General features: G+C 36.4%; 5 protein-coding genes across 5 annotated transcripts in view; 2 read left to right on the top strand and 3 right to left on the bottom strand.

The window, feature by feature from the left end:
* Positions 1–3,411, top strand: part of LOC130976960 (uncharacterized) — a 4,338-nt gene extending 927 nt beyond the window's left edge. The window contains exons 3-11 of the mRNA XM_057901929.1: positions 813–908; positions 1,016–1,091; positions 1,338–1,433; positions 1,568–1,641; positions 1,737–1,841; positions 1,941–2,078; positions 2,219–2,324; positions 2,552–2,748; positions 2,916–3,411. Coding sequence (XP_057757912.1) covers positions 813–908; positions 1,016–1,091; positions 1,338–1,433; positions 1,568–1,641; positions 1,737–1,841; positions 1,941–2,078; positions 2,219–2,324; positions 2,552–2,748; positions 2,916–2,984 — 957 coding nt within the window. The 3' untranslated portion in view covers positions 2,985–3,411. The remainder of the gene's footprint in view (positions 1–812; positions 909–1,015; positions 1,092–1,337; positions 1,434–1,567; positions 1,642–1,736; positions 1,842–1,940; positions 2,079–2,218; positions 2,325–2,551; positions 2,749–2,915) is intronic.
* A 32,960-nt stretch (positions 3,412–36,371) lies between these two features.
* Positions 36,372–39,319, top strand: LOC130974296 (pentatricopeptide repeat-containing protein At1g51965, mitochondrial). The gene is made up of 2 exons (XM_057899105.1): positions 36,372–37,219; positions 37,539–39,319. The coding sequence occupies exons 1-2, from the start codon at positions 36,422–36,424 to the stop codon at positions 38,742–38,744; spliced, it is 2,004 nt and encodes a 667-aa protein (XP_057755088.1). The 5' UTR covers positions 36,372–36,421; the 3' UTR covers positions 38,745–39,319.
* A 235-nt stretch (positions 39,320–39,554) lies between these two features.
* On the bottom strand, positions 39,555–42,750 carry LOC130974297 (accelerated cell death 11-like). Its single transcript, XM_057899106.1, has 5 exons — positions 42,576–42,750; positions 41,598–42,009; positions 41,185–41,357; positions 39,888–40,033; positions 39,555–39,782 (listed from the first exon to the last, which is right to left on the bottom strand). The coding sequence occupies exons 2-5, from the start codon at positions 41,943–41,945 to the stop codon at positions 39,676–39,678; spliced, it is 774 nt and encodes a 257-aa protein (XP_057755089.1). The 5' UTR covers positions 41,946–42,009; positions 42,576–42,750; the 3' UTR covers positions 39,555–39,675.
* Positions 42,751–44,724: 1,974 nt separating this feature from the next.
* LOC130973038 (histidinol dehydrogenase, chloroplastic-like) lies at positions 44,725–48,653 on the bottom strand. Its single transcript, XM_057897410.1, has 13 exons — positions 48,267–48,653; positions 48,118–48,170; positions 47,898–47,970; positions 47,682–47,783; positions 47,240–47,341; positions 47,051–47,122; positions 46,917–46,979; positions 46,760–46,801; positions 46,310–46,369; positions 46,086–46,196; positions 45,820–45,990; positions 45,442–45,532; positions 44,725–45,194 (listed from the first exon to the last, which is right to left on the bottom strand). Exons 1-13 carry the CDS (start codon positions 48,543–48,545, stop codon positions 44,917–44,919), a joined length of 1,497 nt encoding a protein of 498 aa, XP_057753393.1. The 5' UTR covers positions 48,546–48,653; the 3' UTR covers positions 44,725–44,916.
* A 465-nt stretch (positions 48,654–49,118) lies between these two features.
* Positions 49,119–52,129, bottom strand: LOC130976587 (protein POLLENLESS 3-like). The gene is made up of 5 exons (XM_057901494.1): positions 51,830–52,129; positions 51,176–51,388; positions 50,673–50,821; positions 50,513–50,581; positions 49,119–50,412 (listed from the first exon to the last, which is right to left on the bottom strand). The coding sequence occupies exons 1-5, from the start codon at positions 52,079–52,081 to the stop codon at positions 49,317–49,319; spliced, it is 1,779 nt and encodes a 592-aa protein (XP_057757477.1). The 5' UTR covers positions 52,082–52,129; the 3' UTR covers positions 49,119–49,316.
* Positions 52,130–71,127: the final 18,998 nt, after the last annotated feature.

Raw genomic sequence — 71,127 nt, 5'->3', positions numbered from 1 at the left:
AGCTGATAATTTGATACAAATATGAAAAACAAGAATGGCAAAGTGAAAGAACAGCTCTAAGAGGAATAGAGAAAGAAATTTGCTGTCAAAAGCCTTTCATTTTATCAAATTTCTTAAATTATTTCAAATTCAGATGTGCTATAGTGATTCTACCAATGAGAAATATTTACTATCTTGAAAGCGTTTCCTCTCACTTGATTTCCATATTACTTTTCATAGAAGCCGAATTTTCTTATATAAACTTAAAGAACACCACCTACTACCTAGTAGCTTGGGTCATAGATTAGAAGTCTAAATTAATTATCTTAAACCCATATCTATAGATAAATCATTTGAAACTTTGTATAAAAATGAGCCTGGACGAGAAATTTATGCTAATTTTTTTTATTACAATACAACAAAGGCAACATTGTATAAACTTACATATCCAGAGAAAATTTTTTTAATTGGTAATTTTGGAGGGGTGATGGATATTTTTCTAATTTATCTTAGTGTAGGTTATATTATAATCTTCTCGTGTAAACTCATAGTATGCTTCTCGCACCCCCACAACCCATCCCCTGCGCGACCTCCTTTTTCATGTTCAAGTGATTGATCTTATTGAATATTTGAATCAGGGTTAAACCCTTTTTTTTTTTTTGAATTAGATTCAAAGCTTCTCAACATCTCTGTCCTTTTCATGTTCCCTCATTCTCCATTATGAGATAACTGCAATATTTTGCAGCAGCAGCAGTAGTAGTAGTAGTAGTAGTTGTTGTTGTTGTTGAATTAAAGAATAGTGATCTCACTGTGTTACTATTTTCAATTTGCAGCACCCCACTATGTTGCTTCAGGAAGTTGGTGCTGCTGTGTCAATCTTGCTTGGTTTTGCACCACCTTCTAGCCTGTCAACTTCTAGCTCATCCAAGGTCTTTGAAATCATCAATGATATTCAGTTTTCACGACCTAGTTTATGTTATATCATGTGTTTTTTATAGCCTTTATAGAACTAACGGCTGATAATTCTTTTTTGCAGTTGAATGAGGTCCTCATTCCCAATCCATTCAATAGGCCTGGTGCTGTGTTCTTGTTGGAAGTGGATGGAGTTAATGGTCTCTTGCCTTGACTTTAAATTGGTTGATTCTATAGTAGAGATAACTTCCTTGAATTGAGTTTGTCTTATTAAGTGAAAAAGTATGGGGTTTATCCACATTTTCATCTTAAAATAATCTAAGGGTAGATAGCCCCTTACTTGCTCAATTTGGAGATAAACTCGGTTTGAAAGAGCTGTTTCCTTGTACAATGTGCTCTTGTTCATGAATACTAATAATAATAGTATGAACTTATCTTGAATTTAGGTCTTGAAAAAGTTGTCCAAGATAATGCAAAGTTGAGCGATTCAGTTTTGAGGACAAACTTCCTTGGTTCTGACAAAGTTGACATTCACCTTCTAGGTGAGTGATTTTGTAATGTTCATGAATGTGGGAAACAGAATACGAATGACAATGCTAACAGGCACAACTAGTAGAATTTATTATAAATTTTAGTTAGTGGTTTTTCTTATTCTTTTTTGGATTTATTTCTGCAGATGAGAATGATGTTTCTGTGTTTTCTTTGGATGAGCAATATGGAGACTTAACTGATGCAGCAATTAGTGATTTTGTCAGTTTTTTCTTCATGTTATGCATATCTATGTGCTACTTCAATAATATTTTAGTTTTCATATTATATGTGACTTTGTTGTTTGTGTTTCTTAGTCATCTTTGATGGGTGGATCATATGCTTCAGATGCACTAGAGCCATTAAATGGAGTTCTTACCATCCCATTGGCAAATGGTGCCTTTAGTCTTCATATGTCAAAGGTATCATGAAGACATTTGGCATTTTAGGATTTATATTTTGCAACTTGTATATATCTTTATTGAGACTGATTGTGAGTTTTTACTTATCTGTGTTTTCAGAAACCAGAAAGGGAGTATGTAATAGCTTTGCTGTCTCTTATTCGTAATGTACAAAGGGCTATTCAAATGCATGAATATTTAACTCAGAGTACTCAGAGTCCCGCTGAGTTGGTAATGGGGTACTTTAATGGGATCAAGGTGCTCGATGCAACGTCTTTCCTCCCTTCTTTTCCTATTCTTCTTTGCCTTTAGAAGGAAAATTTAAGACTGTTTTGACCCATTCAACTCATAAAAGGTGTCTACTCCCTTAAAGATAACCATCGATTGACTTGGTGCAGGTTTTGCAAGAGCAACAGGATACTGAAAGTCTTGCTGAACATGGAGCTGAATTATTTCTTGCAACTGTGACAAAGATATTTGGTTCCCTGCAAGAAGCATATAAAGGTTTATTTTTGTCAGGCTTAAATAGTTGGTGTTTGATTCAAAAGGATTGCATTGCAATTTTATTGCTTTTCTTTGGGACTTGTCCCCGGGTACCAAAATGAAATAATAGTCAAATTGACTGCATCAAATTATTAGCTGATTATTTGTTCATCAGTTGTCAATATTATTTTGGTCTTGAAGGATTCATTTTCCTTCATTTAACCTCTCAAGGATCAACGATTGAGCAGGTCAAATTGTTGGTGTGATAACAACCACTTCTGAAGAGATGGGCAAAAGGTTTGATGCGATCTATACTCCTCACCACAATGTGCGATGGTTGGAAGAAACACAACCACTGAATGCAATGCTACCAGAAGTGTTGCTAGTTAGGAGAACCCTTGCTTGGGTAACAGGAATAATTTTGCTCATTTCAACTCTTATTGGGGTAAGTTTCCTGCAAAATAATTACACTAAATCATAAATCTTATCTGCGGTCGTGGATCTCTTTAAAACAGAATGCCAAGTAGTAGGAGTGGACCAGTTGGATAATTAACGATCCCTGATCAATGCTGCACGGCGCTGTGTTTTACCAATTTGTTTGTTTACTGACAGATACATTACTTGTTGAACATGCCGCTCACACGGGACACACTTCTTTATTCTAACGTTAAGCTGGATTAATCATGGAAGGAAAAGCAAGACAAATCCTTTCAACCAACCAAGGAAGACCGGGCTGCCATTGGGGGGGTTCTTTTTTCTAGATGCCTCCATTCTGTGTGCATGATTATATTGTTATTGTTGTTGTTAAGGCATTAGTTACTGGTGTTTTATGGATCATCAATGTAGCCAGTTATATTCGTAGTATCAGGTATTGGTAACTAGTTCAGTCAGGTTTTGGGTCTTCTGAATGGTGGGTTCTCGCAGCTATGGTGTTTAAATGTCGAAGCATGGAATATGCAACTTGGATAGTTTATGTGATTATTCCACCCTTTTACAATAATGTCTACCCCCATGGTTGACAATGACATTTTGATTGAATTAATTTTCATTTACATTGTTGTAAAATAATATGTTGCTGCTTCATGTGCCTTCTTGATTCGAAACCCTGCCGTTGGTCATCTATGATAAAGTAACTTGCCGCTCCAATTTTGAGATGGTTTGGAAGAATACACCAAAATTGACATATTTATCTCCCTAGTAAATTTCCTGCATCGTTATTTAAAAAAAAAAAAGTTATCTAAACAGATTAATAATCAAATTCATCTATGAAAAATAACTCATTTTTCAAATTATTTTTTAAAAGATTAAATAAATCATATTAGTCTACGTAAGTTAAATTGGTTAATTCGTTAGTTAGATGATGATATATCAAGTATCATGTGGCATAATGATAGAGTAGATTAATATCACGTGTCACAAAATAATTGGCCAATGTATCAGGTCAATGACATGTGGCATGCCGTGTGTTATTTAATACGTCATAAATTTATTTAAAGTCAAATTAATTTCTCAAATTATGCACGTAAGTCATTTTCATCCTTCAAATTTTAAAAATAAATTAAATTAATCTTTATATAAATCTCTCCTATTTTTTCTTCCTAATATTAAATTTTTAATATTATAAATTGTAATATTATTTTTTAGATCTTAATAAATAAAATATTTTTACATAAAATAATAAAAATAATTAACTTATTACAAAGTTATTTTATCATTTGTATTTTTAAATTTTTATTTTCTAATAAAATTTTTTATTTTGATTATTTTATCAAACTATTATTAATTATATACTTAATATTTTAATTTTTTGAACATTACTAAATAAATATAATAGTTATTTTAATTTAAATTTTTTAGATTTTTTAATTTATAATTTTTTTTATTGTTTAACTTATCTGACAGAATTCAATAATTAAAAATCAATTTGTAGAATCTCTAGTTTAATCTTAATATCTTAATGTAATCTTTTTAATATTATTATTACTTAGTTATTTCTATTTCTTTATCTTTTTAATTGTTTTTTTTAATTTAATTTGTTAAAAATAATTTTAAACTAAAACAAATATAAAAAGATGAAAATAGACAACTAGTTATAAATTGGACTAAATTTTGAGTGAGATCCAAAATGATTAAAAATTTTAGTATATAATTAAAAATATTTTGATAAAATTATTTATATAAAAGAATTTCACTGCACAAGAACTAGAATTTGAAAATGTAAAATCTAAAAAAAAACTTTGTAATAATTTGATTATTTTTATTATTTTATTTGAAAAGAAATTGTGTATTAAGGCGTAAAAAATGAGATTAAAATTAGTTAGATTGAGAAATATTAAAAATTTAATATTATAAAGAAAAATAAAAAAAATTATATAAAGACTAATTTGATTAATTTTTATAATTTTATAGATAAAAATAATTTACGTGTGTACTTCCATCAACTAATTTGACTATAAATAAATTTATGATATGTCAGATAACACGTGTCATTCAACATGTTACTAACCTGACATATCAACCAATCATCTTGTAACGTGTGACATTAACTTATAACGTCATCATGCCACATAGCATTTAGCGTGACATGTCATCATCTAATCAACGGAAGGACTTTACGTTTTATCTTTCAAAAATTACAACAACAATAACAACAACAACAACAACAACAACAACAACAACAACAAAGTCTTATTCCATTAGGAGGGGTCAACTACATGGATCAAACAATGTCATTGAGCTCTATCATGTACCATGTCTACAGAGAGACCGTTTATATGTAGATCTCGTTTGACCACCTCATGGATGATCTTCCTCTGTCTTTCACCCTTTGTCTATCTTCCATCTCATCCACCCTCCTGACTGGGTGCTCTATCGATCTTCTTCTCACATGTCCAAATCACCTGAGACGTGATTCTACCATCTTTTTCACAATAGATGCTACTCCAACTCTCTCTCATATATCTTCGTTTCTTATTCTATCCAATCACGTATGACTGATCATCCATCTCAACATGTTCATCTCTGCCACACTTAACTTATGTTCGTGTTCTCCTTTGACTACCCAACACTTTGTACTATAAAACATAGCCGGTCTAATAGTAGTGTGATAGAATTTACTTTTAAATTTTAAAGACACTTTTTTTTGTCACATATAAAACCAGACGCACTCCGTCATTTTGACCAACCTGCTTAGATTTTATGATTTACATCCTGTTCAATCTCTCTATTATCATGTATGATGCACCCAAGATACTTAAAACGTTTAACTTTTCATAGGATGTTTTCTCCAATCTTCACCTCTGTATTAGGATTTTTCCTTCGCCGGCCAAACTTACATTTCATATATTCCATCTTGTTACGGATTATGCGCAAACCATACACTTTTAGAGCTTCTCTCCATAAATCCAACTTCTTATTTAGGTCTTTTCTTTACTCTCCCATGAGAACGATATCATCGGCAAAAAGCATGCACCATGACACATGTTCTTGGATATGTTCTGTGAGTACTTCCAAGACTAATGTGAAAAGATATGGACTTAAGAATGATCCCTAGTATAATCCTTTACCAATAGAAAATTCTTTTGTTACACCACCTTAAGTCTTCGCACTAGTTGTAGCCCCATTATACATGTCTTTAATTGTACGAATATATGTGATCCTTACTCTTTTCTTTTCCAAAACCTTCCATAAGACTTCCATTGGCACCCTATCGTACGCTTTTTTCAAATCAATAAACACCATATGTAGATCCCTTTTATTACTACGATACCTTTCTATCATCCTTCTTAACAGGTATGTAGCTTCAATAGTGGATCTGCCTGACATAAAATTAAATTAGTTCTCTGTTATTTGTGTCTCTTATTTTAACCTCCGTTTTATCACCCTTTCTCATAACTTCATGATATGGCTTATGAGCTTGATCCCTCTATAGTTTTCGCAACTCTGTATATCTCCCTTAGATAGGTACTGTTCCGAGGGTTACCAGAAACTGTAGGTCGATCTCGGACGAGATCTTTTGTGCTGGTCGGTGCTATTGTGTCCGACTTGATGGTGGTGGCCAGAGCTGTCGTGTCCGACTTGTTGGACTTAGTAGTGCTGCTGATCCTTCGTCATCGGAGGGTGGTGGTACCTGCAAGGGACTCCGATGCTTAAGTTAGCACGGGTCTTGAACAGGTTTTTTTGTAGAATCAGAGTATGAATTATACCTAGGTGCTCCAGTGTATTTATAATAGCGTGGAGTGACCTTTCTGGGAATAAGATAGTTATCTTATCTTATCTTTGACTGGGGTCATCTTATCTTTAAGGGGAATCACCTTATCTTTCTTTAGGCTTTGCCGCCTTTAAATTTGGGCTGTGTTCCTTATCTTGGGCCTCTTATGGCGATTTGGTCGAGCTCTTTTATGAAGATGTCGGTCGACATGTTGTCAATCAGCCCAGGTCATACAACTTGACCTAGGGCTTGAACAGTGCCCCTGCTTGAGCTCGGTCTTCCTTTTGAGGTCAAGTTTTTTGAAACTTCGATCTCTTTTGGGGAAGCCGAACTCGGGCATTCCTTTGTTGATCTCGCTGTAGAACTCCTATCGTTTTGAAATGTTTCCCTTAAATTTCATTTGTGCGTTGCGCTTTCCTAGGGAACGTGTGAAGGCTTTTAAGAACTCATTAATTTCCTTTTGCCATTTCCTTCTTCCCTCTTTCTCATTTCATTTTTTGAATTTTTCAAAGTGCCATCCCTTTAGTTCTTTCTTTCGTATTCTGGCTCGTCTGTGATTCTTCATTCTCTTGCTCCCAAGTTTTCACGCCTTCGTGCTCTCCTTGCTTTCGAAAGTGATCGTTGGTGTGGGCTCGCCATTTGCTTCCGTCTTCATCGTCTTCTTACTTTACAGGTTGGTTCTTTTTTTCTTCTTCTTTCTTTCCGCGCTATTTCATGCTTGAAAAGTTTTGATTTTGCTTGGTTTCGTGTTTAGAAAGCTCGAATCTTTTCTGCGTTTGTTGCGCATCTGATTGTCGCTGTAATGTATGCTCTGAGGGTTTCTTTGATTTGTATGAATCGTCATTTTGTTTTGAGAATGATATTGATCTTTTTCTGTTTGTAGCTTGAAGTAGTGAACTGTTACTTTCAAAAAGGATGGATCTTTGATGATTTCTTGTGTGGTCTGTTTGATGTTGATAGCATGCTGTTTTTGTGTGGACAATTTTCTTTAGATGTGACAAAAATTCCTTTGCTGTAAAAAGATCGTAATTTTGGTGACTTTTTGTGATTTATGACTTTCTTGCGAAGTGTTGCTGTCAAAGGAGGGTTGTTTTCTTGTTGAGAGATGTCGGGGTGTAGACTGTAGATTTTTCCTAAATCCTTACTCTGTTACTGCCCCCAAAGGATGCCCCTGGACCTTGGTGTGAGTCCTGGGGTTTCCTTTCGCTGCTATATCTGACTTCTAACATGCTTTTGTTTGAGTTATATCCATACTTGTCCGAGCTGTTTGCTTGATTTGCCCGAGCTTGTTTGGTTAGTAACCCATTTTTCCTTTTTCTCATTGTAGGACTAGTTTGACCCATGTCTTCTCGCAAAAATATTGTTGAGACGCCCACCAAAGTCCCCGAGGGCATGTCTGACTGGCTGGACTCCCTCGTCTTGATGTGTGTTTTTGTGGTTGATTCTGAGTATTGCGTGCAGCTTAGGAAACATCACCGAATTTGTAGTAATAGAGCTCAAGAAAAGAATTATGAGTTGGTAGCGCCTGACCCTGACGAGAGGGTTTGTTTTCCTTCTCTGACTCAAGGGGAACGTCCCTTCTTTTACGCTTATGACTACTTTTTTAGCCAAATGAACATTACCATTCCTTTTACTTCCTTCGAGACCGACTTGTTGTGGTCCTGTAACGTAGCTCCATCCAACTCCATCCGAACTCATGGGGCTTCATAAAGATCTTTCAACTGTTGTGTCATGAATTGGATGTCCGACCTTCTCAAACTCTCTTTCTTTACCTCTTTGTTTTGATCAAACCTGGGATTTCTGCTAAAAAGAAGGCTTCCTGGGTTTCTTTTCGAGCTGCCCAAGGAAAGAAAGTATTTTCTATGTATGATGAGCCCTTTAGGGACTTTAAGATCTATTATTTCAAGGTCCGAGCTGTTGAAGGAGCTCGGCCTTTTTTCTTAGAACCAAATAATGAACCTGCCTTCCCCTTATGTTGGCAAAAGAATGTGGTGGTGTCTAGGTATTCTTGGAAAATGTTAGATGAGGTTGAGCAGGCTCTGGTGCATGTGTTGGAGGAACATTGGGGGGACCCTCCCCATCGCGACATTAAAAAGTTCTTGGGGGATCCCTCCCTTCTACGAGCTGAATTGGGTAGACGCCGATTTCTTTTTGTTGTTTTTGTTTAGTTGTTTGTTTTGTCAATCCATCTCTTTTTTATTTGTAACTCTGGCTTTCCTGCTTCTTTTTTCAGAGATGGTGAAGACTTCTGATTCCATGAAAGCTTTTAAAAAGGCTAGGAAAGCTACGGCCGCTCAGAACATCTTAGCCAAGGCTGTGGGGGAAGGATCTTCTCAAGTCCCTCCTAAGAAGCCGATCTTGGGCACTTCTGGGCCGAAGAAGGTTATCCCTACTCCTCCGGTCCATTTGGTTGATCCTCCCCAATCGACTTCTGGTGCTACCTCCTCTCCTACTACTGGCCCTCCTCCAAAGAGGCAGGGGACCGTCGAGCCCTTTAATTTGGATGCCCCCGATTTTGATGCTATGGGGTTTGTGGACAACCAGATCGCTCCTTATGGCCGACTTCCTATGGATGATGTGTCCATTCCGCACCACCTAGATTTCATCACCAGTAGTAGTGTGCGGATGGCACATATGGGTGTGGCTTTATTTTGCTCAATTCAAGACTCTCCTATCCACCCGACGAAGGCCTTTATGCAGGAAGCCAAGTCCGATTTTGATAGGATCAAGGGATTGAAGGATGAGCTTGGTGCCAAGGTCATCAAATTGGAGCTGGATGTAGAGAAGGAAAAGGCCCAAGCTACTGTGGCTGAAGCCACTGCAAGTCTACCTGAGGAAATGGCGGTAAAGCACAAAGAGAGTTATGTGCAAACTTATGGTGAGTTGATGGAGACTAGGGAGAGGCTGGAGTCTGCTCGCGTTAATTATGCTGAGCTCCAGGGTCATCTGGTGGGTAGTGTTAATGATGCCTACGAAAACTTGAAGGCTCAGGTCTGAGTTCTTGCTCCCGAGCTCGACCTGAGTCTTTTTAGTTTGGACAACATTGTTAAAGATGGCAAGATTGTCCCTGTCCCAGATGAGAATGAAGAGGAAGGTCCTCCCCCTGAGCCGCCAGTCAAAGCTTCTGCTGCCCCTGACTTCTTCAACTTCCTCTGCTGAGGTCAGTCACCCTGAGTCCGAGCCTGATGTCCAGATTTTAAATCGGGATGATGGAACTGTGGATGTGACTCCTTTGAAGACCATTCCTCCTTCCAGAACTCAGGGTGCTGCCGCTGGGAAGAGCTTGGGTCCTTGATAACTTTATCTTTTATGTATTTTATATAGCCCGGTCTGTGGGCTTTTAAACTCTGATTTTTTGTACTTGTGCCCGGTGTGGCTTTGTCGTTGTTGGTTGCTTTTCTTAGCAACTTTTATTTAGGAAAAACAAATGCTTTTGAACTCTTGAGGTCGACCTTCAGGTGGCCTTCTTAGTCCTTATTATAGTAGCCTTGGTTTCCTTTGATATGTTTGTTTGCAGCTCTTTGGCACTTCCCGGAATCTTTAGAGTATTGGAGCTTTGTTGTCCGACCTCTTTTTGATTGCCTTTTTTGTTTGCTTATCTCCTGCTTTAGTCGAAATGACCTTTTGAGGCTAGCTTTTGTTTGTGTATTCTCATAGAATACTATTTTTAAACTGATTTTGGTGAGGTCGTGGCTTTTTGGGTCGAGCTGTGTCCCTTCTAGTGCACGCCTCATGTTGGTCGACTTCTTTCGTCGCTCCTTCTCGAGTTATTTTTAGTGATCCATTTTTAGTCAAGGCTGGCCAGGCCTCAGCTATGGATTACTTTTTATAACTTTGTAGCTTTTGGTCAGTCTGGTCCGACTTCTTCATGTTGGTCCGTTGATGAGCGGATAATTTGTACACTTTTTGGCATTGTTTTTAGTATGTTTTTGATATGATATAGTTAGTTTTTAGTATATTTTTATTAGTTTTTAGCTAAAATTCACTTTTCTGGACTTTACTATGAGTTTGTGTGTTTTTCTGTGATTTCAGGTATTTTCTGGCTGAAATTGAGGGACCTGAGCAAAAATCTGATTCAGAGACTAAAAAGGACTGCAGATGCTGTTGGATTCTGACCTCCCTGCACTCGAAGTGGATTTTCTGGAGCTACAGAAGCCCAATTGGCGCGCTCTCAACGGCGTTGGAAAGTAGACATCCTGGGCTTTCCAGCAATATATGATAGTTCATACTTTGCCCAAGATTTGATGGCCCAAACCGGCGTGGCAAATCAGCCTCAGAAATTCCAGCGTTTAACGCCGGAACTGGCATAAAACTTGGAGTTAAACGCCCAAACTGGCATAAAAGCTGGCGTTTAACTCCAGAAAAGGTCTCTACACGAAAATGCTTCAGTGCTCAGCCCAAGCACACACCAAGTGGACCCAGAAGTGGATTTTTACGTCATTTACTCATTTCTGTATACCCTAGGTTACTAGTTTACTATTAATAGGATCTTTTGACATTGTATCAGTACCTCATGACACTTTACACGTTTCTTTGTATACTTTCCACAGTATGAGCCTCTAAACCCCATGGTTGGGGGTGAGGAGCTCTGCTGTGTCTTGATGGATTAATGCAATTACTACTGTTTCTTATTCAATCATGCTTGCTTCCATTCTAAGATATCACTTGTTCTTAACCCGGATGAATGTGATGATCCGTGACAATCATCATCATTCTCAACTATGAACATGTGCCTGACAACCACCTCTGTTCTATCTTAGATTGAGTAGATATCTCTTGGATTCCTTAACCAGAATCTTCATGGTATAAGCTAGAACTGATGGCGGCATTCAAGAGAATCCGGAAGGTCTAAACCTTGTCTGTGGTATTCTGAGTAGGATTCAATGACTGAATGACTGTGACGTGCTTCAAACTCCTGAAGGCGGGGCGTTAGTGACAGACGCAAAAGAATCACTGGATTCTATTCCGGCCTGATTGAGAACCGACAGATGGATAGCCGTGCCGTGACAGGGTGCGTTGAACATTTCCAATGAGAGGATGGGAGGTAGCCACTGACAACGGTGAAACCCTACATACAGCTTGCCATGGAAGGAGCCTTGCGTGTTTGATGAAGAAGACAGTAGGAAAGCAGAGATTCAGAAGATGGAGCATCTCCAAACCTCAACCTATTCTCCATTACTGCAATACAAGTAACCATTTCATGTTCTTTTGCTTTTTACAATCAATCCTGATAATTTCTGATATCCTGACTAAGATTTACAAGATAACCATAGCTTGCTTCAAGCCGACAATCTCCGTGGGATCGACCCTTGCTCACGCAAGGTATTACTTGGACGACCCAGTGCACTTGCTGGTTAGTTGTGCGAGGTTGCAAAGTGTGATTGCAATTTCGTGCACCAAGTTTTTGGCGCCGTTGCCGGGGATTGTTCGAGTTTGGACAACTGACGGCTTATCTTGTTGCTTAGATTAGGACTGTTTTATTTTTGTTGGTTTAGAGTCTTTTAGTTGAGTCTAGTTTCATATTTTAAGTTTGGTGTCAATTGCATGCTTTTTGTTTTTCCTTCTTTTAATTTTCGAATTTGCATGTTCTTAGTCCCTTTTTGATTCATAAAAATTCTAAGTTTGGTGTCCTCTTTGTGTTTTGCCCTTAAAAATTTTCAAAAAATTAGTGTTTGATTTCTAAAAATTTTAAGTTTGGTGTCTCTTTGTGTTTTTCTCTTTCCTCTTTTCAAAAATCAAATCTTTTTCATAAACAGTTTTCAATCATATCTTTTTAATTGCTATTTTCAAAATCTTTTTAATTGACTAATTGATTCAGTTCTCAATTTACTTTGATCTTATTTTCTTTTTGATTTTCGAATTTTTATTTTAATATTCCTTTGTTTTATTTTATTTTTTTTTCGTTAATTCAAAAAAAAAAAACAAAAACAAAAACAAAATTTATCTCTTTGCAATCATTATCATTTCCCTTTTGTCCATTATGGACTTAAGTGGGATTAATCAGTCCAAAAGGACTCTGGGGTCATATGCTAACCCCATTACAGCTGCATATGGGAGTAGCATCTGCACACCTCCCATCAAAGCAAGCAGCTTTGAGCTAAATCCTCAACTCATTATCATAGTGCAGCAAAATTGCCAGTATTCCGGTCTTCCACAGGAAGAACCTACTGAGTTTCTGGCACAGTTCTTACAAATTGCTGACACAGTACATGATAAAGAGGTGGATCAGGATGTCTACAGACTATTACTATTTCCATTTGCTGTAAAAGATCAAGCTAAAAGGTGGTTGAATAACCAACCTACAGCAAGCATAAAGACATGGAAACAGTTGTCAGACAAATTCCTGAATCATTTTTACCCTCCAAAGAGGATAACACAGCTAAGGCTGGACATCCAAGGCTTTAAACAAGAGGATAATGAATCCCTTTATAATGCCTGGGAGAGGTATAGAGGTATGCTAAGGAAATGTCCCTCTGAAATGTTTTCAGAGTGGGTACAATTAGACATTTTCTACTATGGGCTTACAGAAAAAGCTCAGATATCTTTAGACCACTCAGCTGGTGGATCTATACACATGAGGAAGACAATTGAAGAAGCTCAAGAGCTTATAGACACTGTTGCTAGAAACCAATATTTGTACTCTAGCAATGAGTTCTCTCCAAAAGAGGAAGTCATGACAGTAGTCAATGACCCTCATCCTCAAGAACAGATAATTGAGCTTAATCAACAATTGCTCCGGATGACTGAACAGTTAGCAGAATTTAAAGAGATGCTCTATGAAACTAAAGTTGCTAACAAGAACATAGAACTGCAGTTGAATCAAGCAAAATAGCAAATATCTAAACAGATAACAGAGGAATGTCAAGCAGTTCAACTGAGGAGTGGGAAGACACTGAATAACACTGCTCAAAGTAGTAAAAAGTCAGTAAAGGAACAATTGACAGAGGATAGCCAAACCACTATCCAAAATCCCTCTGAGGACAGTAAGAGCCCAGAGAGGAATACTAATGGCGTTCAAACGCCAGAAAGGGAGGGAAAGCTGGCGTTAAACGCCCATTCCCTGCCCAGTTCTGGCATTCAAACGCCAGAAAAGGGAGAAAATTTGGCGTTAAACGCCCAATGGGTAGCCAAGTCTGGCGTTCAAACGCCACAAAGGGGTCAGACACTTGCAAGTGCTGATAACAACCCCCTTAAGCATGCTTCTTCAACCACTTCTGTAAGGAATAAACCTGCAGCAACTAAGGTTGAAGAATATCAAGCCAAGATGCCTTATCCTCAGAAACTCCGCAAAGCAGAACAGGATAAGTAATTTGCCCGCTTTGCAGACTATCTAAGGACTCTTGAAATAAAGATTCCGTTTGCAGAGGCACTTGAGCAAATACCTTCTTATGCTAAGTTCATGAAAGAGATCTTAAGTCATAAGAAGGATTTGAGAGAAACTGAAAAAGTTTTTCTCACTGAAGAATGCAGTGCAGTCATATTAAAGAGCTTACCAGAGAAGCTTCAAGATCCAGGAAGCTTTATGATACCATGCACATTAGAGGGTGCTTGTACCAAGAAAGCTCTATGTGATCTTGGGGCAAGTATCAACCTAATACCTGCATCCACTATCAGAAAGCTTGGATTGACTGGAGAAATCAAACCAACCCGGATATGCCTCCAACTTGCTGATGGCTCCATTAAATACCCATCAGCCATAATTGAGGACATGATTGTCAAGGTTGGGCCATTTGCCTTTCCCACTGACTTTGTAGTGCTGGAAATGGAGGAGCACAAGAGTGCAACTCTCATTCTAGGAAGACCTTTCCTAGCAACTGGACAGACCCTCATTGATGTCCAAAAAGGGGAATTAACCCTGAGAGTCAATGAGGATGAGTTCAAGTTGAATGTTGTCAAAGCTATGCAGCATCCAGACACATCAAATGACTGCATGAGCACTGATATTATTGACTCTTTGGTGGAAGAGGTCAATATGACTGAAAGTATTGAATCAGAGCTAGATGACATCTTTAAAGATGTTCAGCCTGATCTGGAGGAACTAAAGGAAATAAAAGAAATTCTGAAAATTCCTCAGGAAGAAGATAAGCCTCCTAAACCAGAGCTCAAACCACTACCACCATCCCTGAAATATGCATTTCTGGGAGAAGGTGACACTTTTCCAGTGATCATAAGCTCTGCTTTAAATCCACAGGAAGAGGAAGCACTAATTCAAGTGCTAAGGACACACAAGACAGCTCTTGGGTGGTCCATAAGTGATCTTAAGGGCATTAGCCCAGCAAGATGCATGCACAAGATCCTATTGGAGGATGATGCTAAGCCAGTGGTTCAACCACAAAGGCGGCTAAATCCAGCCATGAGGGAGGTGGTGCAGAAAGAGGTCACTAAGTTACTAGAGGCTGGGATTATTTATCCTATTTCTGACAGCCCCTGGGTGAGCCCTGTCCATGTTGTCCCCAAGAAGGGAGGCATAACAGTGGTTCATAATGAAAAGAATGAACTGGTTCCTACAAGGACAGTTACAGGGTGGCGTATGTGTATTGACTACAGAAGGCTCAATACAGTCACCAGAAAGGATCATTTTCCTTTACCATTCATAGACCAGATGCTAGAAAGACTAGCAGGTCATGAATACTACTGCTTTTTGGATGGCTATTCAGGTTACAACCAAATTGCAGTAGATCCTCAGGACCAAGAGAAAACAGCATTTACATGTCCTTCTGGAGTATTTGCCTACAGGAGGATGCCTTTTGGTCTGTGCAATGCACCTGCAACCTTTCAGAGGTGCATGCTCTCTATCTTCTCAGATATGGTAGAGAAATTTCTGGAAGTCTTCATGGATGACTTTTCAGTATTTGGAGACTCATTCAGCTCCTGCCTTAACCATCTAGCACTTGTTCTGAAAAGATGCCAAGAGACCAACCTAGTTTTAAACTGGGAAAAATGTCACTTTATGGTGACTGAAGGAGTTGTCCTTGGGCATAAAATTTCAAACAAGGGAATAGAGGTAGATCAAGCTAAAGTTGAAGTAATTGAAAAATTACCACCACCTACCAATGTTAAGGCAATCAGAAGCTTTCTGGGGCATGCAGGATTCTACAGAAGGTTTATAAAGGATTTTTCAAAAATTGCCAAACCTCTGAGTAATCTGCTAGCTGCTGACACACCATTTATCTTTGATAAGGAGTGTCTGCAGGCGTTTGAGACCCTGAAAGCTAAGCTGGTCACAGCACCAGTCATCTCTGCACCAGACTGGACATTACCATTTGAACTAATGTGTGATGCCAGTGACCATGCCATTGGTGCAGTATTGGGACAAAGGCATGGTAAGCTTCTGCACGTCATTCATTATGGCAGCCGTATTCTAAATGAGGCACAGAAGAACTACACAACCACAGAAAAAGAGTTGCTTGCAGTGGTTTATGCCATTGACAAGTTCAGATCTTATTTAGTAGGATCAAAGGTGATTGTGTACACTGACCATGCTGCTCTTAAATATCTACTCACAAAGCAGGATTCAAAACCCAGGCTCATAAGATGGGTGTTGCTTCTGCAAGAGTTTGATATAGAAATAAGAGACAGAAAAGGGACAGAGAATCAAGTAGCTGATCACCTGTCAAGGATAGAACCAGTAGCAGGAGCATCCCTCTTTCCTACTGAGATCTCTGAAACCTTTCCGGATGAGCAATTGTTTGCTATTCAGGAAGTTCCGTGGCTTGCAGACAGTGCAGACTATAAAGGTTCTCTTTCTGTAACCATAGAGAGGAAGCATGAAGAGCTTCTCTCAAAACAGAGTCAAACAGAGCCCCCACAGTCAAACTCTAAGTTTGGTGTTGGGAGGCCACCACCAACTTCTAAGTTTGGTGTTGAACCCCCACATTCAAACTCTAAGTTTGGTGTTGGGAGGTTCCAACATTGCTCTAAGTCTCCGTGAGGCTCCATGAGGCCCACTGTCAAGCTACTGACATTAAAGAAGCGCTTGTTGGGAGGCAACCCAATGTTTTACAATTAACTATTTTCTTTTGTTATTTTATGTTTTTTGTAGGTTGATGATCATGAGAAGTCACAAAATCAATTGAAAAAGCAAAAACAGAATGAAAAACAGGAAGAAAAACAGCACACCCTGGAGGAAGAACTCACTGGCGTTTAAGGCTAGCAGTTGGGCGTTTAACGCCCAGTCTGGCACCATTCTGGGCGTTTAACGCCAGAAAGGGGCACCAGACTGGCGTTAAACGCCAGGAAAGGGCAAGAACCTGGCGTTAAACGCCAGAAATGGGCACCAGCCCGGCGTTTAACGCCAGAATTGGCTCAAAACGTGTTTTTGAATGCCATTTGGTGCAGAGATGACTTTTCCTTGACACCTAAGGATCTGTGGACCCCATAGGATCCCCACCAACCCCACCACCCTCTCTCTTCTTCACCCATTCACCAATCACCTCAACACCTCTCTCCCAAAAACCCCCCCACCTATCAAATCCCACTATCATCTTCACTCCTTCATTTTCACACACCCTAAACACTACTTCTTCCCCTTTTGGCCGAACCACAAAGCCATCTCCCTCTCCTCCATTTCTTCTTCTTCTACTCTCTTCTTTCTCTTTTGCTCGAGGACGAGCAAACCTTTTAAGTTTGGTGTGGTAAAAGCGTTGCTTTTCGTTTTTCCATGACCATTTATGGCATCCAAGGCCGGAGAAACCTCTAGAAAGAGGAAAGGGAAGGCAAAAGCCTCCTCCTCCGAGTCATGGGAGATGGAGAGATTCACCTCAAGGGATGCACCTTCCTCCACAAAACTACCAGGAGCAACTGAACACCTCCCTAGGAGAATTGAGTTCCAACATGGGACAACTAAGGGTGGAGCACCAAGAACACTCCATTCTCCTCCATGAAATTAGAGAAGATCAAAGAATCATGAGAGAGGAGCAACAAAGACAAGGAAGAGACATTGAGGAGCTCAAGCACCCCATAAGACCTTCAAGAGGAAGAACAAGCCGGCATCACTAAGGTGGACCCGTTCTTTAATCTCCTTGTTCTTTATTTTCTGTTTTTCGAATTTTTATGCTTATGTTTGTCCATGTTTGTGTCTTATGATCATTAGTGTCTTAGCGTCTATGCCTTAAAGTTATGATTGTCCTATGAATCCATCACCTCTCTTAAATGAAAAATGTTTTAATCACAAAAGAACAAGAAGTACAGGATTTCGAATTCATCTTTAAAACTAGCTTAATTAGTTTGATGTGGTGGCAATACTTTTTGTTTTCTGAATGTATGCTTGAACAGTGCATATGTCTTTTGAATTTGTTGTTCATGAATGTTAAAATTGTTGGCTCTTGAAAGAATGATGAAAAAGGAGACATGTTACTGAGGATCTGAAAAATCATAAAAATGATTCTTGAAGCAAGAAAAAGCAGTGAATATAAAAAAAAAATCGAAAAAAAAAAGAAGAAAACGAAAAAGAAAAGAAAAAGAAAGAAATAAAGTTGTGATCCAAGGCAAAAAGAGTGTGCTTAAGAACCCTGGACACCTCTAATTGGGGACTTTAGCAAAGCTGAGTCACAATCTGAAAAGGTTCACCCAATTATGTGTCTGTGGCATGTATGTATCCGGTGGTAATACTGGAAGACAGAGTGCTTTATTTGGGCCACGGCCAAGACTCAATAAGTAGCTGTGTTCAAGAATCATCATACTTAACTAGGAGAATCAATAACACTATCTGGATTCTGAGTTCCTAAAGAAGCCAATCATTCTGAATTTCAAAGGATAAAGTGAGATGCCAAAACTGTTCGGAGGCAAAAAGCTACTAGTCCCGCTCATCTAATTTGGAGCTAAGTTTCATTGATAGTTTGGAGTCTATAGTATATTCTCTTCTTTTTATCTTATTTGATTTTCAGTTGCTTGGGGACAAGCAACAATTTAAGTTTGGTGTTGTGATGAGCGGATAATTTGTACACTTTTTGGCATTGTTTTTAGTATGTTTTTGATATGATATAGTTAGTTTTTAGTATATTTTTATTAGTTTTTAGCTAAAATTCACTTTTCTGGACTTTACTATGAGTTTGTGTGTTTTTCTGTGATTTCAGGTATTTTCTGGCTGAAATTGAGGGACCTGAGCAAAAATCTGATTCAGAGACTAAAAAGGACTGCAGATGCTGTTGGATTCTGACCTCCCTGCACTCGAAGTGGATTTTCTGGAGCTACAGAAGCCCAATTGGCGCGCTCTCAACGGCGTTGGAAAGTAGACATCTTGGGCTTTCCAGCAATATATGATAGTCCATACTTTGCCCAAGATTTGATGGCCCAAACTGGCGTGGCAAATCAGCCTCAGAAATTCCAGCGTTTAACGCCGGAACTGGCATAAAACTTGGAGTTAAACGCCCAAACTGGCATAAAAGCTGGCGTTTAACTCCAGAAAAGGTCTCTACACGAAAATGCTTCAGTGCTCAGCCCAAGCACACACCAAGTGGACCCAGAAGTGGATTTTTACGTCATTTACTCATTTCTGTATACCCTAGGTTACTAGTTTACTATTAATAGGATCTTTTGACATTGTATCAGTACCTCATGACACTTTACACGTTTCTTTGTATACTTTCCACAGTATGAGCCTCTAAACCCCATGGTTGGGGGTGAGGAGCTCTGCTGTGTCTTGATGGATTAATGCAATTACTACTGTTTCTTATTCAATCATGCTTGCTTCCATTCTAAGATATCACTTGTTCTTAACCCGGATGAATGTGATGATCCGTGACAATTATCATCATTCTCAACTATGAACATGTGCCTGACAACCACCTCTGTTCTATCTTAGATTGAGTAGATATCTCTTGGATTCCTTAACCAGAATCTTCGTGGTATAAGCTAGAACTGATGGCGGCATTCAAGAGAATCCGGAAGGTCTAAACCTTGTCTGTGGTATTCTGAGTAGGATTCAATGACTGAATGACTGTGACGTGCTTCAAACTCCTGAAGGCGGGGCGTTAGTGACAGACGCAAAAGAATCACTGGATTCTATTCCGGCCTGATTGAGAACCGACAGATGGATAGCCGTGCCGTGACAGGGTGCGTTGAATATTTCCAATGAGAGGATGGGAGGTAGCCACTGACAACGGTGAAACCCTACATACAGCTTGCCATGGAAGGAGCCTTGCGTGTTTGATGAAGAAGACAGTAGGAAAGCAGAGATTCAGAAGATGGAGCATCTCCAAACCTCAACCTATTCTCCATTACTGCAATACAAGTAACCATTTCATGTTCTTTTGCTTTTTACAATCAATCCTGATAATTTCTGATATCCTGACTAAGATTTACAAGATAACCATAGCTTGCTTCAAGCCGACAATCTCCGTGGGATCGACCCTTGCTCACGCAAAGTATTACTTGGACGACCCAGTGCACTTGCTGGTTAGTTGTGCGAGGTTGCAAAGTGTGATTGCAATTTCGTGCACCATCCGTTCTAAGTTATTTTTAGCAATCAATTTTTTCTCAGACCTCGTCAGGCCTCTTTCTATGGATTACTTTTTATAACTTTTGTCGCTTTGGTCAGTTGGTCCGATTTCTTCATGTCGGTCCATCCTAAGTTATTTCTAGTAATCCATTTTTTCTTAGACCTCGTCGGACCTCTTTCTATGGATTACTTTTTTTATAACTTTTGTCGCTTTGGTCGATTGGTCCGACTTCTTCATGTCGGTCCATCCTAAGTTATTTCTGGTAATCCATTTTTAATCAGGGCTGGCCAGGCCTCTTTTTATGGATTACTTTTTATAACTTTGTCGACCTTGTCGTGATCGGACGGTGAATTTGATTTTCACCTTGCCGACTTGTAGCTTTGTCTTGATTGGGCAGTGAATTTGGTTTTCACTTTGCCGATCTTTGTCGAAATCGGTCGATGAATTCGGTTTTCATCGTGATCGGGTGGTGAATTTGGTGTTCACTTTACCGACCTGTAGCTTTTGTAGAAAATTTGAAAAGTTTTATTCAAATAAAAAATAGGAAAATATATACATGTGGGTGCTTACCCTCAGGCAATTTTACAGATCTTGGCTTGATGCCTCGTTAAAAAACCTTTTCAGGAAAAAGAGTGCATCTTGGCCTAAGACCTTTTATTACCTCCTAACTATAATACCTTCTTAGGTTGCAAGCATGCCATGACCTTGGTAGCTCTCGCCTCTCGAGGTCGGACACTTTGTAGTAGCCTTTTCCAGATACTTCTATGACTTGGTAGGGTCCCTTCCAGTTAGCTGCTAGCTTTCCTTCTCCTGGTCGACCTGTTCCGATGTCATTTCGGATTAGGATGAGATCGTTGTTGGCGAAACTTTGCTGAACTACCTTCTGATTGTATCTTGAGGGCATTCGACGTATTAACGCTTCCTCCCTGATCCGAGTTCTCTCTCGGATTTTTGGAAGTAGGTCGAGCTCTTCCCTTTAGTTTTGGGAGTTGACCTCTTCGTTGTAGTGGATTATTCTGGGGGATCCTTCTTCGATTTCTACCGGGATCATTGCCTCCATTCCATAAGCCAATCGGAAAGGTGATTCCCTTGTTATGGAGTGTGGAGTTTTCTGATATGCCCATAGGACTTGTGGGAGCTCTTTAGCCCAAGCTCCCTTTGCGTCCTGTAATCTCCGTTTTAACCCGGCTAGTATAACTTTGTTGGCAGCTTCTACTTATCCATTGGCCTGGGGGTGTTCTACGGATGTGAATTAGTGCTTTATTTTCAGGTTAGCTACCAACTTCCTGAAACCTGTGTCTATAAATTGAGTGCCATTATCTATGGTGATGAAGTAAGGAACCCCAAACCTTGTAACAATGTTCCTGTATAAAAATTTCCAACTTCTCTGAGAAGTGGCATTAGCTAAGGGCTCTGCCTCAATCTATTTTGTGAAATAATCTACCCCTACAATGAGGAACTTGACCTGTCCCGATCCTTGGGGGAAGGGCCCGAGGAGGTCGAGTCCCCACTTTGCAAATGGCCAAGGTGATGTTACGCTGATGAGTTCCTCTGGTGGGGTGATGTGGAAGTTAGCATGTTTCTGACATGGTGGACATGTCTTAACGAAATTGGTGGCTTCTTTTTGCAAAGTTGGCCAAAAGAATCCGGCTTGGAGTACTTTTTTGGCGAGAGCTCGTGCTTCAAGATGGTTGCCACATATGCCACTGTGTATCTCTTCCAAGACCTCTTTCGTGTTAGAGGTCAGCACATATTTTAATAGGGGTGTCAAAATCCCTCTTTTGTATAGGATGTTATTTATGATGGTGTAGTACTGTGCTTCTCGCTTTAACCTCTTCGCCTCCTTCTTATCTGTAGGGAGTATCTCTGATTTGATGTAGCTGATTATTGGAATCATCCATCCTTGATCCTGACCTGCTATGGCTAGGACCTTTTCTTCCTCCAAAATCGATGGGCTCTGCAATATTTCCTGGATGAGGCTTCTATTATTGCCCCCTGGTTTGGTGCTGGATAATTTTGAGAGTGCATCAGTGATAAACCCCATTTGTAGGGTTTATCTTGTATTGATTTCTGGGGATTTTATCACCTTTTACCCACATTTATTCAATGAAATAGCATGGCTTTGTATATTCTCCTTTAATTGTGCTTAAGAGTGAAAATATGTTTTTTAGGACTTAAAATAAATAAATTTAATTCACCTTGATTCCATTAGATGCCTTGATATGTTTGTTAAGTGATTTAAGGTTTAGGAGGCAAAGATTGGATCAAGGGAATGAAGAAAGAAAGCATGAAAAGTTGGAGAACTCATGAAGAAATGAAAGAACCGGAAAGCTGTCAAGCCAACCTCTTCGCACTTAAATGACCATAACTTGAGCTACAGAGGTCCAAATGATGCGGTTTTAGTTGGGTTGGAAAGCTAACATCCGGGGCTTCGAAACGATATAAGATTTGCTATGGTTAAACCGCGCATGGTATAGTACGCGCACGCGTTGTTGCTGCCACCTGGTTCACTTAAAGCAAAACGTGGCCAGCAATTTTAAAAGCCTTGTGGGCCCAATCCAACTCATTTCTAATGCTATTTAACCCAAGGACTGAAGGGGAAACACAAGTATTGAATTAGTTACCATTAGTTTAGTTTAGCTTAGTTTTAGTAGTTAGAGTTAGTTTCTAGAGAGAGAAGCTCTCACTTCTCTCTAGAATAAGGATTAGGATTATGTTTAGTTCTTAGATCTAGATTTTAATTCATCTTCTTCTACTTCTATCTTCTCAATTCCTTGTAGTTACATTCATTCTTCTTCCATTCCTTTGTTGTAATTTCCCTTATGTTGTTCTTATACTTTGTTGTAGATCTACTATTGTTCCTTCCATTTTCTTTCAATTCAATAAGAGGTAATTCATAATAATTGTTCTTCTTTGCTTTTCTATTGTTGATCTCTTGCCTTTGTAGTTAGATCTCTCTTTAATTCTTGCAATTTATGTTGTTTACTTTTATTGCCTTTTATGTGTTTGTTGAAATGCCTCTTCTAGATATAGTATAGATTTTGTTCCTCTTGGCCTAGGTAGAGTAATTAGTGACACTTGAGTTATCTAATTCCTTTGTTGATTAGTAATTGGAGAGATTGCTAATTGGTTTGGAGTGCACTAAAGCTAGTCTTTCCTTGGGAGTTGGCTAGGACTTGTGGCTCAAGTCAATTCATCCACTTGACTTTCCTTTATTTAGTAAGGGTTAACTAAGTGGTAGCAATGAACAATTCTCATCACAATTGAGAAGGATAACTAGGATAGGACTTCTAATTTTCATACCTTGCCAAGAGCCTTTTATAGTTGTTAGTTTATTTTCATTGTCATTTACTTTCATGCTTCTTATCCAAAACCCCAAAACACATTTCTAACCAATAATAAGACACTTTATTGTAATTCCTAGGGAGAACGACCCGAGGTTTCAATACTTCGGTTTATAAATTTAGGGGTTTGTTTTAGTGACAAACAACTTTTTGTATGAAAAGATTATTGTTTGGTTTAGGAACTATACTTGCAACGAGAATTCATTTGTGAAATTCTAAACTATCAAAAATCCAAATCATCAAAATGGCGCCGTTGCCAGGGAGTTGCAATGGTGTTGTGTTATTGGTTATTGTGCATATGTGAATAGTGTGAATATCTTGATTTTTGCTTTATTTGCTAGTTTTAGAATTTTGTTTCTTTTGTTTTCTATTAGCTTTTGTTTTTATTTTATCTTTTCACCATGAATTCTCATTTTGGCTATGAGTGTAGTTACAATTATGTTGTAGGTGATGAGAACTATAATGAGAATGTGTATCAAGGATGGGATAACCAAAGGTGGGAGGAGCCATATGATCAATCCTCATGGCAACAACCCCCACCAATGCACTATGAAGAAGAGCCATTCTATGATGCATATCAATCCAATGGCTATGGTGAATCACCTTGTGATTTTCAAGAACCACCACTATATGCCTATGAGTCATATCCTCAACATGAGCCTCAACTACACTCACAAGCCTATTTTCAACAAACATCTCCATATGACCATGATCCTTACCCACCATACCAACCTCCTTTTGAACCATATACTACTTCCAAGAACCACCTCAATACACACCACCACCTTACCAAGAAGAACCACCTTCCTATAATGAACCCTTTCTCCAAGACAATGAACCCTCTTATCCACTCCAATCCTCAATGGATGAAATCCTTAGCCTTATACTTCAAGGGCAAGGAGAAATGCAAAGGGAGACACTAGAATTTATGGCTACCTTGGCCAAGGTAGTAAGCATTTTAGCCTCCCAATGCTTGAGCACTCAAAGCACTCCCATGGCCACATGTGGAGAATCAATTAAAGAGCATAGCATGAAGGAGAGATTGGAAAATCCGGTGGAAAATAAGGAATGCCACTTTGTATTAGAACAATTGGAGAAGCCTATGATTATTGAAGAAAAGGAAGAAGTGGTTGAAGACTTAGGAGATGCGGAACTTCCATGGGAAGCTAAAATCAAAGAAAATCCCTCCAAGAAGAGTAAATTTGATGTTAAGGAGGAATGTGCACAACCTCCGAGGCATATTCTATATGAAGACTTGGAGAGAATGAAGCAAGAATTGAGTTCCCTTAGTGATGAAGATCATGCATCCAATCTTCTTGGTGAAGAATCCTTTGAATTTGAAGAACCTTCTCCCAATGAATTTAAAAGTGATGTGGAGGTAGATTTCTCTCATCCTCCCATTTATGATTTGAGTGATGGAAAAGAGTGGGATGAAAATGATGAACAAAGGATTGAAAGTGAAGAAGTTTGTGAAAAGGTGGAGGCAATCAAGGAAGAAAATAAGGGAGTGGAGTTTACTAGCACATTGGAAATACCTCTCCCCAAGCCACCACCATCCACTCTCTCATTCAAGTGGGTAAATTCCTTATACTTAAGCTTTGTTATTCCCCTTGAATATGGTTTGCTTGAGATGGATGGTCAACTTAGAAAAATTAGTGGCTTTAAGAGTAAAAAGGAGATGGTTAGTGGTTGGAAATGTCATTCTAGGTTCACCAGGGTTACATCTTCAAAGCTTAATAGCAAAAGTTGGTGTAGAACTAGATTGCTTGGGTCTAGGAGGATTGTTGGCCACTATATAGAGAATTCACCTTACTTACCACCCGGATGGACTACTAATGAAGATCAACTTCAAGACGGGTGTGAAAATAAAGTGTGGGATCCCGGATTACAAGAAGAGGATCAACTTTGGGAGTCCCAAGCTTGTGAAGAACTCCATAAAGACTTGGCTCAATCCATGAAGAATCTTGGGGCACAATGGAGAACCAAGCATTGGTGGAAATTCCAAGATGAGTACAAGCACAAGCCACCTTGATGAGGAGCTCCCCATAAGTCCAACTTAAGGACAATAAACAAAAGTGCTAGGTGGGAGACAACCCACCATGGTAACTCCTTTTCATTTTCCTTTTTGTACACATTGGTAAAAGTAGTTTAAATTCATGTTTTGATTAGTTTGTTGAGTTTAATTAGCATTTTATCATGTTAAATAAGGTTTTAGGATGTTTTGGTAGCTGTTTGGAGGTTTGGAATGCTTGGATTGGTGCAAAAACATAGCAAAACTTTTTGAAAAACAGAGCATCATCCGCGCGCACGCGTATATGGCACGTACGCGCACTTCAAGCATTTTCGACCACTTACGCGCACGCGTTTATGGTGCGCGTGCGTAGAGGCAGAAGTTCCACTCCCAGCCAACAAACCCAAGAGTTAGGCCTTCACTGTGCGAACGTTGAGCCCCAGGCCCAACACCATCCGCGCGTACGCGCACCTGGCGCGTACGAGCCCATCATGCTGAATTCGCAATGTACGCGCAAGCGCACATACCGCGCTCGCGCCGATTATGCCACCTGCCCTCCTGGTACTTTTACCAGAGAGTTGTGCCAACTCTGGGCCAACATTGAGCCGACGGCCTGGCTTGCCACCTACGCAGATGCGCACTGTACGCGTCCGCGCCCATGCCCACATCCACGTCTGCGCGCTCGCGCACATGACGCGTACGCGCCACTCTCGAAATAAACCATCCCCGCGCGCGCGGTATGCGCGCGTACGCGTGGATGCCCTTTCTTCCATTCACTACATTTCTTTTCTCCCCCTCTTTCCATTTCTTTCCTTATCCTTCCTTCTTCCCTTCTCCTACCCCTCATCCAACATTTCCAAACACCATGGATAACCATTTATTTTAGTTAGTTAATTAATTAGTTGGTTAGTTAATTCGTTAGTTTTAGTTTAGTTTTCATTTTATTTTCTCTCTTTTCATTACAAGTGTTGGATTATTGACTTTGTTTACTATACATTGCTGCCCTTATTGCCTAAATGCTATTTTAGCATGAATATTTTTAGATAATCTTTGTTGGATTCTATGATTGAGGTTATATTTTGCTACTTGGTTTTGAGTTTTTCATGCTTACCTTTTGAAAAATACCAAGTGATGAGAATTACCTTCGAGCTTATAACTCTTTTGAATTGCATGTTGTAGCTAGCCACCATGTAATTTGAATCCTTTTCCTCAATTAGGCAACCTCTTGATGGATGATGTTGTGCATTTACCTTAGTGCATGGTATTTCATGATTATATCCATCCATATGTTTGACTTGAATGCTTTCATGCTTCTTTAATGCTTGTTTTACCTTACAAGTTCACTTAAAGCATCTCAAGCATACTAGAATGAGTAAAGTGCATGCTTCTTTTGTGACATAGCTTTTATGCTAATGTGTGTTCTAAACCGCGCAATTTAGAATTCACACACCTAATATTTCTTAATGTCACACTAATTCACTCACTCAATTCTAGTGATTTACCTCACTCCAACAATGTATGCTTCCTTGCTTTTGTATTGTCTCATCTTATGGTGTTATATTTTTGTCTTTCATGATGAATGCACCACAAGCAATAATGGAATCAAGACTAAGAACACGTAGCAATCCGGAGAGTCGCCGTACCCCCTTGCTCATCTTTGAGTGCACCGAGGACGGTGCAAACTTTTAAGTGTGGGGAGGTTGTCCGACCGGTCGGCGATTTTGGGTGACAAATTTCTAATCCCAACACTTTTGCATTTCATTCTAGTATTTTAGGATTTTTACTTTCATTTTCCTATTTTTGCATATATATACACAATAAGGTTAGTCAAAATAATGAAATTTTTCAAGGATTTCTATCTATAGGGCACCAATTGATTTGAGTGAAAAACTTTTCATAGAACTTGCTTGAATTATATATCTTGTGGAACATGTTTTGAGCTAAGAACACAAGCTTGTGAGACTTGAGCCTAATGGTGTGGTTACATCTTATAACCACTTATTTTCCTTCTTGTATGCATTATTTTCTTTCTATGATTGTAATCTTTGATTTGTTTGATTCTTTATATCCGTTATTCCTTGTGTTCATGCATTTATATGATTGAGGTCATCATTTCATTTAGCTCACTTACCCAAATAGCCTTACCTTTTATCTTCCATTGTTAGCAAATTTGAGCCTACACTTAACTCACTTGTTCTTTAATTTAGCACATTACAAGCCTTAAAGCGGAAAACAATAAAAGTCCTTATTTTGATCTTTGATTAGCTTAGGCTAGTGTGTGTGAGTATCATTCAAGTGTGGGAACCTTGGGACATTGGGTGAATAAAAGGGTAGTTTTGTATTATTATTGGAAATATTGGGAATCGGGTATATGCTCATGTATTAATCAAATGTATAGACCTTATGCATTGATGCTCTTGTATATAAAAAAAATGAGAAAAAGAAAAGAAAAAGAAAAGAAAAATAATATGGAAAAGAAAAAAATGTATATAGAAAAATAAAAGAAAAAGCAATAAAAAGGGGACAAAATGCCCCAAAGCAAAGTGAAGCTCAATAAAGATCAATGCATAAGTGTTGTGAAATGAAAAGGAAATGCATGAGTATGTGAAAAAGTGAGGAATGGGTAGTTAGATTAGTACTTAATTGCATAGGTCATTATATAGGTTAGGTGGGAAGTCTAAGCTTATCAAAGATTCAAATTCCAAGCTCACTTAACCAAATATGCATCCTACCTTGACCCTAACCCCATTACAACCTATGAAAAGACCTCATGATATATGTATGCATGCATGAAATATTTGTTGATTGTTAGAAGAAAAACAAATCTTAGAAAGCACGATTAGGAGAGAATTGAGATAATCAACCCTAAACACTTGAGCGAATAGAGTGTAAACACATCCGGTGAGGGTTTGATGCTCAATTACACGTTTTCACCTATGATCATAATTTTCATACAAGTTTGTAAAAATATTTAATAACTCAATTCAATTGTGGATTAGACTTGCTAGTCCTTAGCCCTTGTGCATATATGCTTCTTGGGAATTGATTTATTTTGACCAAGCAATTGCATTCATTTAGATAGTTGCATGTAGGTAGATTGCATTTAGTTAGTTTCCATTGAATAAATGTTGATACCCTTCGCTTTCTCTTGGTTTAAGCATGAGGACATGCTTGGTTTAAGTGTGGGGAGGTTGATAAACCCCATTTGTAGGGTTTATCCTGTATTGATTTTTGGGGATTTTATCACCTTTTACCCACATTTATTCAATGAAATATTATAGCTTTGTATATTCTCCTTTAATTGTGCTTAAGAGTGAAAACATGTTTTTTAGGACTTAAAATAAATAAATTTAATTCATCTTGATTCCATTAGATGCCTTGATATGTTTGTTAAGTGATTTAAAGTTTAGGAGGCAAAGATTGGATCAAGGGAATGAAGAAAGAAAGCATGAAAAGTTGGAGAACTCATGAAGAAATGAAAGAACCGGAAAGCTGTCAAGCCGACCTCTTCACACTTAAATGACCATAACTTGAGCTACAGAGGTCTAAATGATGCAGTTCTAGTTGGGTTGGAAAGCTAACATCCGGGGCTTCGAAACGATATAAGATTTACTATGGTTGAACTGCGCATGGTGATGCGTACGTGCATAGTACGCGCACGCGCTGTTGCTGCCACCTGGTTCACTTAAAGCAAAACGTGGCCAGTAATTTTAGAAGCCTTGTGGGCCCAATCCAACTCATTTCTAATGCTATTTAACCCAAGGACTGAAGGGGAAACACAAGTATTGAATTAGTTACCATTAGTTTAGTTTAGCTTAGTTTTAGTAGTTAGAGTTAGTTTCTAGAGAGAGAAGCTCTCACTTCTCTCTAGAATAAGGATTAGGATTAGGTTTAGTTCTTAGATCTAGATTTTAATTCATCTTCTTCTACTTCTATCTTCTCAATTCCTTGTAGTTACATTCATTCTTCTTCCATTCCTTTGTTGTAATTTCCTTTATGTTGTTCTTATACTTTGTTGTAGATCTACTATTGTTCCTTCCATTTTCTTTCAATTCAATAAGAGGTAATTCATAATAATTGTTCTTCTTTGCTTTTCTATTGTTGATCTCTTGCCTTTGTAGTTAGATCTCTCTTTAATTCTTGCAATTTATGTTGTTTACTTTTATTGCCTTTTATGTGTTTGTTGAAATGCCTCTTCTAGATATAGTATAGATTTTGTTCCTCTTGGCCTAGGTAGAGTAATTAGTGACACTTGAGTTATCTAATTCCTTTGTTGATTGGTAATTGGAGAGATTACTAATTGGGTTGGAGTGCACTAAAGCTAGTCTTTCCTTGGGAGTTGGCTAGGACTTGTGGCTCAAGTCAATTCATCCACTTGACTTTCCTGTATTTAGTAAGGGTTAACTAAGTGGTAGCAATGAACAATTCTCATCGCAATTGAAAAGGATAACTAGGATAGGACTTCTAATTTTCATACCTTGCCAAGAGCCTTTTATAGTTGTTAGTTTATTTTCATTGTCATTTACTTTCATGCTTCTTATCCAAAACAAAACACATTTCTAACCAATAATTAGACACTTTATTGTAATTCCTAGGGAGAACGACCCGAGGTTTCAATACTTCGGTTTATAAATTTAGGGGTTTGTTTTAGTGACAAACAACTTTTTGTATGAAAAGATTATTGTTTGGTTTAGGAACTATACTTGCAACGAGAATTCATTTGTGAAATTCTAAACCATCAAAAATCCAAATCATCAGTCAGCCCGAGCATTCTATTCCCGAGGTATGTGGCGGACCTCATATTCCCCGAGTTGTCCGAGTTGTTCCCTAGTTTTGTCCAAGTACTTTCTCATGGTGGGGTCTTTAGCTTGGTAGCTTCCTGCTATTTGTAAGGTGACTATTTGTGAATCGCTGAAGATGATAAGCTTTTGAGCTCCAATCTCCTTAGCCAGCTTCAAACTAGCTAGTAGTGCCTCGTATTCAGCCTTGTTGTTTGAAGCAGGGAATCCGAATTTGAGGGATAGTTCGATTTGGGTTCCCTGATCGCTTTCTATTATCACACCTGCATTACTTCCGGTTTTATTTGAAGAGCCGTCTACATAGAGATTCCATTATGTAGGAGTTCCCGGAGTGTCAGTGTACTCAGCAATGAAGTCGGCCAAATATTGGGACTTGATGGCCGTCCGAGCTTCATATTGAAGATCAAACTCAGATAGCTCGACAGCCCACTATAGAATTCTTCTAGCTAAGTCTGTCTTTTGTAGAATGCCTTTCATGGGCTGGTTAGTCCGAACCTTGATGGTGTGAGCTTGAAAGTAGGGGCGAAGTCGTCGAGAAGTTAGTATGAGGGCGTATGCGAACTTCTCTATCTTTTGATAGTTCTGTTCGGCCCCTTGTAGGGCTTTGCTGACGAAGTAGATGGGTTGTTGCCCAGTTTCGTCTTCTCTGACCAGTGCTAATGCTATTGTCCGACTTCCCACTGCGAGGTATAGTACAAGTGGTTTTCCTTCCCGGGGTCGGATAAGAATAGGTGGTTGTCCCAGAAACTTTTTGAAGTCCTGGAAAGCCTGCTCGCACTCAGCCGTCCATTCAGACCTCTTTCCCTTCCTTAATGTGGCAGAGAAGGGAAGAGATCTTATGGCTGACCCGACTAGAAATCTAGACAGGACTGCCAGTCTTCCGTTGAGCTGTTGTACCTCTTTAACACAGGTCGGACTTTTCATGTCGAGTATTACCTGGCATTTATCCGAGTTTGCCTCAATTTCTCTTTGTGTGAGAATGAAGCCCAAGAACTTGCCAGTTTCTACTGCAAAGGTACATTTTGCCGGATTAAGTCGCATACCGTGCTTTCTTATGGTGTCGAACACTTTGGTGAGCTCGGACTCCTCACTCTGTGTTTTTACCAACATGTCGTCTACATATACCTCCATTAGTTTTCCGATGTGTTCTGCGAAAACTTTGTTCATCAACCTTTGGTAGGTAACTCCTGCGTTTTTAAGTCCGAATGGCATGATGACATAACAATAATTTGCTTTTGGGGTTAGGAATGAGGTCTTTTCCTGATCAGGTGGATACATCGGGATTTGATTGTATTCTAAATAAGCGTCCATGAACGAGAGGTACTTGTATCCGGAGGAGGCATCCACTAGAGTGTCGATACTTGGGAGTGGATAAGGATCTTTTGGGCAATCTTTGTTGAGGTCGGTGTAATCAGTGCACATCCACCACTTCCCATTTGATTTTTTCACCGGGACAACGTTGGCTAGCCATAGTGGGTACTTGACTTCTCTTATGAATCCTGCCTCCAATAGAGCTTGTAACTGTTCTTCCACAGCTTAGGATCTTTCCGGTCTGAATTTCCTACGCTTCTATTGTACTGGCTGAGATCCTGGGTATACTGCCAGCTTGTGGCACATTAGTTTGGGGTCTATGCCCGGCATGTCTGTGGCTTTTCATGCAAAGAGGTCGACATTGTTCCTTAAGAACTGAACCAGAAGCTCTTTTACTTCTCCATTTACGGTTGCCCCAATATTTGTTGTTTTGTCCATGGCATCTCCGATCTGAACTTCTTCAATCTCGCCCACAGGTTGTGGACGGAGTTCTTCCCGACCTCGTACTCCCCCGAGCTCGATGGTGTGGATTTCTTCTCCTTTGCCCCTGAGGTTCAGACTTTCGTTGTAACAACGTGGCACTATTTTCTATTCTCCTTTTATCGCAGCGATCCCTTCTAGAGTTGGGAACTTCATGCATGGATGTGGAGTTAAAACTACTGTGGCGAGCTGATTCAGTGTTGTTCGATCTATCAGGGCGTTGTAGGCTGAGCTCACGTCGACTACGATATAGTCTATGTTGAGTGTCCCTGATTAGGTTCCCTTTTCAATGGTTGTGTGTAGTGAGATATATCCAAGCGGTTGAATTGGAGTATCTCCTAGTCCAAACAAGCTGTTCGGATATGCTCTGAGCTTTTTTTCTTGGAGGCCGAGTTTGTCGAAGGTGGATTTAAACAAGATATCCGCTGAGCTTCCTTGGTCCACCAGTGTGCGGTGGAGATTAGCGTTGGCCAATATGATAGTAATGACCATGGGATCGTCATGTCTCGGGATGATGCCTGCCGTGTCTTCGTGGGTGAAAGTAATAGTAGGGAGGTCGGGTGATCATTCTCCTCCTTCGACATGATATACTTCTTTAAGGTACCTTTTGCGAGATGACTTTGAGATCCCCCCTCCTGCGAATCCTCAATTTATCATGTGGACATGCCTCTCCGGGGTGTGAAATGGTCGTTCAGCTCGTCTGACCTCTTCGTCCCTTCTTCTCTTACTGGGCTCGTCCGGATTTGTTGGATAAATATCGATCTAGTCGTCCTTCTCTTACCAATTTCTCTATGACATTTTTTAAGTCGAAGCACTCGTTGGTGGGATGTCCATAGATTCAGTGGTATTCATAGTATTCAGTATGATTTCCTCCTCCCTTTTTGCTTTTGATTGGGCGAGGTGATGGGATCTTCTCAGTGTGGCATACTTCTCGGTAAACATCCACAAGAGACACCCGAAGGGGGGTGTAGTTGTGGTATTTTTTAGGCTTCTCTCCATGTTGATCTTCTTTTTTCTTAGACTATTTATCCTTATCCCGGGAGGAGTAAGAGAATCCGGATTTTGGGGTCTCTCCTAGTCGAGAGTTTTCCTCCATGTTGATGTACTTCTCGGTCCGTTCTTGCACTTTATTTAAAGATGTGGGGTGTTTCTTTGATATGGAGTGGCTAAAGAGTCCTTATCGTAGGCCGTTGATAAGACCCATGATGGCTGCTTCTGTTGGTAGGCTATGGATGTCCATGCATGCTTTGTTGAATCTTTTCATGTAGTTGCGAAGGCTCTTCCTATCTCCTTGCTTGATCTCTAACAGGCTTGGAGCGTGTTTGGCTTTGTCTTTCTGGATGGAAAATCTGGCAAGAAATTTCTTGGCTAGGTTATCGAAACTTGTGATGGATCTGGGGGGCAAAGTGTCGAACCACTTAATTGCTGTCTTTGTCAGGGTTGTTGGGAAAGCTTTGCATCGAATAGCGTCCGAAGCGTCAATGAGATACATTCTGCTTCTGAAATTGCTGAGATGATGGCTTAGATCCGATGTGCCGTCGTATGGGGTCATGTCAGGAGCTTTGAAGTCCTTTGGGATTTTAGCTTTCATGATCTCTTTAGTGAATGGGTCTTGATCTTTGTGGGAGCTATCTTCTGGATCGGGCTGGATGGTTTTTGTTTTAAGGTCGGCTTCGAGCTTTAGAAGCTTGTCCTCTAATTCTCGGTGTCGCCTAGTTTCTCTTCGGAGGTCCTTCTCGGCTTTTCGTTGATGCTCTGTCTCTTTTTCGAGTTGTTTGAGGCGATCTTGTTGAGCTTGAAGTGCCTCCATGATTTCTGTATTTGGTGAATTCTTGTCTTTGTTTGGTTGAGGTGTATCCTTTGGTGTGGTGTCCGCGTCTTTCTGCGGTGTTCTATTCTTCATATCGGAGTCGTAGTCGTTGTCAAGGTTGTTTGCCATGGTGATGGGATGACTTCTAGGTTTTCCGGCAACGGCGCCAATATTCCGAGGGTTACCTAAAACTGTAGGTCAATCTCGGAGGAGATTTCTATACTGGTCGGTGCTGTTGTGTCTGACTTGTTGGTGGTGGCCGGAGCTGTCATGTCCGACTTGTTGGACTTGGTAGTGCTGCTGATCCTTTGTCACCGAACGGTGGTGGTACCTGCAAGAGACTCCGATGCTTAAGTTAGCAAGAGTTTTAAACAAGTTTTTTGTAGAATCAGAGTATGAGTTATACCTGGGTGCTCCAGTGTATTTATAATAGCATGGAGTGACCTTTCTGGGAATAAGATAGTTATCTTATCTTATCTTTGAGTGGGGTCATCTTATCTTTAAGGGGAACCGCCTTATCTTTCTTTAGGCTTTGCCGCCTTTAGATTTGGGCTGTGTTCCTTATCTTAGGCCTTCTTGGGCCTCTTATGGCGATTTGGCAGAGCTCTTTTATGAAGAGGTCGGGCGATCCTGACCTGAAAAGGTCAGTCGACTTGTTGTCAATCAGCCCGGGTCATACAGCTCAACCCAGGGCATGAACAGGTACAAAGGTGTTCATTTTTCACTCATCCAGCATTTTCTTTGACCTTAAAATTTTATTAAAAAACTTGGTTAACCAACTAATGTCTTTCTCTCCAAGGCCATTCCAAACCTTAATTGGAATATTATCGGGTCCTACTGCCCTGCCATTTTTCATCCGTTTTAAAGCCTCTTTTACCTCGAAGTCTCGAATCCTTCGATAATAGTCGAAGTTTTGATCTTCTTCCCTCATGCATAGCTGGCCAAGACTCGGAAGAGTTTTCTGTTGTTCATTAAATAACTCGTAGAAGTAGCTCTTCCACCTTTCATTGATATTCTCATCTTGAACCAAAACTTCTCTGTCTTTATCCTTTATGCACTTAACTTGATCCAAGTCTCTCATTCTTCTTTTACGACAATTTGCGATTCTATATATACCTTTTTCTCCTTCCTTCGTGCCTAAAAACTGGTAGAGACCCTCATATACACTCGCATTCCACCACCAAGACTTCTTGTCTCTTGGTCCTATCCCTCTAAATTCATCAAAACTTTCTTTTCCTATTTTTCTAATAACTGCTGTCATCTCCCTCTACATCATCTCCGTGCTTCCATCCCCTTCCTGCTTTACCTCTTCTCTTACCCGTCTTAGAAAGATTCTTTGTTCATCACCTTTCATCCACCACCACCTCGTTCTTGGATTTTTCGTATGATGTCTTTTTCTCAACTTTTGTTCAACGCGAAAATTCATAACGAGCATCCTATTTTGTGTTGTTAAACTCTCTCTCGAAATAATTTTATAATTAATACAAAACTTTTTGTCGACTCTCCTCAACCAAAGTCGATTTGAGAACTTGTCATGTCAATCCTATAGGTTATAAGATGTTCGTCTCTCTTTTTAAAACGTGAATTTGCAATGAGAAGGTCAAAGGTTGAGAAAAAGTTCAAAATAGTTTTACCCTCGGTATTGATCACCCCGAAACCATAGCCTTCGTGAATACTTCCATACCCCGTCACTTCTCTTTCAACATGACCATTTAAATCTCTTTCTAAGAAAATCTTATCTCCTGAATGTATGTCTTAGACCAAACTCTCTAGATACTCCCAAAATCTTATCTTGTATTACTCGTCCGAACCCACTTGTGGTGCATAGGAGCTAATCACATGAAAAGTACCTCCTTCCACCACAAGTTTGATAGAAATGATCCGATCACCCATCCTCTTGGCATCCACTACATCTTTCTTCCACTGCTTATACACTACATGCTTCATTCTTATTATTCACATTTCCTGTATACCAAAGTTTGAATCCGGAGGTATCCAATTTCCTAACTTTCGCACCGATCTATTTTGTTTCTTGTAGGCACATGATGTTAATCTTTCTCCTTGACATGGTATCCACCGCCTTCATGGATTTTTCTATTAGAGTGCCTTATCTTCCATGTCCCAAATCTCAACCTCCTGTCGCTCCGACTTTTATTTTTATCTTTTTCTTTGTAAACTAGTTTGTTTACTCTCGTCCGTTCATGAAAACGCGGGAACTTTTGCTCACTTAATACTACACCGGACACTGATGCAATGTCTTTTGCTTATTTGACACTATATGCGAGTCATACAGCGCGTTATTTTCGAACAAAGACCTAACTTTAGCATAATAACATCTTTGATCCATGTCATAAAGATTTGATTAAGTTTTTATGTTAACTGTCGAAGGCTTAACACAATTATCCTCCTTTATCCAAACTTAAAATCAATTATGTATTACAAGTGTAGCATAGACAGAGTTATCTTCCAAAAATTAATATGGCTAATATTTAATTTTTCAAAAATCAATTTAAAAAATAAGGATGTTTCAAAAACGAATTTCATTATTAACCCTTATCTAGACAAAGGAAAGAGTTAATTTTCTTATTCTCATATTGTATTGTGCTTAAATAATTCTTTTTAAATAAAAGGGTCTTAATTGTTCAACGGAAATAATGGTCTTAATTGAGCTTCGCTTTTGAGCTTCTCTTCTAAATTCTAACCGAACCCCACTCATGAAGCTAAACCGCTGCCACCACCCACTCCGCCCCACACGCCGCCACTTTGCCACAAAGTACACCGCCAAGATCACCTCCACCTCCCCAACCGGTCGCTCTCTCGCCGCCGAAGTGACCCCTCCGCGGCCTCTCCCCTCCGACCCCCGAGGCTACCTACTCCCCCGCCGCCACCTCATCTGCAAAGCCACCCAAATCCTTCTCTCCCACTACAACAACCACATCCCCAACCCTTCCAGCCGAAACCCCAAAACGCCGTTGTTCTCAGACCCATTCTCCGACCTCTCCGACTACCTCCAGTCCCTCCAACCCCAATGCCCGACCGTCCTCACCCCTCTCGAAGCCTCCGAGATCCTCAAATCCCTAAAATCCCCATCCCTTGCATGGAAATTCTTCCACTTCTGCCCCTCTCTTTCCCCCAATTTCCGACACGAGTCCTTCACCTACAACCGCCTCCTCCTCATCCTCTCCAATTCCACCTCCCCCGAACGCTTCGACATGGCCTGCGACCTCCTCCGCGACATGGACCGCCTCGGCATACGTGGCTCAATCTCCACCGTTAACATTCTCATTGGATTCTTCGGCACTGGCCAGGATCTCGAGATGTGTGTTGGGTTGGTGAAGAAGTGGGATTTGAGGCTCAATGCCTACACCTACAAGTGCTTGCTTCAGGCGTATTTGAGGTCACGCGATTCGTCTAAGGGTTTTGATGTGTATTTGGAGATGCAGAGGCGCGGTTACAAGTTGGATATCTTTGGTTACAACATGCTCTTGGATGCTTTGGCTAAAGATGGAAAGGTTTGCATTCTTCTGATTTTGTTTTGTTATTGTTCGAAATTTGGATTGTGCGGACCGCTAAGTGTAGTTCTTTCGTTGTGGTTGGGCTTACCGGTATAGGAGTATAGGTTGGTGGGGATTTGGATAGAGTTTTTGCTAGTTTTGTGAGTTTGTTAAGCTGCAAGCTTTAGGAGCGATGAATCTGGATAGATAGATGAACAACTGAGCAAGTAAGGAAGTTGTATAAATGTTGTGAGTTACTTTCGAAAAATACAAGTTCAATTGTTGATTCCGTTAATCCTGATTATCAGTTATTGCATATGGTGCAATATTTTGGCAGGTGGATAAGGCATATAAAGTTTTTGAGGACATGAAGCGGTGGCATTGTGAGCCTGACGCGTTTACATACACCATTATGATCAGAATGACGGGTAAATCTGGTAAACCTGATGAGTCTCTAGCACTTTTTCAGGCGATGTTAAAAAAAGGGCGTATTCCTAATTTGATTGCTTATAATACTATCATTGAGGCCCTTGCCAAGGGGCGAATGGTTGACAAGGTCATTCTAATTTTCTCAAAGATGGTGGAGGATGATTGTCAGCCTAATGAATTTACATACAGTGTGCTTTTGAATGTTTTGGTTGCTGAAGGACGCCTTAATAAGCTTGATGATATAGTGGAGTTATCAAAGAAGTATCTTAATAAGAAGATATACGCATACTTTGTAAGGACTTTAAACAAACTGGGTCATTCTAGTGAAGCACATAGACTATTTTGCAACATGTGGAACTATCATGACAAGGGTGATAGAGATGCTTACATGTCCATGGTGGAGAGTTTATGCAATGGTGGTAAGACAACAGAAGCTATAGACCTTCTTGGTAAAATTCATGAAAAGGGTATAACTACTGATACTATGATGTATAATACAGTATTCACTGCTCTGGGAAGGTTGAAGCAAATATCACATATTCATGATCTTTTTGAAAAGATGAAACAAGATGGCCCTCCACCAGATATATTTACATACAATATTCTGATCTCCAGCTTTGGTAGATCTGGGGAAGTTGACATTGCCGTAAAATTGTTTGAAGAACTAGAGAGTAGCAATTGTAAGCCCGATGTTGTTACCTATAACTCTCTGATCAATTGCCTTGGAAAGAATGGGGATGTTGATGAAGCTCACATGAGGTTTAGAGAGATGCAAGAGAAAGGATTGAATCCAGATGTTGTAACTTATAGTACACTGATTGAATGTTTTGGCAAGACGGAAAAAGTTGACATGGCGCGTAAATTATTTGATGAGATGCTTGCAGTAGGATGCTATCCTAACTTGGTCACATATAACATTTTACTCGATTGTCTTGAAAGGAGCGGGAGAACTGCTGAGGCAGTGGACCTTTATGCAAAACTTAAGCAGCAAGGATTGACACCGGATTCAATCACATATGCTGTGCTTGAACGGTTGCAAAGTGGCGGGCATAACAGGTTGAGATTTCGCAGGCAGAACCCTGTTACAGGATGGGTTGTCAGCCCTTTAAGATGACACAATAGACAAAGTAGTTGTTTTTTGTCTATATCAGGCCAAGAACTTTTGTACTTTGGCTTTCACAGGGCTATAACGCTGCTAAATCCATAGTTGCTTTGCTGGCATAAAGAATCCAAATGATTATGGAAATGTGATCAACCTTGGTTCCAATCAGATGTACTGCTTCAAGTGCAGTAGCTACATACATGTTCAAGAAATCATAGCTGCATCATGTTGATTTATGAAATCAAGTTTTCCTGCATTGGGGGAGTTCGGTGACGAGAGGTATCTGTTATTAATCTCTTATGTATTCTGATAATTTGATTCATAATAGTATCTATACCAAGCTCATACAAGGATAAACAAAATTTGGGGGGCAAAGACAAACCAATATTTTCTCTTTTTAAATAGAATTTTCATTTCTTACATGTATAGAATAATGATAATGATAGGTAAAATCTAGAATCCATTTCCCTGGATTATCTTTTTGCACATTGTTCTAGGATGCTGTTGTATTCTGCAAAATGTAAAGCTACGAAACTGAAATGAAATATTCCCCTTCCTTATATTCTTTCTCCTGCTAATTATTCAGTTTGAAGTTAGTTGTTTTCTTATTCTTTGATAAGTTGATGTTGCAGTTATTCTTTTGCTTCCACACTTTGTTCTGTTTTCTCAATTCTGTTGGGTGAGAATTTGGGAGATATACACATTATGCAGTTATGCACCAACAATGATGTTGTGTAAAGTACAGCAAGAATAGTTTGCCACTAGTAATTTTCTGTAGAAAATTTCCCAGTAAATACGAATCCAAAACTACATTTAGAGGAATTATTCAAAGGAATTATGCATGTAATTATCATCTTACAAAGCATCAATGAGCACTCTAAGGCAAGCATTACATTCACATTCTGTTTAAAGTTTAAACAGTAACAGAATACAGTAAGTTTGGTCACCAATCTATACCCAATTCTCTTGAAAGAAAGATGTTGTCGATGTATTGGAGTAGTGCAGGGGAAGCCGTCACATAAGCTTGCATTAGCACTCTTCCTGAAGATTCTGCAACATGCAAAAGACATTCAGAAAATGGAGAATATCTGGAGAAAGGGAAATATAAAAATCATAAATAAAACATGTAAAAAGTTAACTTGATGCCATACTTACCATCCTGATTGAGTTTCCTAAACAATTGCTGCTTTGTTGGGATGTGATGCAATCTTGAAGAAACAGCCTTTCTGAGAGCCCAACCATGATGCAAATGAAATATCTCTGTGTAAGCCTTGGAAACCGCATCTCTTACAGAATTTCCTCTGCCAAAACACACATTTTCTCAATTCATATTTAATATCACAACCTATAAAAATAAGAATATATATATATATATATATAATAGATCCAAAAAGTTTTGATAGTAAGGGTAGAGTATATATAATAGGATAATAATTTTTATAAAAAATATTATGTGTACATAAATTAGTTATCAAATTATTTATTATGTATTTGTGTATAAATGTATGTCTTATTTAACTTATTTTTAATATATATTTTATATTTGGATATATATTCTTAAGAATGGTTATTTTTTATGCACATGTAACATAACTATTATTATTTAAAATGTCTAATTATTAAATTAAAATACTAAAATACTAATTTAAATAATAATATATAATTTAAAATTTTATTTTTTTAAGTTTCATATTTTAGAAAAATTGAATAATCTTTTTTTTAACAATACAATTAAAATATTTTTTTAATATATATCACTAAATAATTATTTAAAAATTCACATCCCATACAATTAGGTCTTGATGATATTTATAGTTTAGAAAGTTTAGGAAAACTAAAACTAACTTCAAAAAAGAAACATCAATGGATAAATAATATTCTTTCAAGTCGATTTTTAAGAAAGAATACTAATCTCATTTAAATTTGAGAATTGATCATTATAACACATCTAATATGAAATTCTCAAATTGAATATTAAATTTTAAAAGTTGAGTAAAATATTATTGTGGAGTCAAAATCAATAATTTAATAAAAATAAATAAATATTATTATCATATACTACTCAACAAAATTTTAAATTGTAGTGGGTGTTTGCCCCTATATCCTTCTACCTAGATATATAAAAGATAAACACGGCAATATATATGCCATAATAATATTATATTAATATCCTATTGTTACCAATAGCTTCAAAAGGTTCCAAGATCTGAATAATAATGCTACTCTATCCCCATCAGGAAGTGTAAAAGCAAGAAAGAGTCGAAAGTGGAAAGTGGAAACCAATTATACTCGCCATCACGGATCTACAATCTTGTTCGTGGAAAGTGGAAACCAATTTCCACAACCCATCATCATCATTTTTTACAAAAGAAAATAATATCTCCACTATCATGACAGAAAAACTAACACATGCATTGCAAAGGAGTATGTATGTATGTATGTATGTACGTACTCTGTAAGTAGAATTTGGTGGAAGAGTAGTCTGAGAAAGTCAAGGCCACGTTTTATCTTCAATAGATTCCTCGAGTGGCTACCTTGTTTTCTCACCGTATTGGTTTTCACATCCTCATCAACCATTGATTCCAATGTCTTGAATGACTTGGATGCCTCCATTAGATCATTCACCTAATTCAAGTTGTTCACATATATGACTTTCCATTATTACACTATATGCATGAAAACTAGACTTATTAGTAATAAGAAATGACAATAATAAGGCGAAAACTCAGATGTAGTCGACTTTACGTGAAATTAATAACTGAGAGCCGTTAGATGAAAATTTAGTCAAGTCAATCAAATCATCTAATGACTCTCAATTATCAACTTCAAGTCGACTACACCTGAGTTTTTATCCAATAATAATACCTTGGTAACATAATCCATCTCAATGAATTTGAAATGGAAGCCAACCAAACCGAAAAGAGGAGCCACGAAAGAACATGCGCGGGCGAAAGCAGCAACCTCCACCACCTCCTCTGCATTATTGGAGGCGGCTGCCACAACCTCTGCAAGCTCCTTAAATGCACCCGCGATCTTTCCAAGAAGGTTGTGATCCACGGCTGCCGCCGTCGAAGTCCTGCTTGATCTTGTTGTGATTCCGTCCTCGTCGGATACTGCTGATTGCACCGGTTCTTCTTTTGTAATTCCATGTCCACAGAAGAAGCACGAGAGGAGGCCATGTGACAGTTTCTTTCTTTCACCAACCTCTGCCATGTGGAAACCAAGTAGAAGGACCCTCTCCACTCTTTCACTCTACTATGGTGTATTCTTATCTACCCTTCTCATGAAACATAGACACAAGTTTGAAGAGTGGTAGCATGTAGAATAAGTATATGAATAGAAATGAAGAAAATTATTCAGCCACCAACCAAGACTTAGGGACAGGTGTGTAAAGGAGTCGAGACTCGAGACTTGGAAGGTCCCGTTTCAAATTTGCAATGAGTCAATGAGTCAATGTCCATCTAGATGCCATTTTGGCCATGTTATGTAACCAGCTCATGGGAATGGGTCAAATCCTCAAATACTTGAAGATAATACTATGCTGAACAGTGATTTTCAATGAAGAGTGAAAAAAAAATTGCAATGTACATTATACACTTATAGTTTTATTCACGGATATTGATGAAATCCATTCTGAGTTGCAGATTTCTCAGTAAAATGCAAGTTAAAGAAGAGAGAAATGTGTCTATTGCATTAGTACGTTTTTATGGAGACAAAAGGTTCAGCTATATATAGCTAAAAAAATAAAAAATAAAAAATATACTAGCTATCTCTTCATATTTTATTATACAGCTGTAATCTGTTAATATTACACAATACCCATATTCATACGTTAATAGATACCTTTATCACCATCTCCATCTCCTTTTATTCATGGGGCAGGTCTGCATTTTCGTGAAAGTTTTGTGGATCTTCGTTTAACTCCCTGTGTGTGTAGTCGCAGCAGGTACCTGTTTGGGTAATTTTTTTTTCCTCATCCCTACTCCTTCCTCCTTTTCTCATAGCAACTTTTAAGCTACATGGACCATGTGAAAGTGATAGAGCTAAGTGGGAACGATTCCATTTTCAATTTGCAATGAGCATCCACAACAACAATAACACATTGTTTGGTTTAAATGATTTTGAATAGAAGAAAAATGAAAGAGAAAAAAATGGGTGAAAACGCCCATTTTTTATTGTTTGGAACAAAAAAGAAAATGAGTGGAAAATTAAAAAGTTGGCATAGAATTCATATAATTTTTTTTCCCTCAATGCTACGAAAAAAATTGAAGAGAGAAGGCTAAAAAATATTAAAATTTTATATTTATCCTTTTAACAATAAAAAACAAATTTCCTAACTCATTCTATGTGGAATTAATATATATAAGGATAATAAAATAATTTTATTCTATTATAATTTTCTTTTTTTTTATATTCATAGAAAAGATTTTTTATTTTTTTTCTTTTTTTTTTCATCCAAACAACATATAAAAAAATTCACTTTTTTTCTCATTTTCTTTTTTCTTATTTTCCATCAAACATTTAAACATAGTGTAAATGTAGTTATTCAGGGCAATCTGATAGTAACATTCAACAACATCAATTATTGTTCGACTATAGTAGTTTATAATAATACTATACCAGGACCCACATATGAATGTATGGGGCAATTGCCCCATTAAATTTTAGAGAAAAAAAGTAGTAAGTATATATCTGTATATATATTGGAATTTTTTATTTTTAATATTGGAGTGATAGTGGTATTTTTCTTAAATGTAAATTGTTGGAATGTTATACTTAAATGTGGAATCATTTAACTAAAAAAGCAGAAATCAGACCGTTCAATTTGTTAGAAGTACACAAATCGGACCGTCCAATTTTTAGAGGTACATAAATCAGATCGTTCGATTTCTGAGAGGTACACGAATTGGTCCCAGGGATTTGTAAGAGATACACAAATTGGTCCCAGGGATTTGTATTAAAAAAAATTAAAAAATTTTAAGTACAGAAATCGGACCCAAAAATTTGTGTACTTCCACAGTTTTGAAAAACACCAAAAATTACTATGTTAAAGTATATCACCACTTTTATTTCCATAACAAAAAAAATTAGCCTATATATTGCTCTCTTTTTAATAATGTGTTTGCTCTCATACAAATTTTATTTCAAGTATATTACGTGATATATAAAAAATCAGTCACGTCTATAGAATATATATTGAAATACTTATTTATTAAAAATGAGTTGTGACTTTGGTAACAAATTTTTAATGTGTAAAAAATAGTTTTTATTTATGTGTAAAAAAATTTATGTTATTAAATATCAACACAATAGAAAAAAGTTATTATTTTATATAAATTTAATCTATTAAGGTTATGAAAACAAATGATAATAATAATTTAATTAGCTGATTATTCAAAATATAAATAAGACTAATAACTAGTATTTAATAATTTTTTTGAAATTTAATTGATATAATATATATTTAATGGATACCGAATACCTAACAAGACACCAAATATTAATGATAAACAAATTATGCAATGTTTTTAAAATATTGAAATAAAAAAATACTTTTAAATTAATATAATTTTTTATGTGTTAATTAAGTTATTAAAAATATGACTAATATGCTTTAAATTTTAGATATCTAAATATACATGTTAATTTTTTTTATTATTATTTTCATCTACTATCTTTGTTCCTATTACTAAAATTTTACATTTATATTATACTTGTAATTAAATCACAATAAGTACGTTTAGATGGAAGGTTTTTTGGCATCAAATAAAAAGTTTAATTTTAATGCACTGAACAGTGTAAAAAAATTTATACAATTAGTGTAATCATAACTATTTTCTTGAATGATCATTCACACCGTCAATGTAAAAGGTAATTATTTTTGCTAATGTGATGCTATGTGATTGGATACACGTGTAAAATGATTTTACACTAACACAGTATCAAAATTAAATTCTTAAATAGAAGAGAAGTCATTTTTTATTTAGTTTTAGTTAGAAACAATTTCAATAAAATTAAGAACAGGGCCATAGAAAATTCCTATTATAACAAAACTTCAGGGGTTCTATAAACTTGAGATTGCAACTGTTAGCTATTAATGTCTTAATGATGCACAAGTATAGGTAAATCTCATCAAGTAAATGGCTCCGAAAATGGAACAAATTAAGAATAGATGAATCATATCTCATCTTGAAACGTTCCTGGCCTCTATGTCCTGAAGTCTTAGGGTAACGGCCCTCTTGTGAGCTTCAAGACCTTCAACTTCAGCCATGGTTGCCACATATGGTCCAAGTCTTCTAAGACCTTCCTCTGTGAGAGACTGCACTGTTATGTATTTAAGGAAAGAGTCCAATGACACGCCACCATACATCCGGGCATATCCATAAGTCGGAAGGACATGGTTTGTCCCGCTTGCATAATCACCAACACTCTCAGGCGTCCACGGCCCCAAAAACACAGAACCTGCAGAGGCAAATCAGAGTCATTATTTACACCTATAATTCCTGAATTGTGATCTGGGATGTGAAAATAAGGTTTCATCAAGATCTAAAATGTTTAGAGAAGGGGAAAGAAACAAAAACTAAAAATTATCCCTGCCTCGAGATAACTTTTAAGATAATCTATGTAATTCCAAAATATAGAGACAAAAAACATGTCCTGAGGACGATTTTTAAGGCAATTTCTATACTTCCAGAAATAAGACTGATACCTGCATTCTCAATAAAACTCTCCCACTTGTCAGCATCCTTCACATTGATAATTAGATGCTCTGGTGCATATAAGTTTGAGAAGGTGATAGCCTGAAAGACGCAAAAACAAACTTAATTTTGTTTAATGCTTGATATTGATGAATTCAGATATAAATACAGCAGTAATTTAAGGCCAAACTTCATCTACCCCAACTAATTTAAGGCCAAACTGGGATGGGGTATTTGATTAGGTTAGGCATAACACTATTTGCTGTGCATGTATGGAAATACAAAAAGGAAACCTAACTAGTGATCACTTTTACTGATTCCAGAGAAAATGTTTTTCTCTTTATCTAATGTTCAGTTATTATTATCCTTATACAGAAAGAAAAACTTACCTCAAGCATGTCACGTGCATGCACGATAAAACTGTGGCTAAGAGCTTTCGAGGCAAACTCTCCTCTTGGAAGACTGTTGCACTGCTTGCTGAGTTCCTCTTGTATCGAGTTCAGATCCACACCATCTCCAGCTGTCACAAGAACAACCTGACTATCAGGTCCATGCTCAGCCTGGAAATCATAAATTATGTGCATAGGAAATGAGTCATGTAGAAAGAAACCACAAGAGATCTGGAAATAAGAGCATATTAAAAAAGTCATTGAACCTGAGAAAGCAAATCAGCAGCAACATGAGAAGGAATTGCATGCTTATCTGCAATGACCAAAACTTCAGATGGACCAGCTGGCATGTCAATTGAAACCATGGCCTCACTGTTCTGCAGAAGATTTTGAAATTAAACGAGAGAAGAAAAAAGCTCTATGATTGAAAGTATGAAACACAATAGCAGATGCAGATTCAGAGATTTAACGTTTTTTTTTAATTGCTTACTTGAAGTATCATTTTTGCAGCTGTGACATATTGGTTTCCAGGGCCAAAGATCTTTTCAACCTACAAGAGTATCACCACAAGTAGAGAGTCAAAGATTGATGGAAAAAAATATCAACTCCAAAGTACTTAGATTCCTTTTTTTTCGCTTTCTTTTTTTTTTTTCAAGAAAATGGGTACATTTAAGTACTGTTATATAACCAGATTACGATGTCTATTAGTATCTGCTTTGCTGCTTAAATATGAATAAAAATAAGACAAAATAAAACAAACCAAGACATTCAACTAATACAATAGGGATGTGAAGTTCAAGCATTTAGACCAATTAGGGGATGAGTTTCACCATATCTATCATGAATTAGTAATTTTGTTAGAATTGGATATACCGATAAACCCGAAAACTAACTAAACGGTGAAATAGGAGGAGAAGAGTTCTGATGAGAAGTTAGCCACCTTAGGACAAGTTTCTGTTCCCCAAGCCATTGCAGAGATGGCCTATAATGGAAACCAATGCAATAGTAGTATTAGTTTAATTCATGATAATAAATGCAACGTAGATACATAAACAAATTATGTAGGCAGAAAAACTTTTGATTATCATGTTTCAAACCTGAGCACCTCCAGCTTTGAGAATGTGAGTCACCCCGGCCTTCTTTGCACAATACAGCACTTCCTGCACAAAAGGGTTGGTTAGAAGAAGAAAAACGTAATGATTATACTTTTCGTACGACATAAAAAAAATACCTTGCATATGTTGCCATCTTGAGTTGGAGGTGTTGCAAGAACAATAGTTTTACATCCGGCAATTTGTGCAGGCTGTAATATAGAATAATGGCTCTAAGCTAAATTTAGGAACATAAACATTAATGTTCAAATGAAAACTATAGGAAACCAAAGAATTGTAGGAGCTAGTAAAATATCAGTTCAACTTACAACTGCAAGCATCAAAGCTGTTGAAGGTAACACAGCGGTTCCCCCTGGAACATAAAGACCCACGGAATTAATACTTCTCGCAACTCTCTTGCATTGGACTCCCTGGGATATTTAACAAAACTCAAGACTCTCACAAATAATAATTGCCAAAACAAAGTCAAGAAGGGGCAAGCATGGAAGCATGATAATGGAAAGATATGAAGTACATCTACAAAATCGATATCGTTTAAAAGATTGAATGCAAGACACTAATCAAGGAAAAGGATTCATCAAAAGTATTCTATCCAATTGATCTATCTAGCGCTATTTACTATTACTCCTAAATGTACATGAAGCTACTTAACATGTAATTTCACAAAACCAAACTATGCCACAAATTGTACATAGCCATAGTAAGAATTTGCCCAAGGTAAGTCAGAAGCATAGAATATCATTGACATACTTTCATGTTCTCAACGCTTCTCTCAGGTGACTTCTGAGCAGCATGAAACGCATATATATTGCCATAGGCAACATCAAAAGCTTCCTTAATATGAGGATCAAGCTACAAAAGACAAAAAAACAAGGATATGTTAGCATCAAAACCAGCATCAAATGACCACTAAAATAGAACTTGTAACAAGAGTATCATAGTAAGGTCCCAAAAAATGCAACACACCACAGGGTCTGGGAGCTCGGGCACAACTTCAACCAATTTATCCAATTCAACTTTGTCAAACCTTGAAGTATATCTACAAAACCACAAACATAACACTCAAAAGAAGGTTTCAAAATGCACACACAAAAATCCAAAACTTCAAATCAAAATTAAATAACATAAAACAGAGAGTTCCTTTTCTGATTAGTAAAACAAAAAGTTTAAGAAGCACCAAACTCACTCTTTAACTGCAGCATCCCCTCTTCTCTGAACATCATGAACAATGGGGTTAACCTGCAAAAATAAAAAATGGAACTTTAGGGCAAAAAGCCAAACCCCATTTGAAAAGAGTGACCAAAAAACCAAATGTGGGGCAAACCCAGTACCCACCACGCTGAAAATGGAGGAGAAATCGATGCGGGGCCGGGTCTTGAGTCCGAGAACCTCATCGTTTGTGAGCTGCGACAAGCGATAGGTCTTGATGGAATGGGAATTGGAGGAGCAAGTTATGCGGTTACTTGAAATAGTATTCGTAGAGAGTGAAGAAGAGGGAGCAAAATTGAACGGTCTAAGGGTGTTGTTACGGTGTGGTCGAATCAAAGAGCAATTCCAGTTGGTGGAAGCTGAAATCGCAGAGTGTATGTTTATCTTCATCATCATCGTCATCATTGGAACACCACTCTCTGTGAGTTTGGGTTTGGGTTTGCGGCTGAGAAAGTTAGTCCGAGCCTTCGTCTCATGTGGCTGTGGACTCTGGGTTCTGAGAATCACACGCAATTTTGTTTTATTTTACTTATTTATTTTCTTTTGTCATTTTGTGTCTCTAACTTTTTGTAAGAAATAAACATCGTCCCGAGAAAAAAAAAGGAAGAAGAAATAATTATTAGTTTATAATTGTATTTGTAATGTAAACATATATGCAACAATTTTTCAAGAAATAATTTAGTAATTCATATTAGTTTATAATTGTCTAATTGACTAATATATTGACACCACATATTAGTCAATGAAATACTAATATTATTGTGGTAACCTGAAGTTACAGATCTCTGAATTCAGGTGAATAAATAGGTTTGCTTTTTAAACGGAAATACTAAGATCCTATGTACTATGAAGTATGCAGCATAAATGACAGTGTCATCTTTCTCAAGGTTGAATTGTTCCTTTCAGGTTTCAGCATATTCAAAAGTTATTAACTGTTTCAAAACTCAACGCAACTGTGTAGCAGAAATTTCCCTCCAGATTCTAGATAACTGATGTAACTTTTTAGAGTTACAAGGATATATGAGTATCTATATACAAAGGTGGTTGTTTGTTACAAATGAAAGAATAGGCTAAACTAATCAATCATAGGACAATGCCTCAAAACCAATGCAAAATATTGACAATCCTCTATCCATGGAAATAAATTTTAAAGTTTTGGTTTCAATTCAGGGCCTCTCATGGGGTTTCTGGCTGAAGAGTGATGTCCTGAAAAACCTGCAATCTGTTTCTCCTTGTAAATGAAGAATCACTTTGAATTGCAGGCATTCTGCGGCTTTCCGAGTTTGAAGCCGAAGCTGAAGTCTTGCTTGCTGATTCTGGTCTTTGTTCAGGATTGAAACACAAAGACCGCCTCACGGTTGGATTCCTTGACAACATGCCATTCCCAGGTGGTTGTTGTTCACAGAGAATGTTTGAGTTAGCATTCTCATCATTGAACACCTCTCCACTATCCTTACCACCATAATTTGCATATGCTCCACTGAATAAATCATCTTGCTCTTCATTTTCTTCTTCTTCGGCTATGTCGGCCCAGCTCTTCTTCTCCATGGTCTTTACATTTGTAAAAGATTTCTCAGCAGCAGAAGAGATTTCAGAATCCTGACTTTTGCCTGAGACATATGCCAAATTGCCATCCAAACCCACGAGAAGCGATTCTGATGGTTTAGATCTCTGGTTACTGCCATCTGCAGGAGGATTATCCAATGTCCCTGCTCTCCACATTCCATTGGGAGGTGCAGACAAATCATTTGGACTACCAAATGAAGATCTATGATCTGAATGGACATCTCCCCAAGTCTCCCTTTGATATCCATTATTACTGAATCCCCACGAACATCTTTTCGGCTTATTGAAAGGAACCTTTTGGTCTCTTTTTGCAGGATCTGGTGGAGACTTATACAACCTCCTCCTGGCATTAGATGCCTCCACCTCAGATGTTGAAGACCAATTTTCTGTCTTACATTTAGCCACTTCCCAGTTCCTTCCACCCAAGTCTCCGATATTTGGAGCCTTTTTCGGTTCAGCAACAGGACCATTTTGTGGAGAACACTGTGATATATTCCTTGCTGATGACGACAAAGACTCCATCTCACTCAGCATTTGTGTGGCACGTTCGTATGATTTGACGAAAGAATCATCCATCTTTCTGTTTTTTGTGGCAGTTGTCACTGCCTGAAGCAGAAATTTTGCTTCTGTAATCTTGTTCATCTGCATCAAACAGATTGCCAAGTTGCATTGCTTGTTCCTGTCAACCTCAAAAGACAGTGCTTTTCTGCAGAAACAAATATGGAAATCATTTTTTTATCTTCAAAGGAAAAAAAAAAAAAAAAAAGAGTATAAAGGCAGTTTCAAGCCCATCTTTAAGAGCTAACCGATAATGTTCTTCGGCGATCTTATAGTCACCTCTCTGCAAGTAAGCCCAGGCCAAGTTCCCTAGTATCCTACATTAAGAGAGATTCATAGTCAGGTGTAAGGCCTTTATAAACTACATAAACAAAATGAAGAAACAGCATGTTTAAAAACAAAATGCACCTTGATATCTCTTGCTCTGCAGTTATTTGGATCTTCCTCCCCTGAGATCTTGCCTGTTTTGTTGACCTTCCCACAAAAGTGATACCATCTTCAATTTGCTTCAACTTGTGATGGAGCATGGCAATCTCTTCATCAACTCTCCCTGACCTCTGTACCAACATAACCAAATCTATTAAATGCAAGATGCAGAGAAATTCATCCAACACAAATGTTAGCTTACAACATATTGGTCTGAAAAGAATTCGCCATATTGCTTTATGCCTGTGTCCAAATTATGCACAGAACTAAACAACAAGGAAAAGTATATGGTAATTCCAAGAAATGCGTATTCATCAGTTACGAGAAGCATCCAAAGAGTTATTTAACAAAAGCATATCCATTATAAGACATGTGTGGTTCTTCCAAGAAATGCTTGCATTGACATTTTATCCAGTAGAATATTAGCTTCAGACAATGAATAATAAAAGCACCCAAAAAAGAAAGGGGGAAGAGTTCTGATTTACCTTGTAGAGTTCAACCAGGATGTTATCAAGAGATTCTTGGGATTCAGGAAGGCAGAGATGACGAAACGATTTAATAGCTTCAATTGCCTCATCAGACCTATTCAGCTGCTTCATAACTAAGGCCATGTCCTTCAAGGCACTTTCGACACGATCTCCAGCATTGATTGCTGCCCAAAACATGGAAATTGATCTAGCTGGATCCTTATCCACCAACTGCAAATCAAGGATTATAACTCATTTTTATCTCAGAAACCCCATGAAACAAAATTAACTGATAGAAACAAATCATCAAACACTTCATTAGCATTCTTCCAATCAAACTTATTGACCCCTAGGTAATCATTTTTAATGCCTTCTTCTGTCCCCAATTGCAAGTATTCCTTAGCTCTAATATATCTCTCTTAAATCTCCCCTCCCCCCCCCCCCCCCCCCCCCCTTCCCCCTTTTTCTTTAAACACATTCAAACAGATAAGAAAAAAGAGGCAAAAAAAAAAAAACTTTCCCCACAATGGAAACTTCAACGCCAAGCAACCAATGGACTCTAGCAAAAAACATTGATATTCAAATGAATAAAACCAAAGAAAAAAAAGTACCAAATTCAATAAAGAAAGAAAACGGGAAATAAAACTTAAAAAAAAAAAACTGTCAATTTACCTGAACTTGCTTAGCCTTCACGTAAGGTGAGTCCCCAGCAGGGACCTTGTGAATCACGTGAAAAAGATCATCTTTGTTCTGAGGATAAGAAGATGCTCCTACTGATGGTGATGGTGATGTTTTACTCTCTGACTCTGACAGTGCCATGTTCGGAGAACGCGAAGAAGAAGAAGAATGCCTTGTCGTCCACGACGGCTGTGGCTGCGGTGGCGTCACAAAGCACCTCGCAGGAGAGCTTCTTTCAAACATCATTCTGAGAAAAGAAAGAAAAGAAAAACGGGATAATTTTCTCAGCAAGGATTTTCCCGGGAAAAAAGAAAGGTGAATTCTACTGTAAAGATGCAACATTTTATAGATGTACAGAAATGGTCCTGTGGATGACACGTGTCCCTTGTGTCTCCCACGAGGGAGCAGGCTGCTGTAGTGGGTTTTCCTGCCTTGCATCCTTCATTAGTTCATTTGTAGCCGATTTTATGAAAAAATAAAACCTTAAAGTTGAGGGATTTTCACCAAAAAAAAAAAAGACAAAAAAAGGGTTTGTACGTAGTAGCAAAAGTATATTAGAATTAGGTTATTTTAATTACCCAAAAAAAAGAATTAGGTTATTTTCGTTACTTTTATTCTTTTAGAATATACTAAAATAAATTGCAATTTTAAGTTAAAATTAGAGGAAGGTAATTTTTATTTTCATTTTATGGGTTTTTTATTTTTTTTCAATTACACAAATATAGAAAAAAATATTTTTTATATTTATTTAATAACAAGTAAGATCTATTTTTCATAAAAAAAATATTAAATATATTCTTATATATAATTTCTTTTATTTTATTATATAGAAGATGAATAAAAGGTGAAAGATAGAGGAAGATCTAAAAAGATTATCTATAAAATGATCAAATGAGATCTACATATAAATGATCTCTTTTTAGATATGATAGAATTTAATAGTATGTTTGATCTATATAGTCGAATCCACCTAATATGATAAAGTGGTGCTATTATTTTTTGTATTATATGTGTAGTACAATTAAATTTACAAATGAAGAAAAAAAATATTTCAATAATTGAATTAAGTTGAAATGAAACTATTATATATTTTTAAGAAGGATGAGTCTTTTAATTTAACAATTTTTTATAATATTAATTTTATAATAAGATGAGATAAGACATTGATATTTGATAAAGATAAAATAATATATTTAGTTTTAAGATTTTTTTTTAAAAAAAAATTAATAACTTTAAAGCAAAATTCTAAATCCATTACAAAGATTACGTGTGTTTAAAAAAAATTACGTGCATATAAAACATAAAAGATCATTTATCTTAACAAATAATTGAAATTTAAATAAAATTATACATATATCTTTTATTAAAATTTGATTAACGTATATCCTATTTGAATTTTTGTAAATTGCACAAGTTAAGTTCAATTTATACATATACACATAAATCGAATCATACAAATTTTGTTTATACTTAAAAGTTCGAATATATGTAAATCGAATTGTGTGCGTGGATTTAAGAGTGAAAAAGAAAAAAGAAAAAAAAAAGAAAAGAAAAAGAAACGTTAGTAATGAGCAATGAGCAATGATGATTGCTGTAAGATGGAAAGTGAAGAAGAATAATCGAAGAGAAGAAAGAAAAGGTGAAAAGAAAGCGGATAGAAAAAAAAAAATTGGAAATGGGAAACTAGCCGTTTTATAATTACTAGCCGTTGCGGTTATTAGGCCAAAATTGCAGGTGTGGCAGGTTTAAGATATTGGGCTTTAGGGCCCAAACTATGGTTTTTTGTTAATCATGTCATGTATCAACCATACTAAGTATATATACTCAAGTCAACCAATTTGAATTGGTAAAATAATTAATTTATTTGTTCGTTTAAATAAGTGTCAAAAATTTAAATTTTACATATAATAATTTATTGACCAATAACAAATCTTTAAATAAAATTTATATCTACAACGAATTAGTCATTGTCCTATCAAATTAAAAAATGCTAGACAATTAAAAAAATATATACTAAAATCAATTATCAAATGAAATATATATTAAAATATAAAATACATACTGAAAATAAATTAACTATACATCTATCAAACAATAGATAGTCGTGGTTTCATCTCCAAGCTGGCCACCTTTCCGCGTTTCACGCCGGTTCCAGTCCCAGGTGGTGCCTCTCCTCCACAGTGACATCTCCTCCAGCGTGGCTTCTCGTCTTCAGGGGGTGCATATGCTCCTCTGTCAAATCGCCGTCAGTCATCCCTTTCATCTCCTCGCTCACGCAACCTACCTTCCCTTTCAGCGAGTCTTTCACACAACCTGCCTTCTCCATGGATTTGTTTAAACAAGTAATGATTACTTGGAACCCTAGGAGCTTTGCTTTCTTCTCCTTATTCTGCCTTACAAAACTCTGTTTAAGAGCCCTGTTTTTCTAGGAGTTTGGTTCGTCGCCGTTCATCCAACTTAGCCATTTTCCAGTGGAGGCTCAAATTGTAACACCCTACCACACAGGGCCTTACGCTTAAGTCGTAAAGCAGAGGTGGCAAGGTATTACGACCTCTAAAAGAAAATGATATCTACATAGATATAGTTGGGTGAAATCATACTTAGGAGCCTTGAAGAACAAGCTAAACAAATTGATAAACAGAAAATTGTGACACACTCGCATGGATATTCGTAAAACGGACAGGTAAAATCGAAACTATAACTGAACACATATATATACATATCAGAGTTCCAAAACTCAGATAGCAAGCTCCAGACTCGACCTGCGAAACTAAGACCGACCAGAGTATATAATTATGTATATATACACCCAAAATAAAACTCAAACCACAAAATAAACCCCTGTATCTCCAAGTCGACCTCTAGGAGGGACAAAACACAAAATATACATGCGGAGATTCTATAAACATATATACATAGCCTAAAACAAAATATGACAGTCCAAAAGACAGTTCTTCGCTCGTAAGGAGGATACCCAAACGCTCAACGAGGTGTCTCTCGACCTGCATCTGAAAAACAACAACATAGTATGGGATGAGAACCGGAGGTTCTCAGTATGGTAAAGGTGCCCGCATAGTTAATATAAAAGGTCTCGGGAAAGCCAGAGGCATTCCTAGAACTTCGACACTCAGATTTCAGCTTAAGAATTCAACTAAACCAGAAATTGGGTAAGTTGTCTAAGGTATTCTAATTCTGAATCTAACTTTAACCTAATAATTCATGTTCTGTCTTCTCTAATCCTTCGAATCATTGGTGGAACAATCCTCTCTCCTCACACCTTCGCCAAGAAGGATTTCTCAGAAAACATACACATATAGTTCAAGCAAGAAAAGCACAGGTAGAGAAGCATTTACAGCAAGTAGAACAAGTAGCGGATAAGCAGAATTAAACAGTTGAGCAAACCAAAACAATGCACACTCAAGCAAACAAACAAATGCATATGATGTATACCTGTCCTATGGCTGATGAGTCTCATCTGTCGGTTATACAGCCAACCCGACAAGTCCTGGTAGTTAACCATTGGACAGTCCTTCTGTGCGCGCATCCCCAAGCTCAATAATATTCCATGGAGTCAAACTCCAAGCTCAAATATAATATTCCATGGAGTCACACTCCAAGCTCAATAGTATAGTATTCCATGGAGTTAAACTCCAAGCTCAATAATATAGTATTCCATGGAGTTAAACTCCAAGCTCAATAATATTCAATATTCATATTTATATGCATGCCCATGGGGGAATCCGGGGAGTTAAAGTGCCCGGTCACATCTTGCGACAGAGGGTCAACAAATAGTCTCAAATACACAAGCCACATAATAATCTCTTTCTTTTTAAAATACCACCTCAAATCAAACTCCAATTCTTAAAGAAATTTTGGCATTATCTCCTCTAAGACTCAAATTTCTGCCACCCTTCAAGGGTCCCAACTATCAAACCAAACACCTCTCAGTCACTCAAATCATTTCCAGTAACAAATTATTTCATAATCAAACAAATACCAATATTAAATCTTTTTTCAAACCTACCAACTTCAACAGCAAATTATTGACAACAGCTAAACCTCACATTTTATACCATATACACAAACCATCAATTATTCACTCAGTTCATCCCTATCTTAAGGTCTTCTAGCCTAAGTTTTCACGTGACATTAAACATTAACTACGAGAAACCAAAACCATACCTTCGTACGGAATCAAAATATTCAAAGCTCCGGAGAAACTTTTTGACTGAGCTATTGAAGAAGAAAATGTCCAGAATCGTTTATGCCTCCTAAAACTCCCGTTGGCCAAATTCAAAGGAAAGAGGAGTTACGTCACTGTCAACTTCCACTAATAAAAAATGGTACCAATGTGTAGAGGAGGAGGTTACGAATACTCTTACCGGATTAGATTTTTGATTGGAGTTAAGGATTTCAAGAAATCAAAGCCAGAAGTTTGGTGGGGTTTAAGTTTCCTTTTTTTCCTCTCTCGGCTACGCTCTTCCTTTTTTTTTTTTAAAATAAGGAATTCTAATTTTATAAAATAAATTATAACTTATTTATATTTATATTTTTTTTTTAAATTGAGGGTTGCTACACAAATCGAAGATCTCCGATCAATCAATCAGGTGCGTTAATCCCTATTTTCCTCTTCATCCTATTTCTTTTCCTTCATTATGTACATTCTTCTGATCAATCTTGATTACTGTTGCAGGGTTAACCCAGATTCAATCAAATTGTGATCATTTTTTTGTATCTGTTCCATGGTTAACCGAGATTCTATTGTCTAGGGTTTCTGAAATTTTTAATTGTGCAAATTGTGATCATGTTTAGTATCTGTTCGATGGTTAAGCGAGATTTTAATGTGTAGGGTTTGTGAAATTCCTAATTTTGTAAATTCGAATCATTTTTGGTATTTGTTCCACTGTTATTCCAGATCTTATTGTGTAGGATTTGTGAAAATTGTAATTTGGAAATTGTGTATGTGACTTGGTTTGTGTGTGGGTTCATGTTGTTGGTTACATTCTTTTTCGGTTGTTGCTAACATTGAGTATGGTCTATGAATCTGTTTCATCTTCTTCATTTCCTTATTTAGAATTTCATGTGATTATCAATTCTCCTTTTCCTATCTCTTGAATTGTTTGTTGAATGTGGTTTGTCTATTTCATCAAAATTTGGGATTTTATAATCATTATAAAGATTGTCTTTTTACTTACCTTATGTTATATTTATGGATCTGGGTTTGATTTTCTAAATGATTGTCTAGGAATGCGATTTCTACCTAATCCACTTTCTCCATGATGATGTGATTGACAGAGATTTTTCAGCAAGGTCAGTTTATAGACCCAGCTTCTCCTATTCAAGTTTTGCATTTCCAATTTCATTCTCTCCTATTCAAGTTTTGCATTCTAATTTCCATTCTGCTTCAGTAATGTTTTTGAATTGTTTGGGCTAAATCTAGCAATTTCTAATTTTATTCTGCATTCAGAATCAAAATTTATAGACCCAGCTTCTCCTATTCAAATTTTGTATTCCCAATTTGATTCTCTCCTATTCAACTTTTGCATTCCAATTTCCATTCGCACTTACTAATCCCTTTGAATTATTTGCACTGAATGTAGCAATTTATAAGTTTTTCTGCATTCAGAATCAAAATTCTCTTATTTATGTTTGATGTAAAATTTTATGAAGAACTTAAATAATTATATTGATGAAACCTTTGTTAGTCAAGTCAGTTGCATTTTAATTCTTTATTTGTTATGCAAAAAAGCATTGTATATTTCATCTCTTTCATACAAGTAGAGCTAATTGTCATGTATTTGTGTGCTTTATTTAATTATATCCAAAGTAGACCCATTAAATCTTATATTGAAAACTGATGAATCTATTTTTAATTTTTTACTTTGTGTATAATCAACAAATCCATTAAGTTTTTATACTATTTTTTCTATTCGGAATCATGTTCTGTTATTTATCTTTGATTTCAAATTTTATGAAGCACTCTCATAATTATATTGAGAGTAGATCCATTAAATGGAATATTAAAATTTCATGAATCTATTTTTATTTTTTAATTTTGTGTATATTCAACAAATCTATTAACTTTAGATCAAGTGGATTGGTGGTTGCATGTGGGCTATGTGAATCATGATGAGGGAATGGATTTTGTACCTAATCTGTTCTATTGGTAGTGATGTGATTGACAAGAATTTATGTATAGCTTACTAGTTGTTTCTTTATATATTTTGATTTGATTTTAAGTCAATTTCATCCTATTTTTTATTGTTTGTATAAAAGAATTTTTTGGCTAATTAAGAATTCCCTTCTCCAAATACCTATACGTTGATTAGGTTATCTTCCCTTGAAGATCTGTTCTTCACGAAAAATGATGTTCTGCCATACATTCTTCACTGAAAATGTGTGTATCCCTATCAAGGTATGGGGTTTCTATCTATTTGGTCAGTGGTGATGTGATTGATAAGAAGGAAGTGGTTTTCTCACAATCAGATGGCTTCGCTCCATTGTTTGTGTTACTAGGGAATTCTCTTCTAGGTAGTATAGTTGATGAGTGGTGATGTGATTGATACCAATTGGTTGATAGCTTCTTGATAATTTATTTGCATTTTGAAAAAAACCTTTTGTTAGTCAATTCACTTGCATTTGAATTTTTTATTGGTTATGCAAAGAGTGCTGTATATTTCGCCTGTTGCATAGAAGTAGAGCTGATTGTCATGAATTCTTGTGCTTATTTGATAAAGGAATATGCTTTTACCACTCCCATTCAAGTTTTGCATTCCGAATTCCATTCTGTCCTGTTCAGGTCTTGATAGAAATTGATGTATAGCCTGCATTTATTTATTTTTTAAGTTCAACTGAATTGCATTATATTTTTTTGGTGTTTGTGAAAAGATTATTTTAGATATCAGCTGTTGGATGGACATACAGCTCTTTGTCCTGAACTTAAGAAGTTCATTGAGAAAAGAATGGCCTTTTGTGACTAAAATAGCTTCATGGTATTGTTTATCTAACTATCACATCTCTTTATCCAAAGAAAAATCTATCCAGCAGCTGGTCTTCCCATGAAAATGTCTTCTGCACACATAATAAGGTTGTACTATATATTCTTCATTGGAAATTTGGGAATCAGTATCAAGGTATAAGGTTTCAATCTCACTCATTTCCTGAATGTTGATGTGATTGACGGATTTTTATTGATGTTTATCTATACTTTCTTTTTCCATTGATTTGCTGTTTCCAATGTATCCCTACCTAAGACATTTACCAACTCTCATTGCCATGAGTAGAATCATTGTTTGGGGTAGTTGATGATTGCCTTCCCTATGGTGTAATGACATGTAGGTACACTGTAGTAGGTATGGTGTGATATATCATTTTTTGGTCCCTATTTCTTGATTTCTTGAAAGTTTTACTTGTTTTTCCTTTTTTTGTGTTGGTTCAGGTTTTGCTCCTATGATTAGTTGTCTCTATGCCATTGAATGGAGATGCATATGGACTCATATTTTGTTTTTCCTCCATTTTTATCCTCAATTTGAATTCAAAAATGTGAGCTTGTATGTTGGTTTTTTTCTATAAAAAGATTGTTGGTGGACCACATTCAATGCACAAACATTCTGCTCTGTTCTATTTCCTCCTAAGCTCTATCTATTTTAGAATTTTTCTGTTTATATTTTGATCTATTTCATCAACTCTATTTATCTCCTTTCTTTTTACTGCAATGCCTCCTCTATTTGATATGATTTCTAAGATGCATCCTCCTAGAGAGGTTTGGAGGCTAAAAGTTAGGGTTCTAAGGCTTTGGATTGTACCCTCTTTTGGTAACCATGAGGTTCCTAACTCAATGGAGATGATTCTCCTTGATGAGCATGTTAGCCCCTATTAGCTTCTCTTTTAAATATGGTGTTACTTATTTTTAAATTTTCAACTTTAAATTATGTGTTTCAATAATCTGATTTTGTTCTTTTGTTGAATTTCTAGTGTGGAAAAATTCAAGCTACAGTTAAAAAACCACTCCTTAATAGGTTTAGGGATCATATAGTTGAGGGTCAAGTTTATAGAATGGCATACTTTACTGTTGTGTCAAATTATGGTAGTTATAGAGCAACTTCTCATGAATTCAAATTGGTTTTTCTTCATCGAACCACTATTGTAGCTGTTGATGAAGATGTTATCCCTAAGACTTATTTCAACATGTTTCCTTTTTCTGAGTTGCTGAACATGACCAAAGATTATGATTTTTTAGTTGGTATGTCTATCTTCTTTGTCTGTTGTTATTGAAAGTTTTTTTAACAAATGCTTTGAATATTTAATAGGTTGTGTTTATTTGAAATAGATGTCATTGGTCTTTTAACTTCAGTGGGAGAAGAGAAAGAATATGCAAAAGAGAAAAAAATTGTGAAAATAATTGTGCTGGAATTAACTTCAACGAGTCATTCCTACTGGTTTCTCTTTATGTTTAAATCAGTTTTTCTCCTTATTTTCTGTTTCATTCTTTGTCATGTTTTGAGTTTCAGTCTTACAGTGCGATGTGCATTATTTGGGGACTATGTTAATCAAGTAAATCATTTCCTTGCCTCTGACTATGTGGAGCAGCCTGTTGTAGTCATTCAACTTGCAAAAGTCAAGTTCTTTAGGGGTACAGTGTTTGTTTTCTGTACATCTATTGCTGCTCTAGCTGTTGTCTCCAACAAACTTTTGCTACACTCTTTATGTGTTGTTGTGTAGGCCAAGTAGGCCTTCAAAATGTCATGTATGCCACTCAAATGTTATTTAATCATGATCTTCCTGAAGTTGTTAATTTCATGCAGAGGTTAGCATGGTTTATTTTGTTAATTTTTATTGTATTGTTTATTTACAACCAATCTGGGGTAACAAGTACAAGTATTTACATCATTTTTTTTAGTATGGTTGACCAAGATGTCAATGGTACCCAGCCACTGTTTATTACAAATGAGGGTAAAGTTGTCTCCTTGAAAGATGATTTCATGCATTTACACTATTGAAGAGCTTCAAGATAACAATGAGGTTGTCTTCTTTTGAGTTAGTCATGTCTATGTTAATTTTATACACAAATGAACCGAAAAAGAAAAGCAACCAACAATTTTCAGATCTGTTTTTTCATTCATATTGTTAACAAATTCTGAAATGCCGTTTGGATAATAGGGTTCTTTTATCATTTTTTGTACAATCCAAGGTATTGTTGAGGATGGAGGTTGGTGGTATTCTGCATGTGTGTGTGGAAAGGGTATCTATCCTCAAAATAGTGCATATTACTGTGATTTCTGTTTGAAGCATATAACTAATGTCACTCTAAGGTCAGAAATTTTGTTCAAAATGTATTTTCATTTTGTCTTGTGGATTGTTTGTAAAAATAATGTTTCTTGGTATTATTTTTTCTGAATCATTGTATTCATTTTTTTTCTCTCTGCAGATTTAAACTTAAAATAACAGTTGAAGATCATAGTAGGGAGAGTATTTTCCTTCTCTTGATCGTGAGGCATCTTATTTGCTTAAGAAATCATGTGTTGACTTGTTTACTGAGGTTCAAAGAGATGCAAGTGTATGTTCTTTTTTTTTTGTGTTGTTTACTTTATGGGATGTGATATGTGTTATTTAAACTCTGTATTTCTTATGTATTACTTTCAAAATAGCTTGTATATGGGGATACTTATCATCCCATATTCCAAGGACTCATTGGAAAGAAGTTACTGCTGAAGGTTGATACCAAAAGTGTCCCACATGATACATTTTATGGCACTTTCCAAGTTAGGAGAATATGTGATGATCCCACCATTATTGCCATGTTTGAACTTCTCAATTATGATGCTGATAACGAGTCTACTCCAAAAGGTTACATATACATATAATTATCCTTAGATTGTGTAAATTCATGTTTTGTTCCTTCTTTTTTTTATTCTGCTGTGGTAAATTTTTCTTATGGTGTAATGTATCTTTAAACTCTTATGCCATGTGAATAGGAGCATGATTTACAGAAATTTATTCCGTGTTATTAAGGAGAAGTCATCAAAGACTTGTATCAAAAGTGAAAAAGTTGTTGGTGAGTGTTATGGGATTTTATCTAAATCCCCAGTTCTTATAGATTTTCTAACTGAAAAATAGCCTGCTGTTTTTGGAGGGACTGAGTTTGCTGCCTTAATTAATGGTGAAGATGAAAAAGATGAAAAAACACCCAGCAATGATACTGTTAGTGATGATCTTTCCGCTGAACTAGATATATTGCTTAGCTCACCAGAAAAGGAAACTCAGGTTCTGTTATATAACATTTTTTTCTCCTTCCTATGTGTGCTGTTTCTAAATGGATTTTGCAATCTTGAGTGAGTTTCATAGGTTTTGTTATTTTGTTTGTCGTAGGAGGTGCTGTCCCATGTTCTCAATGCACGTTGCCAATATGGAGAAAAGCTTACTCATGAAAATGATGTTGCCACCTCCAAGGGCAAGAGAAATTTGAATCCCCATTTTAAAGAGGCTGCTACTGTTGCAGATGGGCGTGGGTCCAAGGTTGCCAAGGTTAATGGGGGTGTGATTGAAGGTGTGGAATTGAGCTGCTGTGTGTAGGTGTAAGTATTTTATATAGTATATTTATAAGTGTTTAAGAAGGCTTGTGATTCCAAATAGATCGAAATGTAATCATGCTGGCTGGATGTTATTTTGGTTTGACTTTTTTAGATTGTGTCCAACAAATAGGATTATCAGATATAGGGGTTTTTCTTTTGTGTTGGGTCTGGTTATGTGTCAAGTATGTCTATTCTCAACCCCTTCTTTTGTAATAGTGACTTTGCTAGGAATTGGACACATTTTCAATGTTGTAGCCTGTTTACGTTACATACTAGAATATGTAGTCAGATGTTGGAATCCTCCTTATCATAGGAGAGATAGCCATATATAATTGTTCATATCACTATCAATATTTTCATGAAATGCAGTAGTTTTTTAATTTTTATTTGTTTATTGTTGTACAACTTTATCTTTTCATGTCAATTAGTTATTGGTGTTGATTAGAATACTTTATTTTTTTCCTTTTCTCCCTTATCAAAACTGTGTATGGTTATGTAAGTTCTTTCTTGGTGTGTTTAGCTTTGATAAACTTAGCTTCAACTGTTACTCCCCCCAAAAAAGAAATAAAATTTGTCAGGGAATAGATTCACAATTTATTTTTCCAGCGACCCCCCTTTTTTTAATACCTGTTTTTCTATGGGTACTTAACAATGTGCATGCCTTTTTGGCAATGAATTAGGGGTACTTTTTGTGATTTATGTTTCAAACTCTTGTTTGGTTTAGTACGCGTAACAAAGATGTCTCATAATTCTGTTCGTGCTAGAGAATATAGGAGAAATTCTTTGAAAAGAAAGCGAACACAAAGTCACCATCGAAACGCAAGAGGCCGGTATTGATTTGACTTTTGTGATATTTTTAGTATTTTGGTTGAATTTTCAATGATTTTATATCCATGAGAGTCTTTGTAATTTCTGTTCCTTTTCTAATCTTTTAGAGGTCCTCCATTCCTCGACGCCTGTTGTGTCTTTGAATGATTATTCGGGTAATTTTTGTTGCTCTACCTATATTTTTGTAGTTAATCTTTATGTTTCTAATAATTTATCTGTTTATTTTATATGTTTCCAATGTTTCTGTTCATTTTTATCTTTTAGAAAATTTAGTTGAAGTGTCCCAGAATGTTTATCAGAGTTCAAATTTTATTTTGTCAGGTACAATAATATCTTTAAGTATTATATCCCTGTCCAATTTTATTTTTTGTTAAATTATATTTTAAGTTCTTTTGGTTTATATGTAATAACACATTCGTTTGTTGATTTACTATTATTTTTTTACAGTCTTATACCTAAAAGGTTTACTTTAACTATTAGTAACTCATACAATTCCTAATTAAATATATCAGGAGACTCCTATACTTGATCTTTTTTTAATTTGATATCTCAATTAATATTTGTAAAATAAAAAATAATATAATTATTATAAATATCATTCAAAATAATTATAATCATCCTAAATTATGATAAGTTGTTATTAAATTACGTAACATGATCGTGAACTTGTTTAGTTCTTATTTTTTTACATGGCTGAAAGTGATTAAAATAGTTAATACTTGATTCAAAGTGAACAATTACTTAAGATAGTTAAATTATCTAGCGTAACCCTCACCAGTTGCCGCATATGATTTAAATAATTAATCCAATGATAAATTTGTTTATAGAATCATTTGGATCATTAGATAGGTTTAATTTATATAGTTATTTCAAAGATACACAAGTACTAGAGGTTATTAAACTGTTTAATTAGGGTTTATTCTTACCTTGGACAATAAGAAAAGTTTTTGGGTTATGTGGTTAGATTCACGTAATTAGTTAATGAATTAACTTTTCTAGCTATATAATACACGACGGGTATTTGTTGAAACTTTTTTAATTTGGTGTCATAATCAATAATTGCATATTAAAAAAAATTTAATTATTCTGTTGGTCCTCTAATTTTTTGAAATTTTCTATTAGGTGCATATAATATCTTTTTGTTTCAATTATGTCCCTCAAAAAAAATTTTTTTTTTAATTAAGCCACTCTTGATATTAATTCGCTCAATTGTATGAGGGTGTATTTACAACAAAAAAATATGGTTCATGGATTCAATTAAAAGAAAAACAAAGCCTTTGCAGCCAATTAAGAAAAAAAATGGTGTAAGGACTCAATTAAAATAAAAAAAGAAAAAAGAGAGTTAGTTAAAAATTTTGGAAAATGCTATACACCAATAGAGTCATTAAAGTCTAAAAAAAATACAAGATGATTCTAATTGTGATTTGAATTATTTAATTCGAACTTACACAATTAGAATGAATGATTAAAATAACGAAACAAAGTCTATTCTAACGTTAAAAAAAAAACAAACTCTTCTTGAATATGCATTAGGCTTTATCTACATTTTGTTTTTTAATAAATCAATGTTAATTCATATTGGTTTTTGTAGTTTATTACATTTTTATTGTTCAATTTTTATGCTGATTATTAAATAATTAATTCATTTCTTATTTCATCATGAATTTTTTTATATTTGGTTGTGAAATATATATTTACACAAATTTCTATTAATTTAAATTAAAATGGATGATATAGACTAATCAGAAATATATGATCCTTCGATAAATTCATTCAATCAAGTTGGTTCTGTTATTGATCATCCTCTGTTCTTGCAAAATGAGATACAAGGTATACTCTTTTTCTTAAATCATCTATTATTCAAGAATAATTAAATAGAATTCTTTTTTACTTACTTCTAAAAGATTCCACTGTATTTCTGTGATGAGATATTATTTAGGCAGTGTAAAATAGAAGTACTGTTTTGTGATATATTTTTTAAACAAAATTTAAAGGAGTCAAGTATTTATTATATATTATATCTGTAAGCTAATGATTTATTCATTTTGTGTTGAATCTATTTCATGCTATCTAATTGAGATGAAATTTTTTTATTGTTATGCATGTTCTTTTTCCCTTTATCTTTACCAGGTTGTCTTGATGTTGGTAATCCCAACTATAAATGTTCAATCTGTGGGGCGAGTTTCTGGTTATCGGAACGTGTTGAGAGTGACTCTATAGTTAATTATCCTGTTTTTACTGTTTGTTGCTCAAAAAGAAAAATTCAGTTACCTTATCTCCGAAAGTTTCCAGATCTATTATATAATTTGATTAATGGACATGATAGGAAGAGTTTGTATTTCCAAAAAAAAATATTCGATCTTATAATAGTATGTTTGCCTTCACATCTCTTGGTGGTAAGGTATTGGATTTAGTGAACGATGGTAGTGGTCCACCGCAGTTTATAATAACTGGTCAAAATTATCATCAGATTGGAAGTTTGCTCCCAAATTCTGGTCAGAAGCCTAAATTTGCGCAATTATATATATACGACACTCAGCATGAGATAATGCATAGGCAGGGAATTTTTCGGTATGTGTGTTTGAAATGTTGTTGTTTATTTTTTTTATTGTATTTCCCTGATGTTTTAATGTTATTTGCATTGAAAAATAGGTTAATACCTGTCATTGCATAGTTATATTGTGTTTTATTCCCGACATAATGCGTAATTAATCATTTTTTGTCTAATAATCATGTATCAAAATATATGATAATTGTATTCTGTGTGGTTTTTAAATATAATTTTGTGGTTAATGTATATTTGTTTTAGGCAAACATCTGAGATAGATCGAAAATTGATAACTGAGTTATTGGAAATGATCGATACTCATAACGTCATAGCACAGTCATTTCGAAGAGTCAGAGAATTCTATCTGTGTCATCCATCTGAGATCTTCTCTTTGAAGTTGTATTCGCATAGGAAGGTTGATCGAAGAACTTACAGTTCTCCCACTTGTGATGAAGTTGCTTCTTTGATTATTGGAGATTTTGATTCGTCGGATCATAGCCGCGACATTATTGTTCGATCTACTGCTGGTCAGTTGCAACGTATGAAACTCATGCTCTGTATTGGCCTTTACAGTATCCGTTGTTATTTTCATATGGCGAGGATGATTACCAGTTGAATATTCCTTATCGTGGTCAAGTTGGTGGATATGTCCCTGGAAGGAGAACAAGGGTTTCTCTCAAGGAATTCATATGTTTTCGTCTGCAGATTAGGGAGCAAGAAGATGAAATTATTCACAAGTGTAAGCGATTATTTCAACAATTTGTTGTTGACTATTTCACTATGATTGAGTCCCAGAGGTTGTATGAGACTAGAATGAAGCAGAGTACAATTAGAGGAGAAGTGCTTCAAGGAATAGAGGAGGCTATGCGTCGTGGTGATGACGAAGCTTCTTCAATTGGGACACGAGTCATTCTGCCTTCTTCCTTCACTGGTGGTAGATGTTATATGCTTAATCGTTGTTAGGATGCGATAGCAATCTGTAAACATTTTGGCTATCCAGATTTATTCCTCACTATTACGTGTAATCCAAATTGGCCTGAATTTCAGCGATTCACAGAGCGAGAGCAAATTCCTATCGCTGATCGTCCTGATATCTCTTGCCGTGTCTTTCATGCTAAGTTGAAATGCCTGCTAAGCAATCTCAAGGAAGGAGTATTTTTTGGCCCACTTAGTGCAGGTATGTTATTTCTTGCCTGGCATTTCAATTTCTGTCTGTTGTTCTCGGACATGTAGTTGTTTGGCTTCTTAATGATGTTTTTGTATTTTGTAGGTATGTATACTATTGAGTTCCAAAAAAGAGTTCTGCCACATGCACATATGTTATTGTGGCTTAACGGAGAAAGCAACTTATAAAGTGTTGAAATTATTGATGAATTCATCTGTGCCGAGCTACCCAATCCCCTCAAATTTTCAGCTCTTTATAATGTCGTCACCAAGTACATGATCCATGGTCCCTGCAGTCGTCTTAGACCGAGTTCTCCTTGCATGAAAGATGGTAAGTGCTCAAAATTTTATCCGAAAAGATTCGTTGACCAAATATTAAAAGTCTTTATGATCATTAGTAATTAATTCTTCATAATGGTCTAGTGTATTTTTTTTTTAAAAAAATTAATTATTTTATTTTTGTGTTTCTTTAATTTTTCCCTAGGTTTAAGAAGATCAACAGTAATCACCAACAAAGAGTAAAAAGTCAAAGGTCACGACCCACTCTCTCCACCTTTCCCCCAGCCAAAAAAAAAAGAAAGAAAGAAATGCGACAACAACATACTTATTGAACCTCCTTCGTCTCTCTCTGTATCCTCTCACCTCGCTCAAGCCGCAAAGTCTACCACCGAACTTTTCCATACTCGAAACCCCATATCCTTCTACAGGATACCAAGCTGTCGTCATCTGCAGTGGCTCCCAGTGCTTCCAATCCGTCCGACAGACCAGTCTCCCTCGGTGACTCGGCGGATACTTCTTTATCTTCAGGTTTTGACAGATCGAGATAATAAATTTCAGCCAAGTAACAAGGGAGGTGCTGTTAAGGTAAATCCTCTAAAAACTGAAAACCAAAGATCAATTTCACCTTTTGCCCTAATGGTTGCACTGGTAACTAAGTTTTCTGTTTTGTATTTTTTCTTTTGGTTTTCTTTTCAGTTTTGCTAGCTTTCTTTGCCTTTATTTTTTTTTTTTTGGACATGCATGTATTATTCAGTGAAAGTTTAGCTGCAAATTTAAAGGAAAAAAAAGAAACAGTTAATTTTCAGCACATGACATGTCTCATACTTCATTGAGCGCAACATCTGATTCTTATCAAGTTGTTTTTGTTTATGCTTTCTGTTAGCATGATTTTAATTTTACATTTAAATTTTTTTTTGTTCTTTACAAGGATCAGTTATTTTGCAGAGTACTCCAACTATTAATCCCAATTTCATATTCTCATGTATGGCTTTATTCTTTTAGGTTTTGTAAACTCTTCCTCAACTTAAAAAATATAGTCATTGTTTACATTATTTTATCGATTATTTTAAAATATAAAAAGGTTTTTTTTAAATCAGTTTTATCATATTTATAATTTTTGAATATTCATTTTGGTCTTTTATATTTTATTATTGATTTAATTTTTCTATATTTTCTTTTTTTCGTATCGTTTGTAATGCATGTTCTAATTAACAAACTCATAATTCATGACTTTTTGTTTAAATAATTATTAGTAGTAGTGGTTAGCTTTCTCAAACTTCTGAATATTATAATTAGGATCAGTAGAAATTCAATTTACTAGAATAAATAAGGATATTTTTGTTCATCTATTTCTCCTTTTGTTTATGAATGGTTGTTGTTCCTTCTTTATAGTTGTTCTTTATGTTTTTTGCTTCAATTTTATCATTTATTTTTCTTGAATTTGTTGAAATCTCCTATTAGGATTTACTTTATTATGATACTCTTTTTTGCAGTAAGAGACAAGATATTTTTGTTGTTCTTGAATCTTTATACGAAGTCTCTGTATTTCTTAAGGCTGAATGGCAATGGATGCTGATAGAGAAGATCCAAACAGGTATGGTGCTGAGCATTAGAGAAGATGTTTTCTTTGCTGCATTTTCAATTCCATTGAAGTCTCATCTACTTTTTCATTCAATATATTTCAGATTAACTTGTGAAAATTTTAATGTCAATTAAATATTGATGTTATGCCATCTATAATTTTTTTTAATTCTTTCTCAGATATTTTTTATGTTGTAATTTAATTTTATTGGTTTTCATTTATATGTAGGCCAGATTTCAGAAGTTGTGGTAATCTGTAAAATATGTTGTATAGTAGTTTTCCAAAGTGGTTTCTTGGATATTTTTCATTAATATACTTTTAATTTGTTACTTTTTTTTTGTATACTTACTTAGTTGGTTTCTTGGATAAAAGTCTCAGTTTTAAATTCTAATCATACCATTATGTGCTAATAGGAGGTTTTTAGCAACCCAGCAATATTGACCCAATGAAAAAGAACGAATTTTTAGATTTTGGCTTTTCAGTAAGCAGGTAACTAAATATATTATGGAATATTATATCATGCATGTTAACCGATTAAAGAGGTGGGTTAAATCTTTAACTTTGAATGGTTTGTTTTTAATTTATATTCAGTTAGTGGTCTTTTCTACTTTTCTCCTCTTGATAGTTTCTTTTCCCTGTTAGATAAGTTTAATTAGCTAAACTCTGAGTTCCTGATCTTTCTAATCTGAAATGGGTATAGACTACAACAACTCTAAAAAGATTAGTTTTGATAAATTATCAATGTGCATTCAAAATAAATAATATAATGTTTACTAATCATACATATATTGATACTGACTTTAAAAATTCAGCATTTATTAATACGTGAAAAGATGATTCGAAGTTTATGTACATGATTTGGTTTTAGAATCTATCAAGATAACAGCAATTTCTTTTTCATTGTTTCTTTCAAAACTTCAGTATTTTTTTTCTGGACATTCAAAAAGACCTCATATGTGTTAGTTACTTAGTTACCTATTTTTGTGATGCTCATTATAATGCCAGTTTATTTACGTGATTATTGTTCTCTTGTGTTACTTAGTTGGTAATAATGGTAGATTTAAAGGTATATATACCTCTCTTTGCTAAATAATTACGTAAAATTATGTGAAGCATTTTTAGCATGTTTTGTTAGACATGAATTAACTTTAGGAAGAAATTTGAATATAGGGTGGGAGAGCTCTTCCCCCAACTTTTGTTTCAACTCATGGCGAGGGATTAGGGCCAAAGTTCTATGTCATTGACGAGTTAGATAATTGTTTAGTGCTGGAGGTGATAAGAAAGAATGATCAGTTGCTCATAACTGATTACTCATTTGAACAGATTAGAACTTTCTATTTTATCGATAGAGGGGCATCTGTTCAATTTAGGTATGTCGGTTTTGAAATTTTTTTATTTCGTTGTGGAATCATGACAACCAACCCATCCAAGTTCACATTGATCCTGACTGCTATGTGCTTGAGCTAATGGATCCAGAGACTCTTGATAATGTATCAAGAGTGTTCCACATAGAGTATACCAGGATTAATGAGGACTCATCAGCTGATGTGATGGTTCTATCTGGGTCTGAACCATCTGATGATCAGTTTTCATCAGATGGTGATGAAAACAATGATCAAGATGGGACACTGGTAGGGGATAATCCACATAATCCGATAGATTTGTCTAGTGGAAGCAGTTTATCATTGGAGGTCAACGAACAAAGTAACGCGACAAAGGAATTGTTTGATCATAGGTAATGTTAGATGTAACTTTTTTTCCTTGTGTTTTGGATTTTAATATCATGGGATAGCTTGCTATTTTTAGTATGGTGACCAACATATTTATATTATCTTGAATTAGATACGCTCTAGAGGTTTATTATGAAAAGATCATCACAACTTCAGATCTGGGTCAATCTAGATTGGTAACTTGATCTCAAAAGAGTGATTTCTTTTTTTTTTTTCTTGCAAGCTTATTGAATATTCTTCCTAAATATGTTATTCATTGTGTATGAAAATATTATATTTATCTTAACTATGAATTATTCGTTGCAGTATTTGGCTTCAAAATTTGCTGCTTATCTTAAACTATCTGGAGATGGTTCGATTTGGACGATCACTGGTCCAGATTCCAATGTAGAAAAGAATGTATTCTTTTTCCACTTACTGAAAAGTGGAGGAAGAGATGGAGAATGAAAGTTTGGGGTCGGGTGGAATGAATGTTGTAGAGTATACAATTTAAAGGAGGGGGACATCATTACCTTGAAACTCGGCTCGATAGCTAACCGCCAAATAGAGTTGTCGATTCAGCGATATTAGGCCTCCTATGTATAACTTTA

Source organism: Arachis stenosperma, chromosome 4, assembly GCF_014773155.1.
Source record: "Arachis stenosperma cultivar V10309 chromosome 4, arast.V10309.gnm1.PFL2, whole genome shotgun sequence".
NCBI classification, from domain to species: domain Eukaryota; kingdom Viridiplantae; phylum Streptophyta; class Magnoliopsida; order Fabales; family Fabaceae; genus Arachis; species Arachis stenosperma.
The sequence above is the reverse complement of the archived record's forward strand: the minus strand, read 5'-3'. Positions and strand labels throughout refer to the sequence as shown.

What these genes read in the sequence shown, in the direction of transcription:
- LOC130974296 (XM_057899105.1), top strand. Translation starts at nt 36,422, where the DNA reads ATGAAGCTAAACCGCTGCCACCACCCACTCCGCCCCACACGCCGCCAC. An exon ending in CTTTGGCTAAAGATGGAAAG is followed by an intron (nt 37,220 to 37,538) that starts GTTTGCATTCTT and finishes ATATTTTGGCAG; the next exon opens with GTGGATAAGGCATATAAAGT.
- LOC130974297 (XM_057899106.1), bottom strand. Translation starts at nt 41,945, where the DNA reads ATGGCAGAGGTTGGTGAAAGAAAGAAACTGTCACATGGCCTCCTCTCG. An exon ending in AGATGGATTATGTTACCAAG is followed by an intron (nt 41,358 to 41,597) that starts GTATTATTATTG and finishes AACTTGAATTAG; the next exon opens with GTGAATGATCTAATGGAGGC. An exon ending in CACCAAATTCTACTTACAGA is followed by an intron (nt 40,034 to 41,184) that starts GTACGTACATAC and finishes GTGTTTTGGCAG; the next exon opens with AGGAAATTCTGTAAGAGATG.
- LOC130973038 (XM_057897410.1), bottom strand. Translation starts at nt 48,545, where the DNA reads ATGATGACGATGATGATGAAGATAAACATACACTCTGCGATTTCAGCT. An exon ending in GGGGATGCTGCAGTTAAAGA is followed by an intron (nt 47,971 to 48,117) that starts GTGAGTTTGGTG and finishes GTGGTTTTGTAG; the next exon opens with ATATACTTCAAGGTTTGACA. An exon ending in CTGCAAAAATGATACTTCAA is followed by an intron (nt 46,197 to 46,309) that starts GTAAGCAATTAA and finishes AATCTTCTGCAG; the next exon opens with AACAGTGAGGCCATGGTTTC.
- LOC130976587 (XM_057901494.1), bottom strand. Translation starts at nt 52,081, where the DNA reads ATGATGTTTGAAAGAAGCTCTCCTGCGAGGTGCTTTGTGACGCCACCG. An exon ending in TGAAGGCTAAGCAAGTTCAG is followed by an intron (nt 51,389 to 51,829) that starts GTAAATTGACAG and finishes CTTGATTTGCAG; the next exon opens with TTGGTGGATAAGGATCCAGC. An exon ending in GCAGAGCAAGAGATATCAAG is followed by an intron (nt 50,582 to 50,672) that starts GTGCATTTTGTT and finishes CTCTTAATGTAG; the next exon opens with GATACTAGGGAACTTGGCCT.